At 34.7% G+C, this 72,089-nt stretch overlaps 1 protein-coding gene and 2 pseudogenes across 1 annotated transcript; all 3 read left to right on the forward strand.

Annotated features, from left to right (window-relative positions):
- Positions 1 to 4,595: 4,595 nt before the first annotated feature.
- LOC141499514 (olfactory receptor 7D4-like) lies at positions 4,596 to 5,540 on the forward strand. The gene has a single exon (XM_074202202.1). The coding sequence runs from the start codon at positions 4,596 to 4,598 to the stop codon at positions 5,538 to 5,540; it is 945 nt and encodes a 314-aa protein (XP_074058303.1).
- A 19,791-nt stretch (positions 5,541 to 25,331) lies between these two features.
- Positions 25,332 to 36,398, forward strand: LOC141499515 (olfactory receptor 7D4-like; annotated as a pseudogene).
- A 16,252-nt stretch (positions 36,399 to 52,650) lies between these two features.
- Positions 52,651 to 53,653, forward strand: LOC141497433 (olfactory receptor 7D4-like; annotated as a pseudogene).
- Positions 53,654 to 72,089: the final 18,436 nt, after the last annotated feature.

Below are 72,089 nucleotides of genomic sequence, written 5' to 3' on the forward strand. Positions count from 1 at the left end.
AATGAGGCATCACTGTGTTTTAAAAAATACCCTAGTAAAGAAATCCATTTACAAAATCAAGAAGAGAAGTAAAATATATTGGAAGAAAACAATTGGATGCAGAAGTAGAAGTAGTTTTGTCATTACATGCACTAAAGACTAAATAGAAAAAAAGAATCAGTTGAGTTGCTGAAATATATAATAGTAAATAAATATGATATAATGAATATAACATACTTCCACTCACTAGATTTCTGAATGGTTTTTATTTTCCAATTTCTTTTTCAATCCCATCTACCATTCTTTTGCATCTTTAGTCTTTCCTTCTCTAGCGATAAACTTGACGTCTGTCTACAAATGTGCAATCCTCCACTATTCATTGGAAACCTCCTCTGGTGGCGCAGTGGATAAAGCAGTGGCCCTGGAATAAGGAATATCTTGGGTCAAATCCAGTCTCAGACACTTGAGAATTACCTAGCTGTGTGGCCTTGGGCAAGCCACTTAACTCCATTTGCCTTGCAAAACAAAGAGAAACCTCTTCTTGATCTATTACACTAAGTGCTACCAGTTTTCTTTAAAATGCAGTATCAACTGAATTACCTCCCATTTCTCATGCAAGATGTCCATATAATACATTTTTTGTGTTCACAATTCTACTCCAATTCTTTTCAAATACACCAAATTTTAGCTTGTGTCTCACTTAATAAGTTCACATTTTTGACCATGCATCTGCTCCTTGGCACAGCTTTATCAGTGTCCTGACATCTCTGACTGATCCTTTTATTTTTTTCTTCCATGGTGGTTGCTTCTCTCCTTGGCCATTTTGGTTATTTTGTCCAAGTTTCTGTTCTTAGAATCATCACTTTTCTTTCTATAATAGCAAAGACCTGAAAAGGACAGTTTAAAAAAAGATCTATTGTACACACTAATAAAGTTATCTTGATCTGTCTTTTCACTGGACTCTGATTTCTCTGGTAGAGAGTATGGATGGTGACAATGCATAGCTATGCTTACTTAAAACCAATTATTTTCAAGTCAAGGCATCACCCTCTTCATGTTATTGGTCCTCTTAGAGAAGGAAGAATTAACAACAATAGTTGTTTTCTCATTCCTCTGTGCTCTCTCTCTTGGTGATCTCATCCACACAAAATCAGAGTCACAGATTTCTGGAGTTGGAAAGAACTTCAAAGAATATCTCACACTCAATCATCAAAGAACATCCCACCCTTGAATAGAGTAATCCTTTCTATTAACACGTTCTTTCCTTCTATTCCTGAAATTTTCAAATGAATAGTCTACTTAGGGATTACTACCCATTCCACTATGGAACAGTTTTAATTTTATGAAAATTATTCCTAAAATCAAACTAACTTTTTCTCTTAACAATTACCACTCTTTGCCTGTGGTAGACCCTGATCCTTCTCTCTGGATTCAAAGAGAGGAAATCAAAGCCCCCCCTACCCATGCTTAAATACTTTAAAATGGTCATTACTGGCCAATTCAGTCTTCCCTTCAAAAGCCAAAATATTGTCAATTCCATCCATTAGTTTCCAAATGGCATGGATTCAAGACCTTTCACCATAACTCTTATTCTCCTCTTCCTGCTTTCCAATTTATCAAAATCCTTTGGGAACCATAGTGTCCAGAATGAAATATAATATTTGTGGTGAAGTTAGATGAGGGCAGAGTACAAAGATAGCCATATCTTTACTCTAGAAATTTACAATTCTCTTAATGCAATCCAATATTGAGTTATTCTTTACTGTTGTCACATCATATTGCTACATTCAAACTGAATTTTAGTCCACTGAGACTCTTTTTTTATAATAGTCTGAACTGTTCAAATCTTTTTGGATTTATCTGTTTTAATCCAGTGATTAAGTTATTCTTGGCAGCTTTGAGTGTAACTTCAAGATTTGATGACTTTTTCCAAATTATTGATAAAAAAGTTAAATGGCATGATGCCAGCACAGTTTACCTGAGCAATCTATTAAAGATGTTCTGCCATCTCCAGAACATTAATTGAAAGAAGCCGCAATGAATAAGGCATGGGACTTTGAGTCAAGAGGTGCTATGTACATTCTTGCAGAAGATGCTTGCTAAATTAATGTATCTTTACTCAAGCAATTTAACATCTTGTTCTTCAGTTTCTTCAATTCTGAAATGAGGATCAAAAGTAGCAGATATGTTTTCCCTACCTCCTACCTCACAGAAATATTTTTGTTTTTTTACAATTAGAACTTTACAAAAGGAGAATGACCTAGATCTTGATGTGGTAGATTCCTGTTCATGGGAAGTCTTCAAACAAGAACTGGATAATGACATCATCTGAAAAAATATGGCCCTATTATCACCCTCCCTGATTATTATTGATTTGTTGGATTTCAAAGTATGACTCAATGCCCAGAATCTTCTGACCCTCAAGGATCAATTCCCTATAGCCCCTTTCTTTTGCACTAGGTGAGTTCCTTTGCAAATTCCCCATGTGGGGTATGATAGTAAGTGAATCAGTCTTCCTTTTCCTCCTATCTGAGCCAGCTAGTTTCTAGGCTGTCACCATTCCTTTTTGCTGGTACCATCCATCTTCCAGGTTAACCCTCTTATTTCTTGAATTTATATCCTTAGTTCTTAGCAAAGTGTCTAGCACATAATAAATATTTAACAAGGGCATATTGCCTGCCAAATTTTATTGAAAGAACTCAGTATGTGCTTTTAATTCTGAGATTCAGTGCTTCTCGAATTTTTAAAGAAATTAGTCTTTCAGAACTTCTCTCTTTTACTCAGACTGTTCCTGATTATTCTTGCTAATATAGAAACCACACCAAATAGTCTTGAAACTCATTGAACATATTAACTTTACCTTAAAGTCTTTGACTTGACTTCATTCTCTTTAGAAACAACTTCCTATACTGCATAGTTCCATTTAAATGGGGAATCATCTTGCATTCATAATATTGTTGGTGTGGGCCATGTTTTTCATTGGTTGCTTTGATTTTCTCTTCTAAACCATAAGCATCATATGAAAGAAAGTAAAAATTTGGCTTTAGAAAATAAATATTTCTTTTTGAGGGACTAGGATTCAGAATTGGAAAGTGTTATTGCTTGGAACTCTTAAACCTTTTCTAGGCTGATGAAGTATCACAGAAACTTGCCTTTTCATATATATTATATTATATATATTATATATGTATGTAAGTATATAGTCTTCTGTTATTTCAAGGGAAACTTAGAAACACAAGTTCACTAAATATTCTAAGGTTGATCCCATCCACTACAAGATTTGTGTAGATATAGCATACAAAAAGGTAAAAGCACACAAAACCCATAAAACAACTTATCCTAACACAGAGACAATTATTCATTTGAAAGAGATCTGCAGGTTTCCAGTGGATTGTAAACTCATTTGAGTCGATTGGGATATAGCAGACAAAATAACATAACATAAAGAAAAGTTAATCAAATTAAGGGAGAAATAGTTTCCTAAAAAAAGGAGGAGATCATGTCCTTGCTATTGATCAAAGCCAGACCTCATCTGAAATTTTCTGTTTATTTCTGGATTCCACAACTTGTAAAGGACATTGATAATCTGAAGAGGATGCGACGGATAGTAACCAGGGTGGTGAGGTTCCTATGTAGGTGAACTGAAGGAACTAGCATTACTTAGCCTAAAGGAAAAATATGGATTGTCATCACATAGTTATTTTGTTCTTGTTTTTGCAAGGCAATGAAGTTAAATGGCTTGCCCAAGGTCATACAGTTAGGTAATTATTAAGTGTCTGAGGATGGATTTGAACTCAGGGCCTTCTGACTCCAGGGCCAGTCTCTATCCACTGCACCACCTAACTGTCCCTGTCTTCACATATTTAAAGGAATGTTATATGCAAAAGAAAAGAGATTTATTCTGCCAAGAATCAGAGGGTAAAAATGAGAGCACTGGATATAAGTTAAAAAGTCATATTCTGACTCAATAGCAAGAAAGTGAAAGCAAACCCAGAGTGGAATTGGCACTCTCAGATAACTAAAAGCTTTTCTTTACATTGAGGTCCCCAAGGAAAGGCAAAATGCCCAATTGTCATATGTGTTTTTGTGCCAGGATTATTTTTTTTGTGGGATATACTTTAGTATGACATCCCTTCAATTTCTAAGTGATTTTATGAATTTGGTTGAAGAATGGACTGATAAAAGTTTCATTCATGCCAGATCACTGTCTTGTCTCTCTGCTGTTATCTGCAAGAATGGTAATATTTGGTGCATAAGAATTCGTTCTTTATTCCAGGTTTTAAGGATCATTGATGCTTGAAGAATATTTGAGATGGTATTCATCAGATGTTCATTTTTAAAAGTGGTTATTCATGTTTCATGGATTATCTGAATTAGAAGGTAACTTTAAAATCATTAGGTCCAAGTCCTTAATCTTGAACTGAACTGAACTTGAATGTGGAAATATTAACTTGTTCAAGATCAAAAAGGTAATTGTGGCAGAGGCAGGGACAAAACCATGAAATTGTAAGTTAGAACCTGGACAGTTATAATTCTTTCCATTTTATAAACAAGGGTAACCTTGTATTTTGATGTCATGTCTTTTCATTTCTCATTTCCAGCAGAAAATTCAGCTCATGCTAGCAGGAAATCAAACACAATTCAATGAATTCATCCTCCTGAGATTTTCTGAGAAACCAGATCAGCAGGGGTTACTATTTGGGTTATTTTTAGCCATGTATTTGGTCACTGTTGTGGGAAATCTACTTATAATGTTGGCCATTGCCTCTGACTCTCACCTCCACACACCCATGTACTTCTTTCTTTTCAACTTGTCCCTTTCTGATTTCTGTGTTGTGTCCACCACAGTCCCCAAGATGTTGGTGAGCATCTTGACAGGAAACAAGGCAATATCCTATCCTGAATGTCTTTCCCAGATGTATTTCTTTATGACTTTTGTTGATTTAGATAATTTTCTCCTCACTGCAATGGCTTATGACCGTTTTGTAGCTATCTGTTACCCTCTACGCTATACAACCATCATGAACCCTCAACTCTGTGGTCTGATGGTGCTGCTCTCCTGGATAATAAGCTTTCTAGACTCCCTTCTTCACTGTCTGATGGTAACATGTCTCACCCTCTGTAAAGACCATAACATTCAGCATTTTTTTTGTGATCTTGCTGAAATTCTGAAACTCTCTTGCTCTGACACACTCATCAATTATGCTTTGATGTATATCTTATTTGTACTGCTATGTATTGTCCCCCTCATGGGGATCCTTTTCTCCTATCGTCAGATCTGTTCTTCAATTTTGAAAATTCCATCCACTCAGGGTAAGTATAAAGCCTTTTCTACCTGTGGATCTCATCTCTGTGTAGTTTCCTTATTCTATGGCACAGGACTTGGAGTATATTTTAGCTCATCAGCTACCCAGTCTTCTTGGAGGAGCACAGTTGCCTCAGCAATGTATACTGTGGTCACCCCCATGTTGAACCCCTTCATCTATACACTAAGGAATAAGGACATAAATACTGCCCTTAGGAAACTCATTTGCAGAGCTATAGCTTGGTTATGGGGCTGAGTAATTATAAGATGCAGGTATTTTTCAAGGAAATGTTGGAAGGCCGAAATGTTGAATCTTTCTATTCTCTCCTCACTCAAATCCATCCTCCATTTAATCATTAAAGTGATTTTTCTGAGGGATTGATTCTGTCATTCTCCGTAAGCAATACAATAACATCTACCTTTCCAGAGTTCTAAAAACTTACTCCAGACCATATGCTCTTAGCTCCAGGGACACTGTTTCTTTCCTATTTTATGAATGACACTCCATTTCTTAGTGTTAGTTACAGATAATTACTTACACATTATTTGTCTTTTCATCTTATTTGTCTGACTGCTTAAATTGTGAGAAAATTCTTAATTAGACTGTGTAAAATTCTACCTCTTGGTAAGTTATTTATTTTTACTAATATTATGCACAGAGACTATATTAGAAAATCAAAAAAGAAAGGAGGATGATGCGTATTCTAACTACAAAGATAAATATGAAAGAAAATGCATACAAAATAGGAATAATAGCAACTAAAACACAGAGAATTTTGTTACATTACTCAGAAAAGAAAAAGACTCTTTTCCTCAGATACCATTTCAGAAATGGAAAAGTATGACTGAAATATATGACAATTGTCAGATAGCAATGCAAAAATACAGATTTGACCTCAAAGTTTCCTTGAGCCTTGGTAGGGTGAAATCCATGACTAAAATTAAAGCTCTGGCTCATCTTCCTTTGTGAAACTAGGCAATATGATCCTGCAAATAAACTCTCATACTTTTTACACCATTCCCTATTGGTTATTCCCTCACAGCAGGTGATGTGACTGCTGTTGCTGTTGCTGTTGCTAATTTTTCTTCATCTTTGCTTCTGATGCAGTACTTAATCTTTTTTGTACCTAAAAACAATAATAGAAAACACTGAAAATGGTTGTCTATTTAAAAGAAGCAACATGTAAAAAGTGAGGAATCACTTGTGTATTAAGAAATACCTTAGTAAAGATATCAACATGAAAACCAAGAAGAAAAGCAGAAAAAATTGGAAGAAAAATAATTGGAAGCAGAAATAGAAACTGTTTTGTTATTACATACACTAAGGGCTGATTGGATAGAAAAAATATTAGATGAGTTGCTAAAATACATAATAGTAAATAAATATGGTATACTAGGAAAAAATACTTTCATTCCCTAGACTTCTGAAGGAGATTTTTATTTCCCAATTTTTCAATCCCACCTACTCTTCTTTTGCTTCTTTAGTATTTTCTTTTCTACTGGCAACTTGACTTCTGCCTACAAATGTGCAATGCTACATTATTCAATAGATACATTCTCAAGGCCTAAAATGCTAAGTACTGCCCATTTTCTTTAAAATGCAGCATCCACGGCCTTACCTCCCATTCACTCACTCACCATGCTAATATAATCCATATTTTGTGTTCACAGTTCTACTCAAATTACTGTCTCATGTACATCAAATCTAAACTTGTTCCTCACTTATCAGTTCTTATTTTTGACACACCTCTTCATTTTGGCACAGCTTTACTGGTGTTCTTATAACTCTGACTGATCATTTTATGTTTCCTTCCATGGCCCCTGTTTCTTCCCCTGATCCTTTGTCTCATTGTGGTCATTTTGCCTAGGTTTCTGTGCTTAGATTCATCACTTTTCTTTCTGTAACAACTGAAAAAGACTTTAGCTTAAAAAGACCAACGTGCCCACTAATCAAGTTTTGTTGATCTGTCTAGCCACTGAACCCTGATGACTCTGGTGGGGAAAGTGATATTAGTGGCAATGCATAGTTTTTCCTTACTTAAATCCAATTTATTTTCAAGTCAAGACATCACACTGATCATATCCTTGGACCTTTTAAAGAATGAAGGATGAATAACAAAAACAACAAACTCCCATTATGTTCTCTCTGTCTCTTGGAGATCTTGCCCACTCAGTATCACAGTCACAGACTTCTGAAATTGGAAGGGACCACAAAAAACATCCCAAACCTTAAAGGAGTAATCCATTCTATAACATAACAGCAAAATGTTCTTTCCATCTATGCTTGAAGCTTCTATTGAATATTCTACTTAGGGATTACTAAGCATTCCACTTAGAGACAGTTTTAATTGTATGAAAATTATTCCTAACCTTAAGCCTAACTTTGTCATTTAGCCACTTCCACCCTTTGCTTCCTGTGGATCCTAATCCTTCTCTTTGGTTTAAAACAAAGGAAATAATAATACTCTTGTTTAAATACTTTAAAATGATCATTATTGTCCAATCTAGTCTTCCCTTCAAGAGTCAAAATATTCCTACTTCCATGCATCAGTTTCCAAACGATATGGATTCAAAGTCACCATATTGCTTGCTCTTCCCTGCAACCCCTTCAACTTATCAAAGTAATTTTGGAACCATAATGTTCAAAATGAAACATAATTATTTGTGATGAAATTTGATGAGGGCAGAGGGCAGAGAAATGGCTATATCTTTAATCTATCAATTTATATTTCTCTTCACCGTCGTCCCATCATATTGCTCCATTCATATTGTTTTAGTCCACTAAGACCCTATGGGGTTTTTTGTAAGGGTATAAACTGTCCAAATCGTTTTAGGTTTATCTGTTTCCGTGCAGTGAAGTAGTTATTCTCAGCAACTGTGGGTGAAACTTGCAGATTTGATAACTTTTATCCACACAGTAGATTAAAAAATTTAAAAGACACAATGCCAACAGAGTTGTGAGGACAATATATTGGAGATGTTCTGCCATCCCCAGACCATTAACGAGAAGTTGCAATGAATAGGGCAAGGAACTTTGAGTCAAGAAGTCCTAAGTTCATTCATGCATCAGACCTTTGCTAACTTAGCATATTCTTGGTCAAGTAATCTAAATTCTTGTTCTTCAGTTTCTTAAACTCTGAAATGAGGAGTAAAAATAACACCAACCTCACAGAATTATTTGGAGAATTAAATGAATTAATATATTAATATAATATTTTATTAATATGAATTAATAACATATGTAACCTTTTATGCAAAATAAAAAATAATATGTTCATGCTATTTGTTGTAGTAAACACTCATGTCATATGAGCATCATGCAGTTCCTAATCTATGCATATACAAATGAATCTATATTCCACCCTCATCTCTACAAACATAGTATTAAACATTCTAGCAAATGAGTTTTTCTAAAACCTACAAAAACTGTATTTCTTATCCAGCTTTTAAAAATTGTTACTGTGTATTAATATAACTTCCCTATATGTCTGGTCTATGTTTTTTTTTAAATATAAGACTTCTTTATTTCCTTAGTATCAAATACAGGACTCTCCTAAAATAGTCATACATTAAAAGTTTTGTTGAAATACATTGATCCAACCAGTTTCTAAAGGAGAATTTGGGTTCAGTGGATAATATACAGAACAGAGAGTCAGAAAGTCCTGAGTTTAAATGTAATCTAATAATTATGGGAAAATGGAAATGATGAATACCAAATACCAAAACCATTAGGATTCTATTAAAGGAGTTCTTAAAGAAAAATCATCTTCCAGGGCAGTTGGTGACACAGTGGACCAGCCCTGGAGTCAGGAGGACCTGAATTCAAATCTGACCTCAGACAATTAATAATTGCCTAGTCCTGTGACTCAGGGAAAGTCACTTAATCCCATTGACTTAAATAAATAAAGAAAAAATTTAAAAAAAGAAAATACACCAGATAAAATTTTAAAAAATCATCTTCCCACAAATGTTTGTTATCAACATAGAAAAATAAAGGGCTAATATACTGAGTTGCACCTTTCAAAACTATAAATCCAAAAAAAATTAAAATAAGCAAAAAGTAGGGCATATTAAAAAGTTAAAAAAAGAAATTGAAAAATCAAAATACATAAATATAACAAATGAAACAAAAATCCATGTTCTTTAAAATGCTAATAAAGCTAATAAACTTTTACCTAAACTCTTTTTTTGAAAAAGAAGGCAGAGAACAATTCAGTAGAACAGTAGATCTGCAAGGTGAAATCAGAACAAAATCAAAAGAAATAAAGATAATAATTAGAACATATTATGCTCACTTATATATTTAACAAATTTAAGAACATAAAAGAAATGGAGGATTATCTTTATGAATTTAAAATATCGGGGGCGCCTAGGTGGAGCAGTGGATAGAGCAATAGCCCAAGAGGCAGGAGTATCTGAGTTCAAATCCAGCCTCAGACATTTAATAATTACCTAACTGTGTAGCCTTGGGCAAGCCACTTAACCCCATTGCCTTGCAAAAACCTGAAAAAAAAGAATTTAAAATATCTAAACTAAAAACCTCAATCCCAGAAATGAAAATTAAATTACCTGTAAAGGACATCCAGAGGAGAATTCTATCAAAAAATTAAATAATAATTAGTATACATCCACAAATTTTTCTCAAAAATAAAGATAAAAACACCCTACCTGAATTCTTTTATGAGATAAATATAGTCCTTTTACTTAAACTGTGGAAAGATAAAACAATCACACGCACCTAAATTGTAGGCCAATATAATTAATTAATATTTTTTCAAACCTTTAAAAGAAAAATACTATCAAAAAGAGTACAGCAACTTATCCAAGAAATCATTTACCATGGTTAAATTGAATTTATGTCAGGAATGAAAAGATACAACATTTACAAAAATATAAATGAGCATATTAAAAATTCAAATACCCCAAACAACATGATCATCAGTAGATTCAGAAAAAAAAGTCTTTGACAAATCGTAATGCTCATATATGCCCAAACAAACTACAAAGCAGAATGATTACAGGGAACTTTTCTTAATATCAATAAAAGCATGTATCTAAAACAAAAGCAAGACTAATATGCAATGGGTGTGCTGTAGAAACACTTCTAATACATAAAAGAGTAAAGCGAGACCAATGATATGGATGTTGAAATAATAGCAACTTTAAAGCAAGAGAGAGATATTAAAGAAATAAACATAGATAAAGAGGAGATAAAGCTGTCCTTATATGTAAAGTACACAATGATTTGGGTCAGTTAGGTATAATACATACAGTGCTGGGTCTGAATTTAGAAAGATTCATCTTCTTGAGTTCAAATCTAGACTCAGACACTTATTAACTCTTTGACCTTGGAAGGTTTCTAAGCCCTATTTGCTTCAGTTTCCTCATCTGTAAAATAAGCAGAAGAAGGATAGGCAAACAACTACAGTATTTTCATAAAGAAAACTTCAAATGGGTCAGGAAGATTTGGAAATGACAAATTAACATCAGAGAAACATGATAGTATAATTGCAAAATACTAAGAATCAAAATAAATAATAACACCCAAGAAAATAGCTTCAGCAAAGTCGTGGAGCACAAAATAAACCCTTGAAAAATAAATGCATTTCTATACAACAATAAAAAATGAAAGAAGAAAATATAGAAAGGAAAATCCCCTGCAAATAAATACAGAATGTATAAAACATTTGGAGATCTAGCTGTTAAAGGGGACAAGTGACTTTTATAGAGTCAATTAAAACATACTCCTTAAAGTTAAAAAGAATAATGTAATCATCAAATATAGTTTCAATGGTTGGGAAATACCAATATAATAAAGGTATCAATACAATCAAAGTTAATTTCTATTTTTATAATCAAGTTACCAAGGAAAAGAATTAGAGAAATGGAAAGAATTGAATTATTTTGAAAGATAAAAACCCTAATCAAGGGAAATGATATAAAGAGATAGCGATGAAGAAGTGATAACAACATTTATCAAAATCATCTAATATTGCTTAAAATATAAAAAAATTAATGAAACATTAAAGGAAAAATTAGTAACTATGAAAAGCAATAAAAAGGTGATTAATAAATTGGTAAGCAAATTCCCTAGGAAAAGAATTCCTTATTTGATCCAGCCTCCAGGGAACTACCATCAAAGTGAGGAAATGTGAATTGTGATTAAAAAACAGAATTAAGACAAAAGGCTAAAAATTATGCTAGATCTCAGAAGAACAAAAAAACGAAGTCCTTTAACAGGAATAGATAAGCCAACAAGGCAAAAATATTAATATATATATTGGAAAACCCCCAAATCAGGGGAAAGACATCTATAAATGGGGTATTACTAAGAAAAATAAATCCACAACTGATAGGACAAAAACTTATGTGAATTGTGAATGCCACAATAGGATGTTCCTAAATAGTGAAAATAAAAAAAATAATTTAAAAAGCAAAAGTTATAGATTATACAGTCATAAATTTTTGAAGGATTGAAAAACTAGATCCACAGGGCAAGAATAATTGAATGAGAATACAAATACACAGAAGTGAAAGTCAATTTGAAAGAAGAGAAACAAAAAGTTATAACCTTAATAGAAAAGATGATATCTATATGAGCAAAACATCTTTCTATTGAAGACAGGATACACAGCCATGAAAGATACAGGGTTCACAGAAACACATCAAGACAAAAACATATGTGCAATAAGTAAAGAAATAACAAAAGAAATATGCCCAAACTAAATAAAGAAACTAAGTACCTATCAAAAAATGGATTATCACCTCTAGGGGAAAAATAATTATGCTGAAAACTTCATATTGATTAAATGTAACAAACCTCTGGAAAAAAATGCATCCCAGAGAAGTAACTTCAAATATAAAAGAAAAGATATTTGAATAAATAGAAGACAATTCTGCACCCATCACCACCACTATTCCAAGCTAGAAGGGAAATAAAAATGAGCTCTGAGTAAAAGCAATCATTTACCTACAATTCTGAGTCTAATCATTAATAAAAAGAATGAACATCCAATACAGAGTTGTCTACAAAATATTTCTAGTTTGTAAAGTAGACCTGATCAATTATTTGCTTCCTCAATACTCCAAACAACAGAAATACAAGAAAGAACAAAAGATACAACAACCAAGTACAGCAACAAAAAAAAAGAAAGCTTAAAAGATTGGTTCCCTAAACACATACAAAGTGGCAAAGATAAAAGCAGAAATCAAATAGAAGGGATGGTGAACAAAATGACCTCATTAAAAACAAATCTCATGATAGATCAATACTTGTGCTTTCTTCTCCTCCTCCTTCCTATTGTTCCTCCTCCTTTTCCTCTTCCTTTTCCTGTTTTTCTTGTTCTTCCTCCTCCTCCTCATTCTTTGGCCTTGCACCATTTGATTTGTTTTGTCAGTGATTTGGCTACAGATCATCTAATCTACAGTTGAGATGCAAGTTTGCCAAGGATAAACAACACATTAGTTTTTTTAAAAAAGGCAAATCCAAAAATGGTCATTGAATTTGATATTCTAAGATAAAATTCAGCATATGTAAAATCTTATATCTAGATACAAAATTTCAATTTAGCATATATAAAATTGTCAAATCATTCTAAATTCACAGATGGCCTTTGAAAAAGACTGTGGAGTTCTAGTGGAATACAAATGCAATATGAACTGAGCAATATGTTGTAAAAAATGCTAAGGCTAATGCAATCTTGGACTGCATGAAGAAAGGCATAATTTGCAAGATAAGAGATTGGGCCAACTCTCTATGCTGTACCCTCATCTGATCTCATATGGAATATTGTTTCACTTTCAACAATGTTACACCATGGTTTCAGAAGGACATTGACAACTGGGAGAGTATGAAGGAAAATGAGAGTAAAATGGGGAATGACCTTGAATGAAGTTTATATGGAAATTGATAGCATTCTTTTTTGTAGGCCTAAGACTAAGGAAAGGTCAAAGTTCAATAATAAATTGCCTGTAAAGAATCATAGGAAAATTCCTACCCTATGACAATATCATCTATCTTTCGCTTAAAGGTAGTTATATTTTTAAGGAAAATGGGAGTCAGGGTACAATATATTCAAGACAATAGTTAGAAGTTATTTAGAAGAAACAACCACAAATATATTCCTTTGAAGTTTTAATTCTATGAGGAATACAGAAACTAAAGAAGGAATAAATAAGTGTAAGAGTAATGAATCAAAGAACAAAATTTCATACATATTCAAAAGGGAAGAAAATAAAGAATAATAGCCTTCAAATATGTCCTTCAAAAACAACAACTTAATAATAAGAAAAATAACAATAAAATATGTGTATAAATTTGTTCGTTCCCCAAACCACACATTTCAATCAATTCTCACAAAAATCATTATGAATATTTTATAGATTCCGAAATTGAGAATCTGATAGTTTGACTTGCCCAGAGTTACAAAGCTAGCATTTATTAAGGCAATAAACCCACAAATATCCTAATAAAAACTAAGCACTCTATGTACAAGATGCTACTCCAATAACAATTTAGAATAACTAAAAGACTATAGATTCTTTATGTATTAAAATGATTTGACTTGAATACAATTGCCAATGACACATCAGCATTCTGTTTCTCAAGAATAATATACTAGGGGCAGCTAGGTGGCACAGTGGATAGAGTACTGGCCCTGAAGTCAGGAGTACCTGAGTTCAAATCCAGCCTCAGACACTTAATAATTAACTAGCTGGGTGGCCTTGGGCAAGCCACTTAACCCCATTTGCGTTGCAAAAAAAATTCTAAAAAAAAAAAGAATAATATACTACCATATTTTGTTAATCAATTCTATTGACTCTTCAGATTTTTATTTCTTGCAGAATAAATAAGCAGAATAAAACTTTTCAAAATAATTATTAAAATGAATGAATTACCAAGCAAGTTTGATTAGTTGAAATGAAGTACAATATTGACCTTTTAATAAAATATTTATATATGATGTGTGCTTTTTAAAAGAACTTGACAAATGCTAATATTGAGCCAAATCTAATTAGATGAAATTTAATAGGAATAAATGTCTGGTTTTAGACTGTGGTTCCAAACAAATGAGTTTTATATGTATAATGTGGGAAAGTCAATGAAACTAATTTAAAAATGTGGAGATGTTGGTCCTGAAGAAGAGAATTCTTCGGTTGGACATGGCATCTGTCTTCATTAGTTTGAAATTATCTCATGTAGAAGAGTAAATAACTTTTCTAACTGGCCCCCAAAATATATTGAGGACAAAATGCAGCAAATGTTCAAGAAAGATGACTCTGGTTGAACAGAAGCAAAAATTTCCTTGCAAGTAAAGCAAGGATTTTTTTCAGTAGATTAATTAGATTCTGTAGTTTTATTTTTCAGTGAGAAGCAGATGTTTCAGATTTGACATTAAAAATCTCTGAGGTAGGGTGTCTAAGTTTCTCAGTGGATAGAGCCCTTGCCCTGGAGTCAGGAGGACCTGAGTTCAAATCCAGCCTCAGACACTTAATAATTACCTAGCTGTGTGGCCTTGGGCAAGGCACTTAACCACTTTTCCTTGCCAAAAAAAAAGAAAAAGAAAAAAAGAATCTCTGAGGTCCCTTCTTGCTCAAGATCTACAGAGTTTAGTAACTTCCCAGCTCTAGTTGTTATGATATGTTCTACCATAATTTCCTGCCTCAATGAAAGTAGGAATCAGAAATATAATTATATTATATTTTAATAAAATGTTAGTGAGATAGGCTCTTAGGCACTAGAAATTTCAAATATTCTTTCTGATCCTCCACAAGATCAAAGATCAACTATCTCAGACCAGGAAGGAGTCTGCTTCTACCTCCAAGAAATATCAGCCTAACTGCCTGAAATTCTCTACTTTTTTCTTCTTTATCCTTCTTTCCAAAAGATGCAGTCAAACTTGTTTCCCTGAAGAGGATGCATAAGTGATAGGAGATGTGTTGGGAAGGGAAAGGGAAAAAGAGGAAGTGGGAAGTACAGGAAAAGACAAACAGCTTGATATTGCTCAGAACCTCAAGAAGAGTCACCTTAAAGTCAGCTTAGCTCAAATCATAGCTGCATCCAGTGTGTAGAACAAGAAAACTCAGAGTTTATCCTAGCAACAAATTTGGAGGATAAACAAAGGAGAGTAAATAACCCTTATATTCTGAGTTAGGTTCAATTTCCACTTTTCCAACAATTAGAAAAAGGAATTTAGTTAAATTATATATATATATATATATATATATATATATATATATATATATATATATATATATATATATGTATGTATATGGGCCATGAACCACAAAAAGAAGTGATTTAAAAAATTACTATTGATTTTATGATGGTTTTTAATGAAAACCCTTCAGCTTTATTCTAGAACTGAGTAAAAACTCATGTGCTCACATTGCCAATACATTTTTTAAAAAGGCTAAAATTTTAAACAAGTGTGATAAACAACTTCACAGACAAGAGATCATAAATTATTTTGACCAACATAAAAATAGTTTTAAAAATCTGACTCAATGTTGTGCTCATATATTTCTATGCATATCATATACATAAGCATCTATGCATCAATATTTATTTTTCAAAGGAATGGAGACTAGTCAAGTCCACCTTTTCCAAGGTTATTTAGGACCAATGATCTTCTTTGTCATCAAAATGAGAAAAGAGAAGTCCAGATTTCCACCAACATATCAGAAAGCCCTGAGAGCTTCTCACAGAGTAAAATCGGCACACACGAAAAAAATCTGGTCCACATCTGCAGAAGCAAAAAGTGGCTTGGGTGAAATAAGGAGTTTGATGTTGGGGGATTGATTAGCTGCTCAAGACTGTCAAGGGGCCTTCAGCACTGATAATACTTTCCTTGATTTCAGGTTTACCTATCAATGGGTTCTGAGCATTCTGAGAAAGGACAGGTATGGAATCATATTGAAGACTTGAGTTTATCTGCCCCTACAAGGTTTGACTGACCTAATGTTTCACAAATGTATTCATGAAAGATCTGTCTTCTCTCCTTGGTTCTCTCCTTGATTCTTGTGACTTTTGGACATTCTCTAGGCCAGCTACTAGATTTTCACCCAAATTTACTCTGATCCCCTTCTTCCTTCCAGCAACTGGGGACACCCGAGTAACTCTCTCAGAATTCACTGGTACAGACTTCAACAGATAGAAAACCTCAAGGGTACTGCTCCTCCAGCACTGCTGGAGGATGTTGACTCTGAGGCAACTACTCAGATTTCATCCTTACTATCATTTTGGCCTTTAGCTGTTGTTTCCTTATGATGGATTATTTCTTCAAATACAAGATTTCCTAGTGATTTTTGACAATTTATGAAAAGCTAGTGTAGTTCTTTCAAAGCATCTATTACAGATAAATCAGATTCCTCTGTAGGTACTGAAGGATCCATGCAGACATGTCCTTCAACAGACAGACAATAAAGAGTAATTCATTATCCTTTTTATGCCACTTCAACATTACTTGTTGAGAGCTATAAATCACTAATTGACATGGGATCATTCATAGTTAAAGAAGAATCATGCCTTGAGGCCTAAGTTTCCACCCAAGGATTATTTAGAGAGATTGGAAGCACCAGCATTCTCAATGATGACAGTTTGATCACTTGTCAAGCTATGGACAGAAATCATGGTTTGCTTAACCACATTTGTTTCCATGATTGCTTCGTATGAGGTGTCAAATGATATTGACGATGGACTAGCATTTTGGGGATCTGGATTATTGCTCAGGTCCATAACTCTCAGTTTGTAAATCAGCAGCTCTTTGCTGGGTGAGAGGAAGAATAGGATGAAATTCAATGCCATTCCCAGTCTTCCAGGACAGTTGGAGGCCATCCGTCTCACTCTGAGTTTGAACTTTAGGGCATTCACTTTCTGGTTGTGGAGACTTCAGTGGTCAGTTCCTTGACCTGTTTCTTGGTAAAGTGAATAAGAATCATTTTCACCTAGAAATATTTGTGATTTGGGCTCCTAGATGAACTAAAACATCTTCTTGTCCCATTTCAAGAGGCACATTGATGATAGGTGTTTTCCTTTAAAGGAGATTTCTTCAGATTATCTGCCATTATCATTTCTTTTATTGAAGTCCAGAGAGCAAAAGCTGACCTTAGACAGCCTGATAACTGTTCTTCCATAGTATGTCTGATGAAGCATAGGGTACAAGGCCCACAAAAGGAGGAGCACATACTTTCTTGTTCAATGTGACCTGGGATTCAAGGATTAGGATACACTGTCTCTCATGAACTGAGCTTGTGCGAACAGATGAAAGCAGGAGCAGAGAGAACAATCAAGACTTATAGAGTGACTGAATCATAAAGAATAGACTACTCTGTCACCTGCACCATTGGGTGGTAATGATGACATTCCCAGTGAACTAGCTTCTTTAGTGTGAGGCCTGTTCCAGCTCCAGTACATTACAAACCTCTAGGTTTTCTGCTTTGCATCCTCCACAGACTTCTCTGCAATCTCCTCAGATAAAATGTCATCTCTCCCTGACCCATAGACTTAACTTTCATATCTGGTCAGAAGGTAGTTTACATGCTTGTGGTATCAATTACTAAGAAGTTTTTCTTGAGGTCCATGGAAAACTGGTTTTGGATGAATATGCCCAGTTCCAGACATGTGTCCATGGGCTGTTCCTCAAGTATAGCAAAAGGAACGTGGCAGAAATCCCTTACAATCTGAATTTGAGTGAAGTGTATTCTGCCAATTATCTTCTGTGTGCCAGCACTATTGGCAATTCCATCTCTAAGCTATCCACAAGATTCATTATATTACACATTCCTGTATGAGCTTGACTCATAATAGGCATCTGAATTTCCAAGGTCTTTACTGAGTAACATGACTCAGAGTAATGTTAGATTGTCCAAGCCTTGGGAGGATGAAGATGTGTCTTCTGGGGAAACCGAGGCTACCTGTTCTGGCTGCTGGTATAGGAGGGACCTGGCAGAGCTATGTTGCTGAAGTCTATTGGGGCAGCCTTGAGAATTGAAGGGGATTGTGGTTCTGAATTCTCCTTCTGTCTGAAAACTACAAAAGCCGCATGAAGCCAGAAATCTGTGGTTGTCAATGACAGGACTCTTGGCATAATTCAGTTTATTTTTAAATTTATTTTTATTAAAGATATTACTTGAGTTTTACAATTTTCCCTCAAATCTTCCTTCCCTCGCCCCCCCCACAGAAAGCACTCTGTCAGTCTTTACTTTGTTCCCATGTTGTACCTTGATCCAAATTCGGTGTGATGAGAGAGAAATCATATCCTTAAAGAAGAGAAGAAAAGTCTAAGAAGTAACAAGATCTGACAATAAGATATCTGTTTTTTCTAAATTAAAGGGAATAGTCCTTGAACTTTATTCAAACTCCACAGCTCCTTATCTGGATACAGATGGCACTCTCCTTTGCAGACAGCCCAATATTGTTCCTGATTGCTGCACTGATGGAATAAGCAAGTCCTTCAAGGCTCAACCTCACTCCCATGTTGCTGTTAGGGTGTACAGTGTTTTTTTGGTTCTGCTCGTCTCACACAGTATCAGTTCATGCAAATGTCTCCAGGCTTCCCTGAAATCCCGTCCCTCCTAGTTTCTAATAGAACAAGTGTTCCATGACATACATATACCACAGTTTGCTAAGCCATTCCCCAATTGAAGGACATTTACTTGATTTCCAATTCTTTGCCACCACAAACAGGGCTGCTATAAATATTTTTGTACAAGTAATGTTTTTACCCTTTTTCATCATCTCTTCAGGGCATAGACCCAGTAGTGGGATCAAAGTATGCTGGATGAAAGGGTATGCACATTTTTCTTGCCCTTTGGGCATAGTTCCAAGTAGCTCTCTGGAAGGGTTGGATGAGTTCACAGCTCCACCAACAGTGTAGTAGTGTCAGATTTCCCACAACCCTTCCAACAATGATCATTATCCTTCCTGGTCATATTGGCCAATCTGAGAGGTGTGAGGTGGTACCTCAGAGAAGCTTTAATTTGCATTTCTCTAATAATTAATGATTTAGAGCATTTTTTTCATATGGCTATGGATAGCTTTGATCTCCTCATCTGTAAATTCCCTTTGCATATCCTTTGAACGATTGTCAATTGGGGAAAGGCTATTTGTTTTAAAAATATGACTCAAATCTCTGTAGAGTTTAGAAATAAGTCCTTTGTCAGAATCATTAGTTCTAAAGATTGTTTCCAATTTACGACATTTCTTTTGATCTTGGTTACATTGGTTTTATCTGTGCAAAAGCATTTTAATTTAATGTAATCGAAATAATCTAATTGGTTTTTGATGATGTTCTCCAACTCTTTCTTAGTCATAAACTGCTCCCCTTTCCATAGATCTGACAGGGAGACTAGTCCTTGATCTTCTAATTTGCTTATAGTATTGTTTTTTATGTCTACGTCCGGTAACCATTTGGATCTTATCTTGCAAAAGGGTATGAGGTGTTGGTCTAATCTAAGTTTCTTCCATAATAACTTAGAATTATCCCAGTAATTTTTAACGAAGAGGGAGTTTTTATTCCAATGACTGGTCTCTTTGGGTTTATCAAACAACAGATTACTATAATCATCTCCTGCTTTTACACCTAGTCTATTCCGCTGTTCCACCACTCTATTTCTTAGCCGATACAAAACAGTTTTGATGACTGATGCTTTATAATATAATTTTAGATCAGGTAGGGTTAAGCCACCTTCTTTTGCACTTTTTTTCATTGAGCTCCTGGCAATTCTTGACTTTTTATTTCTCCATATGAATTTACTTACAATTTTTTCTAACTGGTTAAAGTAATTTTTTGGAATTTTAATTGGTAGGACACTAAACAAATAGTTTAATTTTGGTAGAATTGTCATTTTTATTATATTAGCTCTACCTATCCATGAGCAGTTAATATTTGCCCAGTTATTTAAATTTGATTTAATTTGTGTGAGAAGTGTTTTATAATTGTTTTCAAAAATATTCTGAGTCTGTCTTGGCAAATAGACTCCCAAATATTTTATATTGTCTGTGGTTACTTTGAATGGGATTTCTCTTTCTAGCTCTTCTTGCTGTTTCTTGCTAGACATACATAGAAAAGTTCAGGATTTATGAGGGTTTATTTTATAACCTCCAACTTTCCTAAAATTGCTAATTGTTTCCAGTAGTTTTTTGGATGATTTCTTGGGATTCTTTAGGTAGACCATCATGTCATCTGCAAAGAGTGAGAATTTTGTCTCTTCCTTCCCAATTCTAATTCCTTCAATTTCTTTTTCTTCTCTAATTGCTGATTCTAACATTTCTAATAAAATATTGAATAGTAGTGGTGATAATGGGCACCCTTGTTTAACCCCTGATCTTATTGGGAATGCCTCTAGCCTCTCCCCATTGAGTATACTGCTTGTTGATGGTTTCAGATAGATACTGCTAATTATTTTAAGGAAAAGTCCATTTATTCCTACACTCTCTAGTGTTTTAAATAGGAATGGATCCTGCATTGTGTCAAAAGATTTTTCAGAATCTATTGATATGATCATATGATTTCTGATAGGTTTGCTGTAGATATAATTGAGTATACTAACAGTTTTCCTAATATAGAACCAACCCTGCATTCCTGGAATAAATCCTACTTGATAATAATGTATTATCCTAGTGATGACTTGTAATCATTTTGCTAAGATTTTATTTAGCATTTTGCATCTATATTCATCAGGGAAATAGGTCTATAATTTTCTTTCTCTGTTTTAACTCTTCCTGGTTTAGGTAACAGTACCATATTGGTTTCATAGAAAGAGTTAGGCAGAGTTCCATCTTTCCCTATCTTTCCCAAGAGTTTATATAGGTTTGGAACCAATTGTTCCTTAAATGTTTGGTAGAATTCACTTGTGAATCCATCAGGCCCTGGAGATTTTTTTTAGGGAGTTCAATGATGTCTTGTTGAATTTCTTTTTCTGAGATAGTGTTGTTTAGGTAATTAATCTCTTCTCCATTTAACCTGGGCAACTTATATTTTTTTAAATATTCATCCATTTCACTTAGATTATCAAATTTATTGGCATAGAGTTGGGCAAAATAATTTTGAATTATTACTTTAATTTCCCCCTCATTGGTGGTGAGTTCAACTTTTTCATTTATGATACTAGCAATTTGGTTTTCTTCTTTCTGTTTTTTAATCAAATTCACCAGAGGTTTATCAATTTTATTGGTTTTTTCATAATACCAACTTTTGGTTTTGTTTATTAATTCAATAGTTTTTTTGCTTTCAATTATATAAAATTCTCCTTTAATTTTTAGAATTTCTAATTTGATATTTAATTGGGGATTTCTGATTTGCTCTTTCTCTAATTTTTTTAGTTGCATGTTTATTTCATTGATTTCCTCTTTCTCCAATTTATTCATGTGAGCATTTAGAGCGATAATATATCCCCTGAGAGTTGCTTTGAATGAATCCCGTAGGTTTTGGTATGTTTTTTCATTATTATCATCATCTAGAATGAAATGGTTAATTCTTTCTATAATTTGTTTTTTGGTCCACTGGTTTTTTAAAATGAGGTTATTCAGTTTCCAATTTTTTCTGTGTATATATCTCCTTGGCCCAGTATTGCATATGACTTTTATTGCATTGTGATCTGAGAAAGATATATTCACTGTTTCTGCCTTTCTGCAGTCGATCATTAGGTTTTTATGTCCTAGTACAGGGTCAATTTTTGTATGAGATCCATGTAATGCAGAGAAAAAGGTATATTCCTTTCTATCCCCATTCAGTTTCCTTCCTAAGTCTATAATATCTAATTTTTATAACAATCTATTTACCTCCTGAACTTCTTTCTTGTTTATTTTATGATTCGATTTATCTAGATCTGATAGAGGGAGGTTGAGCTCTCCCACTAGTAGAGTTTTGCTGTCTATGTCTTCCTGTAGTTCTTTCAGCTTCTCCTCTAATAATCTGAGTGCTGCCCCACTAGGTGTATATATATGCAATATTGAAATGACTTTATTCCCTATGGTGCCTTTTAGCAGGAAAAAGTTTCCTTCCTTATCTCTTTTAATGTTATCTATTTTTGCTGCTGCTTTGTGTGAGATAAGGATTGCTATCCCTGCTTTTTTTTTACATCAGCTGAAGCAAAATATATTTTGCTCCAACTTTTTACCTTTATATGTATCTCTCTGCTTCAAATGAGTTTCTTGTAAGCAGCATATTGTAGGATTCTGGTTTTTAATCCACTCTGCTATTTGCTTATGCTTTAAGGGAGAGTTCATCTCATTCACATTCAAGGTTATGATTACTAATTCTTTATTGCCCTCCATGCTATCTTCCCTCCGTTTGTATTTTTCCCCCTTTCTCCCCACTTTATCCATATTCCCCAGTATTTTGTTTCTGAATACCACCCCCTTCAGTGTGTTTGCCCTCCTATATCACACCCTCCCCTTTCTTTTCCCTTTCCCTTTTTCCCTTCCCTTCCTTTTGTTATTTCCCCTTTTCCCCCCCCCACTCCCTTTCCCTTTCTCCAACCCCCCCCTCCCCTCTTCCCCTTTTAATACTTGAAAGTCTAGATGTTTTATAAGTTAACTGAGTATATTTAGGTTGACTTTAAGCCAAGTCTGATGAGAAGATTAGGGTGTTTCTCCTCTGCTCCCTTCTTGCCCTCTATTACCATAGGTGTTTTGTATCTCTTAGTGTAATGAGATTTACCCCATTCAATCCCCTCCCTCCTCCAGTCTCTTTCCTCTCCCCCTGTGTAAGAAGGTAGTGATTTGTTAGATCATTCTAAGTCATAGAAAATTCTGAGTTTCTGTCCCTTCTAGTTAAGTATATTCTATCGAATAGAGTCAAAGTTCCTGAGAGTTATTAGAGTCTTTCTGCCAAGTGGGGTTAAAGGCAGTTACATCCCATTAGATAGCAGTCTCATGGATAGGTCATGAATGTCCATAAATTCTGGCTAGGTGTATTCTCTCTGTTAGAGTTATAATTCTCAAGATTTATGAGAATCTTCCCCACCCCCATGCTGGGATATAGCCAGTTTTTAACTTGCTGGATTGCATTTTTTTCCGTTTACTGCCCCCCCCCCATTTTTTTTACCTTTTCTTGTGTCTCTTGAACCTCCTGTTTGATGTCCAAATTTTTTTTCAATATAAATTTTTGTAATTCTTCCAGTTCTTTAAATGTCCATCTTTTTCCCTGGAAGAGAAGGCTCAACTTTGCAGGAAAGTAGATTCGTGGCTGCATTACAAGCACCCTTGCACTTCAAAATATCTCGTTCCAGGCCCTTTGATCCCTTAATGTTGATGCAGCCAGGTCTTGAGTGATCCTTACTGTGTCTCCTTGATATTAAAATCGTTTCTTTCTGGCTGGTTGCAGGATTTTCTCTTTTATCTGATAGTTCTGGAGTTTGGCCACAACATTCCTTGGTGTTTTCATTTTAGGATCATTTTCTGGTTGGGATTGATGTACTCTTTCAATAACTACTTTGCCCTCTGATTCCATGATATCAGGGCAGTTTCCCATCACTAGATTCTGTAATATTAAGTCCAGGCTTTTTTACCTCTTCAGTGTTTTCAGGAAGTCCTATAATTTTCATGTTGGTTCTCCTCGATCTATTCACAAGGTCAGTGGTTTTGTTGATGAGGTATTTTACATTTGCTTCTAATTTTTCTATTTTTTTGATTTTAACTGACACTTGCTGTCTCATGGAATCATTAGTTTCTGTAGTCTCCATTCTTTTATTGGGGGGAGGAGTTTTCTTCATTAACCTTTTGTAACTCCATTTCCAATTGGTCACTTCTACTTTTGAAAGAACTTTCCATTTGACCAATTGATGTTTTGAGAGAATTAATTTCTTTTTTCATTTGCCCATTTGAGGATCTAAGAGAGTTATTCTCATTTTGTAATTGTCCAATTGATGATCTGAAAGATTTATTCTCCTTTTGTATTTTTCCAATTGTACTTTCTAAGGTTTTGTTTTCTTGTTGCAAGGTTTTAATTGTCTCTCCCAAATTTTTAAGCTCCTTCCTTATTTCTTCAAGGAATTCTTTCTGTGCTGGAGACCAGATTGTATTCTCCTCAGAGGTTCCAGGTCTCTCCGATTTAGGGTCTTTCCCTTCCAGGAATTTTTCTATAGATCCACCTTTCTGCTGACCCTTTTTCATTTTGCTAAGACCTTCAGTTGTGGGGGGGTGGCTGGTTCACTGGGGCTTGAGATTGCTAAAGGCTTTACGCCCTGATTAAAGTTCCTCTGGCTGGCCAGTAGGAGGTGTTGGTTGCTTTCTCTGGAGTGTCTGTGACCTTGGCCAAGGTCTTCAACTTTGCTTGAAGGGAGGAGTTGGAGCTCTTGAATTCTTTTGCCTTCAATCAATGATGGGCTTTACCCTGGCCTGAGGACTTTCCTCAGCTGGGCTCCTTCTTCTGCTCATAAACATGGGCCTGAGGCAGAAGTAGTTTGCATTTGTTTGCTCTGGGAGGAAGTCTGAGCTGCAATGGGACTCCAGTTCCTCAGCCCAGAGGAGCCCAGGGATTGTGTCCACAGCTCTCCTGCTCCTGAACTCTCCCCCCAGCCCCAGCCCCAAGCTCCAAGGGGGACAGCACCAACACCAGTGCTTCTGCTACCCTGCCGACCCAAGGCCCTGTTGTGCAGCCCCACCTTTGATCCAGCAGGTGGGCTCTTGGGTCCTCTGACTCCTGGTTTCAATTCAGCTGTTAATCTGGATGATTGGGGCTGATCCTCCCTCTGAGCCCAGCCTCACCCAACGGAATTTGGCCAAAGCTGCTGCTGGAGACAAATCCAGAGATAGATGTTCTTTCTCCCGGCTTTTCTTTCTGGGTTTTGTGGGTCGGATTTCTTTTAAGAGGTTTGTTTCATGTGATATATGGGGAAGAGATCAGGAGACTTTAGAACTGTGCCTGTCTTCTCTTCTCCATCTTGGCCGGAAGTCCCATAATTCAGTTTTCAACCAACCTCTGGTATGCCCAAATTCAGCTCACAGAGCAGGCAGAAATTGTGCAACTCGAAGATGGTGTTGACCTGAAGGGAGAAGGTGATCTCAGAGAGCTCTCTCCCTTCACAGTACATAGTCAGCAATATGGCCCTCGGGGCATCACTTGCAGATGGCCAGCTCCTCACCCAGGGCACCTCAAGACAAGCTGAGCCCAGCCAAGCCCTGGCAGCACCACATTCTCACGTCCTCATGTTCGGTTTCCAGACACAACTGCCATGCTCGCAAACCACAATGCACTGCTACATGTCCTAGAGCACTGCACCAATCTGCACCCACAAATCTTGCTGCTTTCAGCTAAGCAGAAGTCCAATGATGTTTTTTGAAAATTGAATGAGATCATCTTTGTAGGACTTTGGAGTTGCCAATTAAATCATTTCAAAAAGATACATTTTTTATTTTTCTCATAATTGAAAAACTCTAAATCCTACGTGTAATAATCCAACTCAGCCAAGTATAATCCAAACACCAGTGACAATCTTTAGCTAGAAATCTGATGCACCAATAAAAAACTTAGTAAAAACAGAGGGATCATGATCCTACTTCCAGAAATAAGCTATTACCCTATATAGTAAGAACATTTTAATATAAAATGTAGATGATTTTTATGGTCCCTGTTTCTACACATCTCAGAATACTATTATATTGTAATAATAGTATAGTATAGTATTGTAATCACTCAGGGGAGAAAATCAGTGAGAATGAGTGAAGTTAGGTGAGGAGATGGAAAGATTCTGTTCACAGAAAGCAGCTGATGGATAGGCTGAAACGATTTCCCATGATCTAGAGTTATTTAAGAACATAGGGAGTTTTCATGGGAGAGGCTGGACTGCCTAGGGAGATTTCCAGAGAAATATATGATAAAGACATAGGTATCGATTCTATACTATGTGGAGTATAGTAGATCATTGTACCCAGATAGTTGGTTCTCCCATTAGAGATATTATTATATGAAGTATGTGTCATCCCTGAAGTGTCTTTGCATAATTCTCAGATTTTCTTAAATTAGTCAAAATCAATTTTCTTTTAGACAGTAACTGTTTCCTGCTGTCCTCTACCTACTATCCCAATGCAATTTCTATTATTTTTTTCATCTCTTATCACCCCAGTCAACTTAATGCTTTTATTTTTCATATTCTCTTTCTGCTTCTGATAAAGAGTAGATAAAATGAAATATTATCTAGATAATATGAATACTAGGTAATACTAGATAAATACTAGATAATATGAAAATCTAATTCTGGGAAATTCCATTCAAGATGGAGAAAAGCCAGGCAGTATTTTAAGCTCTCCTACCTTTCCCTCAGAACTGACATGAATCAAGTCATTTAACAGATTTTTGGATCCACAGAACCCACAGATGAACAGAGGGTATGATCTCTCAGCAAGATCTTTCACTGGGGAGCATGGCATGCTCAGAGCAAAGAGTAGAGACCTAGTGTAGGAGTGGTGGGTTGAGGCTGACTGGGGGTCAGGGTAGGGGAATGACTTGATAATTGTGGGGAAGTATTTGGTGTATGCAAAGTCAGAGGAAGGGCAGAGCTCCAGCAGAGCTTCCCATATATCTATCCAGTAAGCTGTGCTGATCTGGAAGAACTGGGTTAGGTGTTTATGGCAGAGAAACCTACATGTTTACAATTGAGTCATTCTCCAGGACAAACATAGAAACAACCTCAGGTGTTCATACCTTTTCCAAGGACCAGGTTTGGGCTGTAGACCTTCCCAAGTGCTGATTACCCAAAGAGAACCATTGGCTTTTCTAGCCTGAGGGCCCAGCTCAGATTGTGTGATCAAGCCCCTGGTCTAGGGAATGGGCCACTGAAACAGCTAACATAGACAATCAAGAGAAAACTTCAGGCATTCCTTACTGATAGACCTACTGAGCAACTCTCTGGAGTTCCTAGCCCCAGTGATAAAGACTTCTAAGGAACTCAACACTAAAGATCTGAACTCCCCCAAAACAAAAGTTCTTAGAGAAAAGTCCCCAAATGAAGAAAGGCCAGCTCAAATGGGGTTCATTTAATGATACCTAGGAGGTAAGGATACTATTTCAGAAAAGGGGGTCAGAAGGAATGGAGATTCAGAGAATAGTAATTGGTCTCCAGGCCAAAAATACTTCTTAGAAGAAATCAGAAAGGAATTTAAAAATCAAGTGGAAAAATTGGGAAAAGAAACACAAGAGAAAATTAACACTATGCAAGAGAGAATTCACATCTTACAACAAGAAAACAAAACCTTTGAAGATTCAATTGGACAAGTAGAAAAAATAAATAATTCTCTCAAAAAACATAACAACTCTTTCAAAAACAGAACTAACCAAATGGAAAAGAAGATGCAAAAGGTAAATGAAGAAAACTCTTCTCTAAAAAAGACTAAAATTTGTGAAAACTAAGGATTTCATGACACACCAAGAATATATTAAACAAAATTTTAAAAAATGAACAAAATAGAAGGAAATGTAATACATCTCATTAGCAAAATAGTTGATTTGGAAAATGGATTCAGAAGAGACCATTTAAGAATTATAGGACTACATGAAACCTTGAAGAAAAAAAAAACTGGACTACTTACTTTAGGATATAGAGAAAGAGAACTTCTCTGATATCCTGGAACCGGAGGCCAAATTGATCTTCAAAAGAATGCTTCAATCCCCTCCTGAAAGTGATCCTAAAAGGAAAACACCAAGGAATACTGTGATCAAACTCCAGAACTATCAGATCAAGAAGAAGATCCTGCAAACAGTCAGAAAGAAACAATTCAAATACCATAGAGTCACAGTCAGGTTTACACAAGACCTGATTGCATCATTATTAAGGGATTGGAGGACCTGGAATTTGATATTCTAAAGAGCAAAGGAGCTTGGATTACAAACAGAAATTCACAATTCTGCAAAACTGTACCCTCTATTTCAGGGGAAAATATAAGTATTTAACAAAATAAGAGGCTTTCAATCTTTCCTGTTTAAAAGCCCTGTGCTAAACAGAAAATTTGTTCTTCAAACTGAAGACTCAAGGGAAAGGTAAACAGAGAAAAGATAAAACTGTATCCAATAAGATTAAACTGATGACATTCCCCTCTGGGAGAAAGATTCTCATAGATCTAGAGAATTGCTATTCTATTAGAGGGAATACACTTAGGCAGAAAGAGTAGACATTCATGATATGTCCAGGACTTTGATGGAATGATTTAAAGAAAATATCTTGGGACAGATAGGTCACACAGTGGTTAGAGCACCAGTCTTGGAGTCAGAATTACTTGAGTTCAAATCCTACCTCAGACACTTAATAATTACCTAACTTTGTGACTTTGGCAAGTCCCTTAGCCCCATTACCTAGCCAAAAAAACATATCTCATTAAAAAGGGGGCACAGTAAAGAGATGGGAGGAAGGGGAAGAGTGAATGAAATAAATTATATCACATAAAGAGGTATAAAGGGCCTTTTGCAATAGAGGGAATAAAGAAATGAGGCAAGAACTACCTGAATGTTACTCTCATCAGAATTGGCTTGAAAATGTATTAACACATATACTCAGGTAGTTTAGAAATTTATCTTACCTTTCAAGTATTAAGAGGGGAAAGGGGGGACACTGATGGAAGAGAAGGTAGAAGGGAAAAGGAAAAGGGGAAAGAAAAAGAAGGGGATTGGAAAGAAGGGGGTAAATATAGTGAAAGAGGCAGTATTCCAATGCAAAATACTGGGGAGTAGGGATAAGGTGAAAAAAGGGGAACAATACAAATGGAAGGAAATAAAAGAGTTATTATAACTTTGAATGAGAATAGGATGAACTCTCTCATAAAACAGAAGCTGATAGCAGAGTGTATTATCCCACAATATGTTGTTGACAAGAAACATATTTGAAGCAGAGAGATACATACAGAGTAAAGGTAAAAAGACTATATTATGCTTCAGCTGCATTGGAAAAAGTAGGGGTAGCAATCCTTATCTCAGACAAACCAGTTACAAAAATTGATCTCATTAAAAGAGATAAGGAGGGGAATTATATCTCTCTAAAAGGTACCATAGACAATGAAGTCATTTCAATGCTAAATATGTACACAGCAAGCAGAATAACATCCGTATTCTTAGAGGAGAAACTAAATGACTTACAGAAAGACATAGAGAGCAAAGCTCTATGGTGAGGGACTTCAGTTGCCCTCTCAGAATCTGATAAATCTGACCATAAAATAATTAAGAAGGAAATAAAAAAAGATAAATAGAATGTTAGAAAACTTAGCAATGGTAGGCCTCTAGAGGCAAGTGAATGTGAAGAGAAAGGAATATACCTTTTTTTCCAGCAGATCAGGGCATCTACATAAATTTGACCCTGTGTTAGGGCATAAAAACCTCATAATCAAATGCAAAGTAGAAACATTGAATGCACCCTTTTCAGAACATGATACAATAAAAATCACATGCAATAAAAGGCCATGGCTAGATAGACACAAAATTAATTGGAAACTTAATAATCTAATTTAATAGAATGAGTGGATCAAACAAAAAATCCTAGAAAGAATTAATGATTTCATCCAAGATGATGACAGTAACGAGACAACATACGAAAACTTATGGGATAAAACCAAAGCAGTTAGTAGGAGATATTTCTAAATGCTTATATGAATAAAATAGGAGATCAATGAACTGAGCGTGCAACTAAAAATGTTAGGAAAATAATTCCCAATTGAATATCAAATTAGAAATTCTGAAAACTAAAGGTGGACATTAATAAAATGAAAAGCAAGTAAACTATTGAACTACAAAATAAAACCAAGAGTTGGTTTTATGAAAAAAATAAACCTTTCACTGATCTGATTAAAAGAAAAAAAGAAAAAAAGAAAATCAAATTAGTAGTATCAAAAATAGAAAATGGTGAATTCACCACCACCAAGAAAGAAATTAAAGGAATAATTCAGAAAATATTTGCCTTAAATTATGCCAATAAATTTGACAATCCAAATGAAATTAATGAATATTTACAAAAATAAATTGTCCAGGTTAAAAGAAGAGGAAATTAAATTCTTAAATAAACCTAACTCAGAAAAAGAAATTGAGCAAGCCATCAGTGAACTCTCCAAGAAAAAACTCAAGATCCAGAAGGATTCATAAATGAATTCTATCAAAAATTTAAAGGAAGAACTGGTTCCAATTCTATATAAACTATTTGAAAAAATAGGGGGAAATGAAGCTCTCTGCCTAATTCCTTCAATGACACCAATGTGGGGGGAAGCTAGGTGGTGTATTGGATAAAGCACTGGCCTTGGAGTCAGGGTCAAATCCAGTCTCAGACACTTAATAATTACCTAGCTGCCTGGCCTTGGGTAAGCCTCTTAACCTCTTTTTCCTTGCAAAAAAACCCCTAAAAAATGACACCAATGTGGTGCTGATATCTAAACCAGGAAGAGTAAAAAATAATTAGAGACCAATTTTCCTAATGAAGATGGATGAAAAAATTTTAAATAAAATATTAGCAACGCAATCACAGCATAGTTAGCACTAGAAAAATATACACTATGACCAAGCAGGATTTCAGGAAAACAGGGTTGGTTCAATATTAGGAAAACTGTCAGTATAATTGATTATATCAATAGCAAACTTAACAGAAGTCATATGATGATCTCAATAGATGCAGAAAAAGGTTTTGAAAAAATATAGCACACATTTCTACTAAAACACTTTAGATCTTAGGAATAAATATACTGTTTCTTAAAATGATAAACAGTAACTATTTGAAGCATCAACAAGTGTTATATGCATGGGAATAACCTAGAAGCATTCCCAATAAGATCAGAAGTAAACAAGGATGGCCGTTATCACCACTGTTATTGAATATTGTATTAGAAATGTTAGCTTTAGCAATAAAAGAAGAAAAAGACATTCAAGGAATTAGAATCAGTAATGAAGAATCAAAACTCTCATCTTTGCAGATGATATGATGATATACCTACAGAATCCTAGAAAATTATATTAAAAACTACTCAAAACAATCAGCAACATTAGCTAAGTCACAGGATATAAAATAATCCCACCAAAAAGCCTCAGTATTCCTATATATTACTAACAAGATACAGCAGCAAGAGATGGAAAGGAAAATCTCATTTAAACTAACTTCAGACAATTTAAAATATTTGGGAGTCTATCAGCCAAAGCAGACTCAGAAACTCCAGGGAAACAATTATAAAACATTTTTAATAGAAATAAAATCAGATATAAATAACTAGGCAAATACCAATTGCTCATGGACAGGCCAAGCTAATATCGTCAAGATGATAATTATTATCTAAATTTACTTATTTTGTGCAATACCAAATTCGAAAACATTACTTTAAGGGCTAGAAAACATGGTAACTAAATCCATATGGAGGAACAAAAGGTCAAGTATATCAAGGGAATTTATGAAAAAAAGTTCAAAGCAAGGTGACCTAACCATTATAGATCTAAAATTATAATGCATCAGTCATCAAAACTATCTGGTACTGGCTAAGAAATAAAGTGGTGAATCAGTGGAATAGATTAGATGCAAAAGAGATAGCAGGAAATGATTACAATAATCTATTATTTGTTAAAAACAAAGAGTTCAGCTTCTGGGATAAAAACTCACTATTCCCTTAAAACTGCTGGGAAAATTGGAGCATAGTATGGCAAAACCTAAGAAAAAGACCAAAATCTCACATCCTACACCAAGATAATACCAAATTAAGTGCAAGATTTAGACAAATAAGATAATATTATAAGTCAATAAATAGTTTATCTGTCAGATCTATGGAAAGGGGAGCAGTTTATGATCAAAGAAAACAGAACATTAATAAAAAAAACAAACATGGTTACATTAACTTAAAAGGGTTTTGCACAAACAAACCGCTGCAATCAAGATTAAAAGGAATATAATAAATTAGGAAAAATTTTTACAACTAGTGTTTCTGACAAAGTACTCATTTCTAAAATACAATGAAAAATGAGTCAAATTTATATAAAAAAGTCATTCCTCAATTACTAAATGATTAAAGGCTGTGTAAAGGCAATTCCCAGATGAAGCAATCAAAACTATCCATAGTGATGTGAAAATTTGCTCTAAATTATTATTGGTTAGAGAAATACAAATTAAAGCATTTCTGAGATACCATTTTACACTTCTCGGATTGGCCAATATGACTGGAAAGGATAATGATCAATGTTGGAGAGGACATGGGAAAACTGAGACATTAATGCATTGTGGTAGAGTTGTAAACTGATCCAAACTTTCTGGAGAGCAATATGGAACTATGCCCAAAGGCCAATAAAAGACCATACCCTTTGAACCAGCAATACTACTACTGTATCTGTATCCTGAAAAGATCATGAAAAGGGGTAAAAGAAAACAGAGAGAATCTTCGAAGGTGATGAGTTAAATATCAATCAGTACAAAGTTCCTTTGGCCTAAATATGACAAAATTTCTGATTAATTCTTCTGCCCAGTCTTAATACTACCACCAACATTAACTCCGAAATAAGGAAGAAACTCCTTTTCTTCTTTCTAAGTACCTTCTCTTCTGGATTTCAGAGTATTTGCCTACAACAGATATGTGCTCTGTTCCTACTTCTTCTTTATTGATATCTATCTTTAACTATATGAGGTCTAGGAAGAGGAATTAAACTTGTTTTCCTTATCCCAGAGAGAACATGGGGAAAAGACAAATTTAGACTTGATCTCAGAAAGCAAACAAACCAGCAAATAAACTTATCATTAGAGTTTGCCAAATGTTAAATAAGTTCTATCATGGTTTTATGTAATTTGGAATCCGGTGGGTTCCCACTCATGGGAGGTATTTTTTTTTTTGCAAGGCAATGGGGTTAAGTGGCTTGCCCAAGGCCACACAGCCAGATGATTATTAAGTGTCTGAGGCCAGATTTGAACTCAGGTCCTCCTGACTCCAGGGCCGGTGCTTTATGCACTGCACCACCTAGCCACCCCTCATGGGAGGTCTTAAAGAAACATCAAGACATTGAATTCTCATCTCAAAACATGACCTTTCATGACCCTTATTGCTGAGTTTCTGACTCTGTGGATTACAAAGTCAAGACTCAGTGCCTAGAGCCTTCACACCCTTGAACAGAGTTCCCCAAGCCATCATCTTTTCCCCATTTTTGTGTTCCTTTAGGGTATTCCCCCTTTTGGTCAAGAACTCATACATGTCACTCTTTTTCCCTTCCTGTTTACACCTCCGAATCTACAGGGTCTTTCACCATACCCTTGTACTGGCACCATTCCTCTCCCTGTTTTATGTCTCTTATTTCTTGCTAACTCTTAGCATAGTGTTTTGCATATAGTATAAATATGTATTCATATTCATAAATGAATACTGCTTTCCTAACTAGGTAGGAAGAACTCTGTATATATATATATATATATATATATATATATATATATATATATATATATATATATATATATATATATATTTTTTTTTTTCTGATTTTTGAAAGGCAGTGGAGTTAAGTGATTTGCCCAAAGTCACACAACTAAGTATTAAGTGTCTGCAGCAGAATTTGAACTCAGGTTCTCCTGATTCTAGAGTCAGTATTATACTGCTGATTCTGAAGTTCAGTGCTTTTCCTCAGACAGGTCCTGACTTTTCTTCTTAATATGAAAAGCATATCACATACCCCTAAAATTGTTTTAAGTTGATAACTCTATCCAAAAATATTAGATCTGACTGCATTCTCTTAAGAAATATGTTTCTAGAAGGAAGAGTTCTATTTTAACCTGTATGTTATTCCATTTACAATATTGTAACCTGGGTCATGTCCTCCAGTGCGATCTTTTCCCCCTTTATAAAACATTATGTAACAATGTAAAGGAACCTAAAACATGTTGTCTTCTGAGCTGAGCGTTACAACATAAAATAGTTGAGTTTTAAGACAGTCCTTGAATTACTATTCTAGCTTGAATTACAGTTAGCAGTCGTTGAATAGGGAAGAGTACTGAGAACTGGAAGGTTATTTTGTAGAGCTTCCAAAACCCTTTCAAGATTAATGGAGCAGTTCCAGAGAGGTGTTTCTCATATATAAAGCAATAGGTTACTACAGGAGAGCCTCAGCAACCCAGGCTCATCAAGAAGTAGAAGGTTAAATCCATCGGCTAACAGCTTTGTATAGCTACAACATGTAAGAAAGACAAAAACACACAACCTTCCCTCCCAACATGCAAGACTATTATTTATTTAAAATGATCTCGAGGTTTCCAGTGAATTTTAAAGTCACTATGACTCAACAGTGATATAGCAGGCAAAATAGCCTAAAGAAAAAATTAACTTAAAGTTTCCAGTAAGTAAGAGATAATTTCATGGTCATATTTTATCTGAAATTTAGGGTTTAGTCCTGGGTACCACAATATAGAGAGGATATCCATAATCTAGAGAGGATACAAGGAGAGGAACCAGGATGCTGAAGGATCTATTTAGCTAAGCTTAATGAAATAATATAACTTGGCCTATAGGAGAGAAAACATATGCAATATGGGATAACCTGTTTTCACATATTTAAAGAAATATTATGGAAGAGAGAAAAAGAATTTTTTTTCTGCAAGGAATCAAAGAATGAACCAAAAGTATTGAAAAGAACTTGAAAACAGGCAGATTTTTGACTCAATGAAAAAGACTCTGAGAACAAAGCCAGAGGAATAGGCTCCCTCAGGGAGCTGAGGTGTTTTATTTCTATGGAGGTCTTCAATGTAAGACAAGATGCCCACCTGACAGTTATATTTTTGTACATAGTACTTTTGTGGGTCAAATTTTTGCCCTCAGTGTCTTATAAGGTCCCCTCCAATCCTATGTGATTTTATGATTTCACTTGAATAATGAAGAAGTCAAAGCCTTCAGTTATATATTATCTCTGTGCCTCTCTGCTGTTTATAAAGAAAAAGTTCTTCACTGTCCATGGTTTCTCCTTTATTTCACTATCCAATGATCTTTGATGCTGAGAGAAAATTTGAAATCATAATCAAACTTTTCAGGTCAAAATTTGGTTCTTCATGTTTCAAAGACTCTTTGAATTTGAAGAAATCTTAAAGATCACTAAACTTTAATCTTGCATTTAAGTGGAATGTAGAAATAGTGACTAGTCCAAGATCACAAAGACAATAAATTAGAGAGAGAGAAATTAGAATTTCTAAGCTGACCCATATTCAGAGTTCTTTCAATTTTATATAAAAAGATAATGGAATTTTCATGTCATGGACTTTAATTTTTTTATTTATTATTAGGAAAGTCAGACCCATAGTACCAGAAAACCAAACACAATTCACTGAATTTATCCTCCTGACATTTTCTGAGAAGGCACATCAGCAAGGACCACTCTTTGGGTTGTTCCTGGGTATGTATTTGGTCACAGTGGTTGGAAACCTACTCATAATCTTGATCATTGTTTCTGACTCTCACCTCCACACTCCCATGTATTTATTTCTTTTCAACTTGTTCTTCATGGATATCTGTGTGATATCCACCACAGTACCCAAGATGTTAGTGAGCATCATGATACAAAATAAGGCCATCCTCTATGCTGACTGTCTGGTCCAGTTGTATTTCTTCATGGTTTGATGCCTATGACTATTTTGTCGCTATCTGTTATCCTCTGCACTATGCAACCCTCATGAACCTTAGGCTTTGTTCACTCCTGTTGCTGTTCTCCTGGATAATAACCTTTTTAGATTCACTTCTTCACTGTCTAATGGTAGCACATCTCTCCTTTTGTATAGATCGTGAAATTCAACATTTCTTTTGTGATCTTGTTGAGATTCTGAAACTATCATGTTCTGATACACACATCAATTATATCTTGATATATTTAGTTTCTGGACTTTGCGTTTTTCTCCCCTCTGGGGGGTCCTTTTCTCTTACAGTCAAATCTGTTATTCCATTTTGAAAGTCCCATCTTCTCGGGGTAGGTATAAAGCCTTTTCTACCTGTGTATCTCACCTCTGTGTTGTTTCCTTATTCTATGGCACAGGAATTGGAGTATATTTGAGTTCCTCAGCTACCCACTCTTCCTGGAAAAGCACAGTTGCCTCAGCAATGTATACTGTTGTCACTCCAATGATGAACCCCTTCATCTATACTCTAAGAAATAAGGACATAAAAGATGCCCTCAGAAGGATATTTAACAAAATAGCCTCTTCTCAGTGATGGGGCTGCCTCCTGTTACTTAGAATTGGACACAGTCACTTCTGTGGGGAGGGGAGGATTGAGGAAGAGCAATGTTGGATTTCTCAATATTCTTACCATACAATTCATCCATTAATTGCCTTTTTAAGTGAATTTCTTAAAGAAGAGGTGTGACTTTGTCTCTCCTCCTAAGCAATAAATGTCAATGATTCTCTAGTGCCTCCAAAGTCAAATAGAAAATTCTCTGACATTCAAATGCTTTTATAACCTTTCCAATCTATTTAATATGTACTCTTAGCTCCAGTGACACTACAATCTTGCTTTTCCATAAACAAGGCATTCCTTCTCTTAGCTCTGGGAATTTTTCTCAGATTATACACCAAGTTTACAATGTTCTTTCTACCCAACTCACCTACCAGTTTCTTTTGATTCATTTAAATAATATTTTTAATCCCATTTTTACTGGGAGCTTTTCCCAATCCTCTTAATTCTAGTCATTTCTTTCACTTAATGATTTTCTATTAATCATGTATATATTTTGTTACTATATATTTGTTTGCACATTTCTCTATCATTAGAATATGAGATCCTTGAAGTTAGGGACTGTTTTTTGCCTCATTTTGTATCCAGCATAATAGAGTCCTTGCCACATCATAGGTGCTTAATAAATGTTAGTTTTATTATTGCAAAAGACTTCTCAATTTAATGTAATCACAATGATCCATTTTGCTTTTGATCATGTTTTCTATCTCTTCATTTGTCATAACCTGCTCCCCTTTCCATAGAGTTGACAGGCAAACTATTCCTTTTGTCCTACTTGGCTTATGATATCACTTTTTTTTGTCTAACTCCTGCAACCATGAGGTATACAGGTTGAGTTTCTGCCATATTATCTTCCACTTTTCCCAACAATTCTTAATCAAATAGTAAGTTCTTATCCCAGAAGCTGAAATCTTTGGATTTATCAAAGCACATTGTTATAGACATTTACTACAATTACTATTGTCCCTAATTTTTCAACTGACCCACCCCTCTACTTCTTATCCAATATAAGACAATATTGATAATTTATGTTTTATAATATCATTTTAGATCAGGTATTATTTTTCATTAATTTTCTTTTCTTTCTCCATATGAATTTAGTTATTATTTTTTTCCAGTTAAATAAAGTAATTGTTTGGTACTTTGATTGGTATGGCCCTGAAATTATAATTTAATTTAGGTAGAAGTGTCTTTTCATTTTCATTATTTTATTTTGGTCTATCAATATCCAATTGACATTTGCCCAAATATTTAGATCTGATTTTATCTGTGTAAAGTTTTTATAATCATTTTCACATAGTTTCTGAGTCTTCCCTGGCAAGCTGACTCCCAATGATTTCATTTTGTCTACATTTACTTTAAATGGAATTCCAGTTGTGTCTTGATAATATAAAGAAATGCTGATGATTTATGTTTATTTATTTTATATCCTGCAATTTTGCTGAAGTTGCTAATTGTTTCAAGTAGTTTATAGATTCTACATGATTCTACATGATGATACCATCATATCATCTGCAGAGTAAGAGGTTTATTTATTCATTACTTATTCTTAATTCAATAGTTTTTCTTTCAGTTTTATTCATGATTCCCCTTGATTTTCAGAATTTCTAGCTTTGTCTTTAATTGGGGAGTTTTAATTTGTTCTTTCTCTAGTTTTTGCCAAATTAATTGATTTCATTTCTCTATTTTATTCAAGTAAGCATTTAAAGATAAAAAAAAATTTCCTATTAAGTGCTTTGGTTGCATCCTACAAATTTTAGTGTGTTATCTCGTTATTGTCATTGTCTTGGATGAAATATTAATTATTTATATGATTTGTTGTTTGACACACTCATTCTTCAAAGTTAACTTATTTTGTTTCAATTAATTTAGGTCTAGTTCTTCATGCCCTTATATTGCATGTAATTATATTTATTGGATCATGATTTGAAAAGGATGTATTAAATATTTCTCTCTTTCTGCATTTGATTATGAAGTTTTTATGCCCGAATATATGGCCAATTTTTATGTAGGTGCCACATACCACAGATTAATCAGGTATATTCCTTTCTAAACCCATTCAATAGGGAGTTTTGAACACAGAATAGAAGAAAAAAATGCAATTAGACCTCAATATATCATGTATCAAATATAATTACAAACTTAATGTCAGATCATCAATGAAATTTAGGACTCGGTGTCAGATTTGAAATGTAATGTAGAATTTAAAATGTCAGATCTCAAATAGAATTTAGAATTCAGAATGTCAGATCACAAGTGAAAAAGAGAACTCAGCATTTAAGATCATCAATGATAAAATAATGTGTCACAAATAAAGCAAAGTATTCAAAATAAAATGTTTCAAATATCATTTAGAATTTTAAAATTTGAAGTATAATTGCAATTCAGAATTCAGAATGTCAGATCTCAAATGGAATTTTGGACTCAAACTGGCAAGTGGAAAAAATTTTAGAAGCAAGAATGTCAAATAAGAAATTAATTTTAAAAATAATAATATCAGATCAGAAATGAAATATTAAGAGCACAGATTTTCAGATCAAAGAACGCAGATAAAAAACAGATCCAACGTAAAATATAGGACTCAGAATGTTATATCTAAAATGAAACTTTGAACTAAGAATATCAGATCTCTAATGGAAATTTAGAACTCAAAATGTCATCCACGAATCAGAATGATATCATTGAAATAAAGATCATAAAAGTCAGATCAGAAATGAAACAAAGAATTTAGAATGTCAGATCATAAATTAAACAAAGAACTCAAAATTTCAATCAAGATCAAAACAAAGGCACTAACTAGGGAAACGATTGTACAACTAGTGCTTCTGAGAAAGGACTTGTTTCTAATTGAGTCAAATTTATAAGAATTCAAGTCATCCCCTAATTCACAAAATGATCAAAGATATGAAAAGACAATTAAAACAATTAAAACTATCTATAGTCATATAAAATGCTCTAAATCCTTATTTACTGGAGAAATGCAAGTTAAAAAACTTTGATATATACTATTTCATCCTCTCAGATTCGTCGATATGATGAGAAAAGAAAATGATCAAAATTGGAGAGGATATGGGAAAATTAGTACACTAATGAATATCTGATGGGATAATGAACTTATCCATCCTTTCTGAAGATCAATTTGTGATTATGCTCAAAGGGTAATATCACTATTAGGTCAGTATCCAAAAGAGACCACAAAAAAAAAGTTTCAAAACCCACATGTACATAAAAAAGCAATATAACCAAGATAGAAGATCAAGCGGTAGTTTACCTGTGAGATCTATGGGAAAGGAACCAGTTTATGACCAGGAAGAGATAGAGAACATCATTAAAAACAAACTAGATAATTTTGATGACATTAAATTAAAAGCTTTTGCAGACACAAAACCACTGTAACCAAGATCAAAAGGAATGTAAATTGGGAAATAATTTTTTACAGTTTGTATTTCTGACAAAGCACTCATTTGAAAAATATACAGAGAACTGAGTAAAATTTATTTTAAAAAAGTCGAGCCATTCCCAAATTAACAAATGGTCAAAGGATATGTCGAGGCAATTTATAGATGAGGAAATCAAAGCAACCCATAGTCATATGAAAAATGGCTCTAAATTATTAGTTATTAGAGAAATGTATATTAAAGCATCTCTGAAGTACCACCTCATACCTCTCAGACTTGCCAATATGACCAGAATAGACAATGATCGATGTTGGAAGGGATGTGGGAAATCTGGGGCACTAATGCATTGCTGGTGGAGTTGTGAACTTATCCAAACTTTCTGGATAGCAATTTGGAATTATACCCAAAGGGCAAAGAAAATGTACATACCCTTTGATCCAGCAATACTACTAATGGGTCTATACCCTGAAGAGATCATGAAAGAGGAAAAATTATTACTTGTACTTTTTGTAGAAATTGTGGTATATGTATGTTATAGAACACTATTGTTCTATTATAAATCAGGAGGGATGTGAATTCAGAGAAGCTTGGAAGGATTTGCATGAAATGCGGTTGAGCTAGATGAGCAGAACCAGAAGAAAATGTTACACCCTAACAGAAACATGAGCTTGATGATCAGTATTAATGCATATGCTCATTTACTCAGTGCAACAATCAGGGACAATTTTAGGGTATCTGTGATGGAGAATTACCTTCTGTACCCAAAGAAAGAATTGTGGAGTTTAAACAAACACCAAAAACTGTTACCTTTAATTTTTTTTTAAAAGGCATATTATGTAATTTTGCTATCTCTTATGTTTCATTTTTACTTAAGTGTATGATTTCTCACTCTATGAATTTAATTTTGATCAATGCATAACATAAAAAAATGCAAAGACTTCCAGACTCCCTTCTGTGGGGAGTTCAAAGACAGAAGCAAGATTGGGGGTGGGGGAATTGTAAAATTCAAAAAAAAATAAAAGAAATCCCCAATTACATATCAAATTATAAATTCTGAAAAATTAAAGACTAAATTAAAGCATCAAAAGAAAACTCTTGAAGTATTAAAACCAAGAGTTAGTTTTATGAAAAAAATTTTAATTGATAAACTTTTGGTTAATTTGATCTAAAAAAGAAAGAACAAAACCAAATTCATAATATCAAAAATGAAAAAGGTAAATTCACCACCAATGAGGAGCAAATTAAAGTAATACAAGAATATCTTCTTCAAATGTCTGCTAATAAATTTGATAATCTAAGTAAGATGGATGAATATTTACAAAAATATAAGTTGCCCATGCTAAAAGAAGAGGAAATTAAATACTGAAAGAACATTAACTCAGAAAAAGAAATTCAATAAGCCATCAATGAACAACTGCCTTCTTCATTACAGTGACCTGTTCAGATTAGGCAGGACCAATGAAAAAGCTGTTGATTAGCAACCTCAGTGTTAGAGTGTCCAAATTACAAGAAACTATCTAGAATTTCATAGGAAAGGACAAAACAGGGGAATTGCAGAGGCTTGCTCCTGAATGGTATTCCCAAGTCTAATTGCCTTGTAATCCGAGTTTGTGATTACTATAAAGGTTTTAATGTAATTCCTGCATCAGGTTATGAGCTTCAAGATTTGTTTCTTTGAATATTTTAAATGTTTTTAACTCCCACTGATAAAAGTATTTGTATGTTCTGCTTCTATAACTCATTATAATTGTTGCCTTGATGATTTGTATGAGATTTGGGACCCTACTTGGCCAATATTTCTGGAATTCCAGATATGAATTATAATGAATTTTTATATTTTAAAGGATTCTGAATTCTCCCTAAGAATAAATTCTGAGACAACAATAGAAAATAAAAGCAACAAAAGTGATATTTAGTTACTAGGTCCCCATGAGTTTGCAGACTTTGAGACTCTCTGATTACATCTTGTAATACCCAAAATAAAACAATGGAAACAATAACGATAAAATATATATACATACAGATCAGTTGATGGGCAGGATGAAATCATTTTTCATGATCTGATGGTAGTCAACTAATAAATGAATATATAAATTAGTATACACATATTAGATATAGTTTGAAGTTCCCTTTACATGCATGATCTTATTTCAGCCTACAAAAAGCACACCATTTCCTAAACCATATTCCTCTCAGTGAGTACCTGTAATAACTAAAATACTGCTGATATATTATGTTTGGAAATGAATTGATTTGAATAATTACTAAGCAAGTTTGATTAGTTGAATTGGACTTCAAAGTTGATCCTTTTAATAAATCTTTATTTATTTATCAATAGATTGTTGTCCATATAAAATAACAAGCCAAATCTAATTAGATGAAATTTAGCAGGAGGTTGGAGTCAAGACAACAGCAGGAAGGCAGGGATTCCCATAAACGTATACCCCCCAAAACTCCAAAAGTCATAAAATTATGACTCTAGCCAAAATTTAGAGGGGCATGACCCACAGAAAGACTGAGTGATATAATTTTCCAGTCCAAGAAAACTTAGAAGTTCTACTAGAAAAGTCTGTTTCATGGGGTTCAGGGGTTGGAAAAAACAACTGAGAGTGCAGCCTCAGCACAGCCAGACTAGGTGCCTAGATCCCTGAGGGCACCTGGGTCGATGGTAGAGTGGGTGGTTTCCAGACCTCCTGGCCCAGGAATCACCAGGAAAAGTCTGAAGGGATGGAGAGAGGATTCTGTCACACCAGAGTGCATGTGGAATGAGTGCCAGCCTCAGAACAGCCTTGCAGTGAGAATCTGCAGTGGAAATCAGGAAAGCCAGTCTGCACCTACAGAGTAGAAGGTAAGGGCGCTGGGAGAGACTGCAGGAGTTTCTCTGCTCTCCCTGGGGAAGGACTCAGCTGTTTTCCCACAATCAAATCCAGGTTTCAGTCTGGGCTCCCATACTATCATAGCTGAGCAGTGAATCTCCTCACAGCTCTAGGGCAGAGGGAAGTGCTTGCAATCATCCAAAGACACAGGGAGCACAGGGAGGAGAGCAGTCAGAAACTTTCATAAGACCTTGAAGGAATTAAAGTCCCTGTGGAGTGTCCCCAACCCCCCCCCTCAAAGCCTTTGAAAAGTGGTAAATCAGTCATAGGCTGAGGAAATGAGTGAACAAAAGAAAAAGAAGAATCTGACCATAGAAAGCAAACAGATTGAGAGAAATGAGAACGATGCAGATAAATCATGAAAACCAAGTCATCAGGTTGGTGAAAAAGATACTAAAGAAAATAATGTGCTAAAAACCAGTTTAGGCCTAATGGAAAACACAACACAAAAGGCAAATCAGGAGAAGAATGCCTTAAAAAGCAGAATTGGCCAGTTGGAAAAGGAGATTAAAAAACTCTCTGAAGAAAATAACTCCTTCAAATGAAGAATGAAAGTAAAGGAAGCCAATGACTTTGTGAGAAATCAGGAAGAAATAAAACTATTCAAAAAAGGAAACAAAAATTAGAAGAAAGTGTGAAATATCTCATTGGAAAAACAACCAACCTTGAAAATAGATCCAGAAGAGATAATTTAAAAATTAATGGGCTACCTGAAAGTCAAGACAAGGAAAGGAGCCTAGACTTAATTTTTCAAGAAAGAAAACAGCAAAATTGTCCTGAGATCCTAGAAACAGAATGTAAAAATAAAAATTGAGGGTATTCACTGATCACCTCCTGAAAGAGATCCCAAAAGGAAAACTGGCAGGAATATAGCCAAATCAAAAACTCCCATGTCAAAGAGAAAATGCTAAAATCTAAGAGAGACAAGCAATTCAACTACCATGGCTCTATATTCAGGATTACACAGTATCTGGCAGAATTTACATTAAAGGCTCATAGGACTTGAACTATGATATTCCAGAAGGCAACCAAGAATCAACTACCCAGCAATACTGAACATCCTCTTACAGGCGAAAAGATGAATTTTCAATGAAACATGGGATTTTCAAACTTTCCTGTTGAAACTACCAAAGTTGAACAGAAAGTTTGATCTCCAACAGGACTCAGGTGAACCATAGATAGGGTGGATGAGAAATACTAACATTGAGGAACTGTTTGTATTCCTGCCTGGGAAGAAGATACAGATAACTTATATGAAGTTTCTCATTTATAAGAGCAGTTAAAAGGAGCATATATAGACAAGACACAATAAGGAGCTGAATATAATGGTATAATATTAGTAAAAAGATGGAGTCAATAAAGGAAAGCACTGGGAGGAAGAGAAAGGAGAAGAAGTTATTTCACATAAGAGTCAAGAAAATGCTTTTGTCAATGGAATGGAATGGGGGGAAGCAAGGGGGAAAGAGTGAGCCTTCATTCTCATCAGAAATGGCTAAGAGAAGAAAGGACATACACATTTAATAGAGTATAGAAATCTATTTTACCCTAGAGAAAAATGAGAGGAAAGGGATGAGATAAGGAGGAAACAGGGAGGAGGGAATGGGGGGTATAAATGATAGAAGAGAAGGAAGATCATTGGAGAGGGTACTCAGATCCAATACATTTCCGAACAGGGACAGGATGAAAGGAGAGAGAATAGGAATAGAATAAATGAGAGTGGAGAGGAACAGAGTGGAGAGAAATAAAGCTAGCAATAACAACTGTGGGAAAAAAAATTAAAGCAACTTCTTTAGTGGACTTACAATAAAGAAGACAATTCATACCAGAGACAGAGCCATTGGAATCTCAGTACAGATTGAAATACATTTTTTTCTCTCTCACTATTCTTTAGGATACTCATCTTTTGGGGGAGAGAGAGGGTTATATTTACTCTCACAACAAGATTATTGTAATAAGGGGGGGTGGAGCCAAGATGGCAACAAAAAAGGATCTCCTCTTAGGTGTTCTCTGATAAAACTTATAAGCTAAGGACTCTAACTAAACTTTCAAGAGACAGAACCCACAGAGGGACCCAATGAGGCAGTTCTCCTACTCAAGGTAACATGGAAAAGAGCAGAAAGACTCTGCTTCCCGGGGTTGGAGGGGCGGCCCAGCAGAGGGGTGGCCAGCCAGAGCTAAAGAACTTCAGCCTCCTGGAGGCAGCCCCAGGGCACTGGGAGCTGTGGCTCACAGCAGTGGGGGGGGTGTCTCCTGAGCTACACCCCAGGGAGCACCGGGCACAAAGTGGGGGAACAGTAGGGGACCTCTGCCAGAGTGAGCACGTGGAGCCCAACCCTCAGGGCACACAGCAAGAGTGGTCTTTCTGCAGCCCAGATCCGTAAACAGAAGCAGGCAGAGCCAGTACGTAGGAGGCCCCAGAGCATGAGCCCATTGAACTTAGGGAGGGGAGTGAAGAGAGAGAGAGAGAGAGACTGCAGAGTTCTGTCCTCTGTCCCTGGAAAAGGATGCTGCATTTCTGACCACATTCAACACCTGATCGCAGTCTAGGCCCCCTCATAGAACAGCAGGGCCTCCCCCACTTCAACCCAGTGGCAAAGGGGGGCACATATAGTCATTCACAGACCAGGAGGGAGGACAGAGCTTGACACACTGAGACCCTTGTGGGAGTGTCATAAAAGCTCAGGAAGCACCCCAAAACCAGGCCCAGGCTGGGAAAATGAGCAAGCAGAGAAATAAGAGGAACACCATTGAGAAATATTTTGCAAATGAGCCCAAGAAGGATCAAAATACACAGTCTGACGATGAGGAAGCACAAGCTCCTGCATCTAAAGACTCCAAGAAAAAAACAGAAATTGGGCTCAGGCTATGACAGCTCAAAAAAGACTTTGAAAATCAAATGAGGGAGTTAGAAGAAACACTGGGAAAAGAAAGGAGAGAGATGCAGGAAAAACATGAAAATGAAGTCAGCAGCTTAGTCAAGGAAATCCAAAAAAAATGCTGAAGAAAATAGCATGCTAAAAACCATCTTAGGTCAAATGGATAAAACAGTTCAAAAAGTTATTGAGGAGAAGAATGCTTTAAAAAGAAAAATTGGCCAGATGGAAAAAGAGATAAGAAAACTCTCTGAGGAGAACAAATCCTTCAGACAAAGAATAGAATTCAGGGAGATTGATGAATTTACCAGAAAGCAGGCATCAATACTTCAAAACAAAAAAAAATGAAAAATTAGGTGAAAATGTAAAATATCTCATTAAAAAAAACTGATATGGAAAACAGGCTTAGGGAAGATAATTTAATAATTATTGGAATACCTGAAAGTCATGATCAGGAAAAGAGCCTTGACATCATTTTAAAGGAATTGCTACAGGAAAATCGCCATGATATTCTAGAAGCAGAGGACAAAATAGAAATGGAGAGAATCAACCAATCCCCCGAGAAAGAGATCCCAAAAAACCAACCCATCGCAATATTATAGCCAAGTTCCAGAACTTCCAAGTCAAACAAAAAATATTACAAGCAGCCAGATGGACACAGTACAAATATTGTGGAGCTGCCGTAAGGATCACACAGGACTTAGCAGCAACTATGTTGGAAGCTTCTAGGGCTTGGAATATAATATACTGAAAGGCAAAAGAGCTTTGAATGCAGCCAAGAATGAACTACCCAGCAAGGCTGTATATCCTCTTACAGGGAAAAAGATGGAATTTCAATGAACCAGGGGAATTTCAAATGTTCCTGTTGGAATGGCCAGAGCTGAACAGAAGGTTTGATCTTCAGATACAGGACTCAGATGAAGCATAGAAGTGGAGAAGGGGAAAATATGAGGAACTTTATTATGATGAACTGCATGTATTCCTGCATAGAAAAATGACACTTATAATCCTCATATGAACCTTCTCAGTTAATAGAGCAGGTAGAGTGAGCTTTTATAGTTGAAGCACAGGAGAATGCTGAATTTGAAGATAAAATATGGTGTAAAATGGAGTCAATAGAAAAAAGGGAAATGTAATGGGAGAAAGAAAATGGAGAGGTGGAATAGGCCAAGATATTTCATATAATAAGATTTTTCTTTATTACAATGAGCTATTGCAATGATATAGAAGGGGGAGGCAAGGGGGAATGAAGGAACCTTTGCTATCATCAGAGGTGACTAGGAGAGGAAACAGCATATAGACTCAATGGGGTATAGATATCTGTAGTAAGAAGGTGGGGGGACAGGTGGAAGGGGTGGGGATGTGAATAAAGGAGGAGAGCATGGACCATGGGGGGAGAGTAGTCAGATATAACACATTTTCTTTTTTACTTCTTGCAAGGGGCTAGGATTGTATGGCCTGTCCAGGACATATGGCCAGGTGGATGCCGGGCCTAAAGGGTGGTAGTGGGGTTCAGGGCCTCTTGGCCCCAGGACTAGGGATCTGTCTGCTGTGGCACTCAGATACCCTACAGCAGAGTTAGAGTGAAAGGAGAGAGAAAATATAGTACATGCTAGTGGAGAAATAAGAAAGGAGGGAGTTGCGATCAGCAATGGCAACATTGGAAAAACATGGAAGTAACTTTTGCGATGGACTTACCATAAGGAATGTGATCCACCCGTGACAGAGTTGTTGGTGTTGGAACAAAGAATAAAGCACATTTATTATTATTTTTATTTGGGGGAGGGTGCATGGCAAATGGGGCTGGGTGGCCTGCCTAGAGAAGCATAGCAGGGTGATCGTTGCGTGTCTGAGGCCAGATTTGGACCCAGGTGCTCCTGGCTCAAGGGCCAATGCTCTGTCTGCCACCCAGCCACCCCTACTATTATTACTATTTTATTTTATTTTGGGTCATTTTTTTCTCTTCTTTTTGGTTTTTGCAGGGCAGTGGGGATCGGGTGGCTTGCATGTCACAGGGCTGGGTGATTGTTGGGTCTACGGGGCTGGATGTGGGCTTGGGTGCTCGGGGCTCCAGGGCTGGTGCTTCATCCATTGCGCCACCTCGCCATACCTACAATTATTACTATAATTTTTTTAATTTTAATTTTTTTCTCTCCCCTTTACTTGATCTCTCAAAAGAGTTTATATTTATGGGGGGAGGGGGTATTTCATTTACCCTTAAACAAGAATATTTTATTAATGTAAAAAAACATTTGTGCAAAATGTGACTAAAAAAATAATTAAAAGAAAGCACAAAAAAGAAAAAAAGATTATTGTAATAATATAAAATAAATAAACCCAAAAAAGTTTATGCAACAAAAAGAAATTCAATATGAATAAATGCCTGGTCTTAGACTGCAGTTCCTAACAAACTAATTCTATGAGTACTATGTGAAAAGTTAAAGTAATAAGACAATAGGCATGAGGGCAAATTAAAGGATGTGGAAATGTTGACCCAGGAGAAGACAAGATTTTAGTTGGATATGACATTTGGACTTTTGTTTTGAAATTATCTCATGTAGAAGAGTAATTAGACTTTTCTACTTGGCCCCAAAAGACAGAATAAAAACAAAATGGAATCAATCCTCAAGGAGGTTGATTTCGGCTCAACAGAAGCAAACATTTTCTTGCAATTAAAACACTCTAACTGTAAAATATGAAGCCCTTAAGCAGCAGAGGATTCCTTCTTGGGAATATGGCAGATAATTCAGATTGGCCAAAAGAATTTCATAGGGACCCTTCTTTCTCAAAATCTGCAGTTTAGTAACTTCTGGATAACTCTCAATGTTAGGAAGCTTTCTGCATTTCCAAAGGGAGTAGTAATTGGAAATACAATTATATTGTTTTTTTCTAATGAAGTGCTAGGAGGATTGAGCCTATCAGACACTAGAATCTTCAAATATTCTTCCTGATCCTGGTCAAAATAGAAGATACAAGCTGTCTTGGGTCTGGAAAGGGTCTGCTTGTGCTTTTCTAAACTATCAGTACCTGTGCTTGAAACCACATTTTCTGGGATCCAGTTTCTTCCTTCTTTGTCTGCCTTTCCAACAGGCACTATCAACCAAACCTATTCTCTTGGTGATGTTCAGTAAGTGAGTAGAGATGGGAAATGTCAGGAAGGGAGAGGGGGGGGGGGGAAGAGATGGAAAGTAAGGGAAAAGAGAAGCAGTACGTTGTTACTCAGAAACTCAAGAATAGTCTCCCAAAGTCAGTACTGTTCAAATCAGAGTATTATTCAAAAGTTAACCCAGAGTTGACCCTAAAACTAAGTTTGAAGGAATAACAAAGCATAACACTTTGAGTCAAGTTTTATTTTTGTCATTAATTGGGAATAGGACTCTGATCTAATCATTTTTGTCAGGTTGTTTTGGTGATCTCAAATCATTTCAGAAATATAAATTCTTGTTTTCCATATTAGAAGCGTTATGAATATATTGTGCCCTAATTTACCTCAACTAAATAGAATCAAACATGAAAGACAATCTTTAGTGAGAAATAACTTTCAGATACACTAATGGGAAGCCTAGTAAAGACAGAAAGGTTATGTCCCTGCTCTCAGACACAGGGAACTGGGCTACAGAGATACTTTTGTCTTTAAAATTCCTATATTTCCTGTTTCTACAGCCCTCTAAATATAATTGTAGGATGAGTCTATCACTCAGTGAAGAGGTCAGGGGTTCAGGGAGAGTGGGCAAATATAAGGGAGCTGATGAAAACACTCTTAACCCTAATATCAGTTGATGGGCAGATGAAACCATTTTTCATGATCTGAAGGTAATCAACTAATAGGGAGCTTTCAGAGAAGGATCAGGAATGTCAGGAAGAAAGATAGAATAAGGAAACAGCTACAGACTCTCTACTATATGGTGTTTAGCCCATCCATGTACTAAGATAGTGGGAAGTCCTTTTATAGACATTATTATCATAGTATTATGAGAATTCAGTACAATGTCTATGCACATTCCTCAGATTTTCTTAAATTCCTCAGAAGCAGTTGTCTCTTTGACAGAAATAACTACCTACTGTTTCTACCAACTATCCTAATTTAGTTTCAATACATATTTCATATTTAATTTACCTTGTTCACTTGTACAAATTTCTGTTAACTATTACACTTATCTGTCTCCAAAAATGTGGAGAAAATGGGTATAAACAGGGTGACAGAGAGAGAGAGAGTGGAGCACAAATTAATGCTAGAAGGGTTTTAAGGATCAAGTAAACTCAATATAATATATATGATGGGGGCGTAAGGGAAACAAATGATTTCAAGTAATTGAAGGGCTATCATGCAGAAGATTAGATGTGTTTTGCTTTACCTAAAAAAGTAAGACTACAGACAATGAACTAATTGCAAAATATAATAATAATATTTAGGCTGGCTGATTTGATCCCTCTTTTCCCTGGAATATCTGGGTACTTTGAAGAAAGTATAATAGTACCTGTATTTTATTAGGAGGAACAAACTGTTCATTTTATATAACTCTAGTAAACAACACTTTCTAGAAGACAGTTCAGGCTGTCTCTTTTGGGGAGGAGTTTAATTTGATTTACATTCATTTAAAAGAAGTTACAAAAAAAGTCAAAACTTAACTTTATTGAAAACCTTTCAAAGTAAAATTTATAAACACAAATAATGCAACTGTAATGATTAACCTCACTTAAGCAAAATAACTTTTTATAAGTCAAAAGTAACACATTTCTCCATTCTATTTATAGGGTTGGGAATTAGCTGTTGGAAAGTCAAAGAATGAATTCCCTCAGCAGTTCCTTTGACAGAGGAAAAGATGAGGGTAGAAAAGAATGAGGAACATTTTCCCCACTGCTTCCAGTTGGAGAAGTCCTGTTTAGGCTTTAGATGTAACAAAAGTTTGGGCTTCATAGAAAAGTTGGGGATAATTACCCAGGGTACACAAATAGGGTATGTCAGGGTAAACTAAGGAACAGAGATTAACACAAAATCAATAGAAAAATCACATTGGTGGAAGGTTATAAATTTATAATTATTAGACAAAACAGTTGTGTCCATTTTTTGGGTTTGACTGTGGGTTAGGAAAAATACCTCAGAGTATATCCTATCTTTTTGAAAATACTTGAAGATTTTAGTGGGGAATTAGTTATAAATCAATCAGCACAGACCTCCTTTATCTTGGAAATGACAACCTTTCTCAGGGATTTTTCTATCTAACATGATCTAGTCTTGCTACTATACCAACATCATCCAAAATAAGAAACTCATTCTTCCTCTTTCCAAGGTTCCTCCCTTTTTGGTTTCAATAGTTCTGCCTATAATAGATGTATGCTCTACTCTTACTTTTTCTAGAGTGGTAGCTATCTTTAAATATTGGAAGACTAGTAAGAGGCATTAGACATGCTGTCCTTATCCTAAAGAAGACATGGCAAAAAAGACAAATTTAGATAGCTTCAGAAAGCAAATATAACAGAAAACAATGTTATTATAAATAGAGTTTCCTAAAAGTGGAATGGATTCCATCCAAGAGTTGTGAGTTCCTCCTCATGGAAGGCCTTCAAGCATTACCAGGATAACTGGAGTATCTCAGCTGGAAAGTGACCTTTCATCCCTCTTCCCTGCAGTGTTTGATTTCAAAGTAATGACTCAGTGTCCATTGTATTCTCACTCTTGAACAGTATTCCACTTTGCCATCTTTCTATTCCCATTGTTGTGTTCCTTCAAGGACCCCCGCCTTTCGGGGGGTCAAGAAATAAGGAATCACTTTTTCCTCTCCTCCTGTCTGTGCCTCTGAATTTCCAGTCTTTATTATCCTGCCCTTCTTTTGGTATTTTACACCTCCCTGCCTCACAATTCTTATTATTGTCTAGAGCTCCCAAAACTCTTTCAAGGCTGATGGAGCAGTTTATATATTCAGTCCTACAGAGTAGACTTAACACATGCTTACCAAATACTAGACAGTTGGTTGCATTCACTATCGACTTTGTGTAGATAGAGCTTATAAAAAGGGAAAAAACATCAAAGTCACCCAGAACTCTTTGCCCCAAAACGGAAGACCATTATCCATTTGAAAATGATGAAGGTTTTCAGTGGACTATAGATTCAATTTGAATCAACAAAGATATGGCAGACAAAATACCCTTAAAAAACCTTAATCTACAATAAATAATACAAAGATCCCCACTAAAAGATGTTCATCACAAAATCTCTAATCATAAACATTGCATCTGAAAATTTTGGTTTAGTTCTGGATATCATAATGCAGAGAGGATGTTGATAATTGGGAGATGATGCATGGAAAAGTAACTAGGATGGTGAAGGAACTAATTAGTTCAAATGAAGAACTAGTGCTACAAGGCCCATAGGGGAGAAAATATATCCAATATGGCAAACTGTCTCAAATATTTATATAAATGTTATGTGAGAGAGAAAAAGGATTTATTCAGCAAGGAATCAAAGAGAAGAACAAGAACTCAGGATAGAACTTGAAAACTTGCAGATTTTCACTCCAAAGAAAAGAAAGTGAGAGCAAACTCAAAGTGAAATAGGCTCCCTTAGGAAGCTAAGAGCTTTCCTTTCCAAGGAGGTTTTCAATGAAAGTCAAGATGAGCAATTGACAGATTTATTATTTTTCCATTATTTTTTCTGTAGTAATATTTTATCCTATGTGTTCTGTAAGGTTGCATCCATTACTATGTGATTTTACAGTTTCAGTTCAAGAATGGACAACCTAAACGCTTCAGACATACCAGATCTGTCCTCCCTCTCTGCTGTTCTCTGCAGAACCTGTTCTCCCCTGCCCATGGTGTCTCCTTCTTTATCGAATTATTCAATAGTGATTTATGCTTAACGAAAATTTGGGATGCATTTATAAAATTTTCTATTCTGTATGTGTCTGAACTGGAAAGACTTTTAGAGGTCATTAAGTTAAAATCTTGCATTAAGGTGGAATATGGAAATACTGACTAATGCAAAACAAAAAAAAAAGATGCTAAATGGAAGAGACAGGGGACAGAAAGAAATACTAAGTCAGAATCCGGTCAGGTAGAATCAGAGTTCTTTCCATTTACTATAAAATGATACATGAATTTTCATGTCATAGTCTTCATATTTTTCTTTCCCAGCAGGAAAGTCAGCCTCATGTTACCAGAAAACCAAACGAAAGTCATTGAATTTATCCTCCTTGGATTTTCTGAGACACCAAATGAACAAGGACCCCTCGTTGGACTATTCCTGGGCATGTATTTGGTCACAGTGGTTGGAAACCTGCTCATAAATGTTGACCATTGGTTCTGACTATCGCCTCCACACGCCCATGTATTACTTTCTTTTCAACTTGTCCTTTGTCGATATCTGTACAGTATCCACCACAGTACCCAAGATGTTGGTGAGCATCGTGACACAAAATAAAGCCATTCCCTATGCTGACTGCCTCGTCCAAATGTACTTCTTTATAGTTTTTGCTGGTTTGGATAATTTCCTCCTCACTTCAATGGCTTATGACCGATTTGTGGCTATCTGTCATCCTCTACACTATGCAACCATCATGAATCCTCGACTCTGTACATTGTTGGTACTGCTCTCCTGGATAATAATCTTTCTAGACTCCCTTCTTCACTGTTTGATGGTAACACGTCTCTCCTTCTGTACATACCATGAAATTCAACACTTCTTCTGTGATATTGCTGAGGTTCTAAAACTCTCTTGTTCTGATACTCTCGTCAATTATGTCTTGATATATTTAGTTACTGTGCTGCTGGGTTTTCTCCCCCTCACAGGGATCCTTTTCTCTTACAGTCAGATCTGTTCTTCCATTTTGAAAGTCCCATCAGCTCATGGTAAGTATAAAGCCTTTTCTACTTGTGGATCTCACCTCTGTGTTGTTTCCTTATTCTATGGTACAGGATTTGGAGTTTATATGAGTTCCTCAACTACCCAGTCTTCCTGGAAGAGCACAGTTGCCTCAGCAATGTATGCTGTGGTCACCCCCATGTTGAACCCATTCATCTATACATTAAGGAATAAAGACATAAAAGATGGCCTTAGGAAACTCATTAGCAGAATATCCTCTTCTCAGTAATGGGGTTGGCTCCTGGTCCTTAGAATTAGACAAAGGCATTTCTGGGGGAAAACAAGAAAAAATGAATGTTGGATTCCTCAATTCTATTACTACGCAAATTCATCCTTTATTTAAATTTGTAAGTGGATTTCTTAAAGTACAAGTCTAACACTGTCACTCCTAAGTAATAAATGCCAATGATTCCTATGCCCACAGGATGAAATACAAAATCCTCTTTTTGACATTCAAAACCCTTCATAACCTTGTCCCTTCTAATGTTTCTAGTCTTCTAATATTTTACTCTATTACATACTCTTTCCCCCAGTTGAATGCTTTTCCATGAACAAGAAACTCCATTTCTTGAAACTGAGAGTATTCTCAGGTTGTCCCCTATCTCTGGAATGCTCTCTCCAGTCAACATCAACTACTGGTTTATTGTGTTTTATTGAAGTCACATTTTTAAATTACTTTTTATTGGAATCTTTCCCAAATCTTCTTAATTCTGGTCCCTTTTACTTAATTATTTCCTTTTAGTCTTGTATATAACTTTATTGTATGTATTTATTTGCATGTTGTATCTCCTATTAGATTGTGAGATTCTTGAGGTCAGGAAAGGTATTTTGCCTCATTTTGTATCTCCCATAACTTAGCAGAGTCCCTGACACATTGTAGGTACTCAATAAAAGTTATTTTAATGAATCTTGTTTTACCTACCTTCATGACTTACTCTATTTTTGTTGACTATAAATTGCATGATCTTCTTCTTCATGTCTGCTATTCCTTTATTTTCAACACGTTGTCATCGAATTGAAAACCACCTGCATTCTCATGATATTTTCCTGCTCTATAAAAACTGGAAATCTCGTGGAAAAGATAGAATTCATTTTTCTACTTTGCACAAATAAATTTTGTGCCTTTGGTCAAGTCATTTGCTGTCTTTAATCCTCAATTTCATCATATCTTAAATGGAAATTGGAAGACCTGCCTCACTGTTGCACTGATGGAGTTAATAATTCCCTTAACGTTGATCATCACCTCCATGTTGCTATTAAGGTGTACAATGTTCTTCTGGTTCTGCTCATCTTGCTCAGCATCACTTCAGGCAAATCCTTTCAGGCTTCCCTGAATTCCCATCCCTCCTGGTTTCTAATACAACAATAGTGTTCCATGACATATATATATGTATATACCACAGTTTGTTAAGCCATTCCCCAATTGCAGGACATTCACTTAATTTCCGATTTTTTGCCACTACAAATAGGGCTGCAAAAAATATTTTTGTACAAGTGATGTTTTTACCCTTTTTCATAATCTCTTCAGGTTATAAACCCAGTAGCACTATTGCTGGATCAAATGGTATGGGCATTTTTGTTGCAAGAATGTATTAGTGTCGCAGATTTCCCTCATCCCTTCCAACATTCATCATTGTCCTTTCTGGTCATATTGCCCAGCCTGAGAAGTGTGAGGTGGTATTTCAGAGATGCTTTAATTTGCATTTCTCTAATAAACAATGTTTCAGAGGAATTTTTCATATGACTATGTATTATTTTGCTGTCCTCAGCTGAAAATTGCCTTTGCATATCCTTTGAACATTTGTCAATTGGAGAATGGCTTGCTCTTTTGAAAATTTGACTCAGTTCTCTGTATATTTTAGAAATGGGTCCATTGTCAGAAATACTAGTTGTAAAAATTGTTTCCCAATTTACTACATTTTTTTGATCTTGGTTGCTTTGGTTTTGTCTGTGCAAAAGCTTTTTAATTCATTGTAATCAAAATTGTCTAGTTTGTTTTTAATGATGTTCTCCATCTCTTCCTTGGTCATAAACTGCTTCCTTTTCCATAGATATGACAGTTAAGCTATTGGTTGTTCTCTTAGTTTGTGTATTATATTGTCTTTTATGTTTAAATCCTATACCCATTTTGATCTTATCTTGCTATAGGGTATGAGGTGTTGATCTAATCCAAGTTTGTACCATACTAACTTCCAATATTCCCAACAGTTTTTTATCAGAGTTTTTAATCCCAAAAGTTGGACTCTGGGCTTATCAAACAGCAGTTACTATAATCATTTCCTGCTATCTCTTTTCCACCTAGTCTATTCCACTGATTGACCACTCTTTTCCTTAGCCAATACCAGACAGTTTTATGACTGATGCTTTACAATATAACTTTAGGTCTGGTAAAGCTAAGCCACCTCATTTGACACTTTTTTTTTTCATTGAATCCCTGGAAATTCTTGACTTTTTATTTCTCTATATAAATTTAGTTACAACTTTTTCAAACTCATTAAAGAAATTTTTTGGGATTTTGATTGGTAGGGCGCTAAACAAGTAGTTAAGTTTTGGCAGAATTGTCATTTTTACTTTAGTTCAACGTATCCATGAACACTTGATGTTTGCCCAGGTATTTAAATCATATTTCATTTATGTGAGAAGTGTTTTGTAATTGTTTTCAAAAAAATTTTGAGTCTGCCTTGGCAGACTTTATTTCCAGGTACTTGATCATAATGTATTATTCTAGTTAGTGATAACTTGCTGTAATTATTTTGCTAAGATTTTTGCATCTATATTCAATAGGGAGACAGGTCTATAATTTACTTTCTGTTTTAACTCTTCCTGGTTTAGGTATCAGTACCATATTGGTGTCATAGAAAGAGTTAGGCAAAATAGGTTCTGTCTTCACCTATTTTTCCAAAGAGTTTATAAAGAATTGAAACCAATGGTTCCTTAAATGTTTGATTGAATTTACTTGTGAATCGTTCTGGCCCTGGAGATTTTTCTTAGGCAGTTCAATAATGACTTGTTGAATTTCCTTTTCTGAGATTGGGTTATTTAGGTTTTTAATGTCCTCTTCATTTAATCTGGGCAATGTATATTTTTTAAAATATCCATATATTACATTTGGATTATCAAAATTATTGGCATAGAGTTGAGCAAAATAATTCCAATTATTACTTTTAATTTCCTCCTAATTGGTGGTGAGTTCACCTTTTTCATTTATGATACTCGCAAGTTAGTTTTCTTCTTTCCATTTTTTTAATCAAATTGACCAGAAATTTATCAATTTTATTGTTTTTTATTTTTTCACAAAACCAGCTTTTGGCTTTATTTATTAGTTCAATAGTTTTTTTTTGCTTTTGCTTTCATTAATTTCTGCTTTAATTTTTAGAATTTCTAATTTAGTATTTAATTGGAGTATTTAATTTGTTCTTCCTCTAACTTTTAGATGAATATCTAGTTCATTGATTTCTTCTTTCTCTAATTTAATCATGTAAGCATTTAAATATATTATATATCCCCTGACAGCCACCCTTGAGTGTATGCCATAGGATTTGGTATGTTGTTTCATTATTGTCATTATCTAGGATGAAATAATTAATTCTTTCTATAATTTGTTGCTTGATCCATTCATTCTGTAAAATGAGATTATTTAGTTTATAATTAGTTCTGGGTCTCTCTCACCCTGGACCAAAATTGCATATAATTTTTATTGCATTGTGATCTGAGAAAGATATATTCTCTATTCCTGCCTTTCTGCAATTGATCATTAGATTTTTATGCCCTAGTACAATGGTGAATTTTTGTTTAAGTGTCATGTGCTGAGGAAAAAAGTATATTCCTTTCTATCCCCATTCAAATTCTTCCATAGGTCTATCATATCTAGGTTTTCTAACAATCTATTTACTTCCTTAGCTTCCTTCTTGTTTATTTTATGATTCAATTTATCTAAATCTGAGAGTAGGAGGCTGAGATCTCCCACTAGTGGAGTTTTGCTGTCTGTCTCCCTGTAGGTCTTTCAAATTCTCCTCTAAGAATTTGAATACTATACCATTGGGTGCACACATATTTAGAATTGCAATTATTTTATTGTCTATTGTATCTTTTAGGAGGATATAGTTTCCTTCCTTATATCTTTTAATGCTATCTATTTTTGCAGTTACTTTGTCTGAGATAAGGATTGGTACCCCTGTTTTTTTTCACTTTAGCTGAAGCAAAACATATTTTGCTCCAACCTTTTACCTTTACTCTATATATATTTCTCTGCTCCAAATAAGTTTCTTGTAAGCAGCATATTATAGGATTCTGTTTTTTAATCCACTCTGCTATTTGCTTACATTTTAAAGGAGAGTTCATCCATTCACATTCAAAGTTATAATTACTAGCTAATTTATTGCCCTCTGTGCTATCTTCCTCCTGTTTGTATTTTCCCCTTTCCCCACTCTATCCATATTCCCCAGTGTTTTATTTTTGAATAACACCACTTTCAGTTTGTTTTCCATCTTATATCAACCCCCTCCTCTTTCTTTCCCCTTTCCCTTTTCCCCTTCTTCCCTTCTCTTAGTTAACATTTTTCTCCCACTCCCCAAGGCCCCCTCTCCTTTTTCCCTTTTAATGCTTGAAAGGTAAGATAAGTTTCTTAACTGAGTGTTAACTTAAGTTAACTTTCAGCCAAATCTGATGAGACAAAGATTGAGGTAGTTCTCGCCTCCTCCCTTCTTCCCCTCTATTACAATAGATCTTTTGTACCTCTTGATGTAATGAGATTTACCTCATTCAGTCTTCTTCTCTGAGTCACAGAAAAGTTATGAGTGTCCATCACTTCTGGCTAAGTATATTCACCCTAATAGAGTTACAGTTCTTGGTAGTTATGATACTCTTTCTCCCAAGTGTGTATATAGCCAGTTTCATCTTATTGGATAGCAGTTTTGTTCTTTTCCTTTTTTTTTTTACCTTTTCATGTGTCTCTTGAGCCTCCTCTTTGATATCCAAATTTTCTATTTAGCTCCCACAGGGGTAGTCTAAAAAGAGTCTATGAGTTGAACTCAAATCAAAAAATTTATAGAGGAGCTTTAAAAGAATTTCAAAACCAGCGATGAGAGGAAGAAAGCAATGGGGAAGAAGAAATGAGAATCATTCAAGAAAGTCATAAAAAAATTGACCAAAGAAATCAACTCCTTTAAAAGTAAAAATAATGAACAGGAAAAAAGTAAGTTTTGAAAAAATGTAATTGATCCATTGGAAAATTTAACACAAAACTTAATTGAAGAAAATAAAACCCTAAAAATTAGATTTGAACAAATAGAAACCAATTAATCTATGAGGCTACAAGATTCCATCAACAAAATAAAATGGCTTAAAACATTGAAGAAAATATAAAGTACCTTTTAGGAAAAGCAAATGACCTGGAAAATAAATACAGGTAAGATAATTTATGAACCATTGGATTACAAGAATACCTTGATCAAAAAAAGTACCTGGAAAACATCTTGCAGAAAATCACCAGGGAAAACTGTCTAAATCTTCTAGAACAAGAAGATAATATAGCCATTGAAAGAAGACACAGAACTCCTCCAGAAAGAGACTCTAAGAATCAAAACTCCAACAGTTATTGTAGCCAAATTCCAGAAATCTCGAATAAAAGAGAAAATACTGCAAGCAGAAAAAAGGAAAAAAATTTAAGTACAAAGGAAACACATTCAGACTTATACAGGACTTATCAGTCTCAACATTGAAGGGCCAACAAGCATGGAAAACTAGTGATGGGAGGGGAGGGGTCAAAGAACATGGGATTACAACCAAGAATTTATTGAGCTGCAGAACTCAGTATATAATGTCAAGGGAAAAAATGGGTGGTCAGTGGAGTAGAGGACTTTCAACATTTCCTGATAAAATGACCAGAATTGACCAGAAAATTAATTTTAGAGGGACAGAAGGTAGGATGAGTAGAGGGACAGAAGGTAGCATTGAGTAAACTTTTTTCAATAGATTTGGCCCAGAGAGGGAATAAAATATATTCCTACATGTGTTTAAAAAACTATCCTTTTCTACAGGGAAAGCAGGGGAAGGGAAATAAGTGGAAAGTAGGGACCAATAAAAGGGAAGGTAAAGGAATAAATAAACATACACTTAAAGTTAAGTTTTGAAAGAAAAGCTGGAGGGGAAAGGGAGTAAAATTTAGGTGAGGATGAATAAGAGGAAAGAAAAGAAAAAATTTGCATAGGGAAAGATAGCATGGAGGGAAATGCAAAAGTATTTATCTTAACTGGAAATGTATTAGTATGAACAGTCCTATAAAACAGAAATGGATCAAAAACTGGAATCTACAATATATTGTTTACAAGAAAAACATTTGTTACAGAAAGATATACACAGTGTAGAGGTAAAAGGATATTGCAAAATATATTATACTTAAGCTGAAATAAAAAAGTCAGAGGTAGCAATCCTGATATCAAATAATATAAGAGCAAAAATCAATCTCATTAGAAAAGATAAGAAAGAAAACAACTTCTTTGTGAAAGGTACCATAGATATTGAAGTTATATCATTATTTGTATACCTAGTGGTAAATCATCCAAATTCCTGGAGCAAAAGCTGAGAGGAGACCTCAACCTCCTTCTCTCAGAGCTAGATAAATCTTTTTTTAATTTATTTTTTATTTTCATCCATATGTACATGCATATTTCCAAGTTACAAAATTTCCCTCCACCCTTCCTTCCCACCCCCCTCCCCTCAGTAGGGAACAGTGACGTTAGCATTTTATATACACATTTTGTTAAATATATTTACAAATTAGTAATTTTTGTCACGAGGAATTAGGGGTAAGGGAAATCGATACTTAAGAGATAATTTTCATAAAATATACACTTTAGAACTAGATAAATTGAACCACAAAATAAACAGGAAGTAAGTTAGGAAAGTGAATAAAATCTTAGAAAACTTAGATATGGTATACCTCTGGAGAAAATTTAATGGGGATAGGAAAAAAATATACCCTTTTCTACTCAATGCATGGCATCCTTACCAAAATTGACCATGTCCTAGGACATTAAAACCTCAAAAAGCAGAAGCAAAACTAATAAATACATTCTCCTCAGTCTGTGAGGTAATAAAAAATGCATGAAATTAAGGGTCACAGAAAGAAAAACTAAAAATTGATTGGAAACTAAAAAATAATTTTAAATAATGTGTGCATCAAACAAAATCATAGAACTAATCAGTAATTATATCCAAGAAAATGATAACAATGAGGCATCATAAGAAAATTTATGTGATGCAACCAAGGCAGGTTTGAGGGGGAATTTTATATCTCTAAATGCCTATATTAATAAAATACAGAAGGAGGAGATCAATGAATTGAGTTTGTGATTTAGAAAAGCTTGAAAAACAACAAATTAAAAATATCCAATTAAATACCAAATTATAAATTCTATAAAACAAGGGAGGAAATAATAAAATTGAAAGAAAGAAAACCATTGCATTGATCTTATAAATAAAACTAAGAGTTGGCTTATGAAAATAATAATGAAATAAATAAACTTTTGGTTGAACTGATTGAAAAAAGAAAGGAAATAATCAAATTACCAATGTAAAAATGAAAAGGGTAAACTAACCACCAAAGAGATCATTCAGAGCTACTTTCTTGAATTGCATGCCAAATGTGTGAAAATACAAACTACCCAGATTAACAGAAGAGGAAATAAAATCCTTAAATAACCCCATTCCATAAAAAGAAATTGAAGAAAGCAACAATAAACTTCCTAAGAAAAAGTCTCCCAGTCTAGATAGATTTACAATTGAATTCTACCAAATATTTAAGGAACAATTCATTCTTATTCCTTGTAAACTATTTTTATGACAAAAATATGTTGCTGATATCTAAACCAGGAAGAATGGAATCAAAATTATATACCAATCTTCCGACTGAACTCTGATGCAAAAATCTAAGCGCTATTCCCACAAGAATTCCTAATTTCCTCCAATTGTTATTTTTATCCCACTTTGGTATAATATTTGCTTATCTCTGTCCACATAGAATTTTGACTGGACCCATCAAATATGAGCTACAAGAAGGTAGAGACAATCTCATTTATTTTTATATCTGAAGCAATATTGATAACAATGAAGGAATTTAATGAATATTTGACATTAATTGACACATCTTTGGCTCTTCCTCTTTCATTTATGAATTAAAGCTATATGTAATCATATGAAAAAATGCTCTAAATCATTACTGATTAGAGAAATGTAAATTAAAATAACTATAAGGTTCCACCTCACACCTATCAGATTGGCTAAGATGACAAAAAAGGGTAAATGATCAATGTTGGAGAGGCTGTAGGAGGATTGGTGGAGTTGTGAACTAATCCAACCATGATGGAGAGCAATCTAGAACTATGTCCAAAGAGCAATATAACTGATCATCTATTTTGATACAGCAATATCAATACTAGGCCTTTATCCAAAAGCAATCATAAAAATAGGAAAAGTCCCACATCTTCAAAAATATTTAAGACAATTATTTTTTGTAGTGGCAAAGAATTTGAAATTGAGGGGATGCCTATCAATTGGGAAATGGCTGAATAAGTTTTGCCATATGAATGTCACTAGGAACTATAGTTCTCTAAGAAACATGGAATAGATAGGCTTTAGAAAACAAAGGAAAGGATTCCTAGAACTGATATTGAGAGAAGGGAGCATAACCAAGAGACCATTGTACACAAAAGCAACAACATTGTGAATTAACAAACTATGATGGATGCAGATCCTCTTGGCAGTCCAGGGATCTAGATCAAACTTGGGAGATCTGTTTTGGACAACACCATCCATATCCAGAGGAGGAAATATCAGCACCCAAAAATCCACAAAATCTGAGTGGCATCAATATTCATTTTTTAACAAACTTCTCATGATTTTCCTTCTAGTTTCATTCTATGTGTCCTCTAACATGCCTTCTATTTTTGTAATATTATATGAGTTAAGTTGAAAGATAAAGACCCAAATCCTTCCATCATACCAGACAATTGTCTTCCCTGCCAGTATATGCAGGAATGGTTCTAGTATGCTCATAGTATCTCCTTTGTTATCCCATTGGTCAATAGTGTTTGACATTTTTAGAACATATTTGAGGTGGTGTCTTACAAACTTGCAGAAGAAACAAATTTGGGGACATTAGGATCAAATTCTTTATTTTCCATTGAGTAGGAAGATGGAAATAGTGACTTTTCTGACATCAAAAGGTAATATGTGGCAGAGACTGAGATAGAACCTAGAAGTGCTTTATGACTCTAATCAGAGTCACATTCATATGAAAGAGAAAAATCCATTTCAGATCATGTTCTTCTCCTTTCTCCATTCCAGCAGAAGAGTCAGCCTCATATATGAGGAAATCAAATACAATTCACTGATTTTTATATTCTGATTTTCTGACAAATCAGATCAGCAAGACCCTCCCTCTTTGAGCTGTGTTTAGACATGTATTTGGTCACACTCTGGAAACCTCATAATTTTGGCTATTGCTTCTGACTCTAATCTCCACACGCCTATATATTTCTTCTTTTCCAACTTGTCCTTTGTAAAAAGTTATTTGGTTTCCACTACAATTCCCAAGACATTGGTTAGCATCTAGACACAAAACAAGACTATATTTAAGTGCCTTTCTCAGATGCACTATTTATGTTTTTATTAATTTACATATTTAGTTAATTGACAATTCAATGTTAAGAAAAATTTTCAACATTCCTACACTTGCATATTTATGTTACATATTTTTCTACCACACTCCCTTCCCACCACTCTCCACTCAGCAGCAGTCTATTAAAGTTTTGCACTTAATTTTGTATATAACATATTTAAATATTAGTCATTCTATGTATTAGGAATCAGGACTAAGGGAAAAGAAAAAAAATTAAGGGTTGGGAAGGAAAAACATAAGAGAACCTTTTAAAAACTGAACATAGTAACCATTCAGATTTTATTGAGTTTTTCAGTTATTCTCCTCCTCTGGATGTGGATGGCATTGTCCATAACAGGTCGCTGAGAGCTGCCTTAGATCTCTGAACTGCAAAGAGAAGTTGTATTCATCATAGTTGATCAACTCACAATGCTTCTATTAAAGTGTACAATATTCTCTTGGTTTTGTTCTCTTCTCTCAGAATCAATTTATATAATTCTTTCCGTGCTTCCCTAAAGTCTAAGGACTCAAGGTTTCTTACAAAACAATAGTATTCTGTAATATTTAAATACAATGACTTGTTCATCTATTCCATAATTGATGGGCATTCCATCAATTTCCAATTCTTTGCAACTAAAAAAAGAGCTACTATGAATATTTTGGAGCATATAGGACTTTTCCCAATTTTTATTATTTGTTTTGGATATAGGCCTAGTTTTGCTAGGTCAAAGGGTATGATCAGTTTTATTGCTCTTTGGGCAAAGTTACAGATTGCTCTCTGGAATGGCTGGATTAGTTCACAACTCCTGAACAGTGCATTACTGCCCCAATCTTTTCGCACTCCTCCAATGTTATTCATTTTTGCTTTTGCAGCTCTGAGATCCAGTCTCCAGTGAACTGCCCCTAAATTGGGGAAATTCAGAAAGTGAGGAGGGAGAAATAAAGGGAAAAAATACTAAAATTATGACAAATCTCAAGGGGAAAAGCAATCAATTAAAGACATTTTTCATGAATACATAACCGGAAAATAAAAATTGTAGATGAAAAATATACTGAAAATAATAAGAAAGTATTTAGAAATCTCAGAATAAATAAAATAACACCAAGGAAAAGCCTCCCACCCCTTTTGAGGTAGAGGAGCATGGGGATTATGAACAGAATGCCACATAAGATTTGTTGCAAATAGTGTAATTGAGAAGGAAGAATTTAAAAAGCAAAATTTCAAATTGCATACACACACACACACACACACACACACACACATATATATATATATAATTTGTTGAGTAGAAAAACTAGACTGACAGTACAAAAATAACTGAATGGAAATATAATTTGCTTAACTGAAGGAAAATGCAGAAGAGAAATAAAAAAAATTTTAACAAGGAAGCATGATCTCCAGAGGAACAAAACATTTTTTTCTTGAAGACAGAGATAACTAAAAGATTATGATGCCAATAGAACAAATCAAGAACAAAAATCTATGTGCAATTAAAAATAATTTTAAAAAATCCAGAACTTCTGAATACAGAAAATAAAGTACCAGTCAAATGACTCCACAGATCATCCTTTGAGGGAAAAAATGTGAAAAATCCAGTAAATTTAACAATTCCTCTGACAGACAAAAATTCTCCAAAAGAAATACCTTCAAATGCAAAAGAAAGGGTATTTGAATAACATCAGACTACTCTGCACCATCACCACTACTACCATAAACAACAAGAGGAAATTGAAAATGTGTTCTGAGGAGCAATGAAATTCCAGGTGATCTACTTCCATCTGAACCTAATCATTAATGTAAAAGATGAACATGTAATAAAAGGACGTCTTCAAAACATTTCAAGATCAAAAAGGAGACTTGGCCAATTATTTCCTTCCCCAATACCCTGAAAACAAAAACTTAAGGATGAGAAATATAAGAAATACAAGAAAGAAAGGAATATAACCAAGGACAACAACAACAAAAGAGAGATCATTAAGATACATGTTCCTAAATGCATACAAGGTGCCAAAGGGAAAAGCAAAAGTCAGATACAAATGCTGATGAAGAAATAAGTCTAACAAAAAAGATATGAACTAAACTAAACCACACAATGCTCTTCCTTCAAGAGAATCAATATTTGTTTCTTCTCCTCCTCCTCCCTTTTCACTTCTTACTCTTTCTCCTCCTTGTTTACTTTTTCCTCTTCTTCTTCATCTTCTTGTTCTTATTTTTATTGTTCTTCTTGCTCGTCTTGTTTTTGTTCTTGTTCTTTCTTCTTTTCCTCTTCATCCTTCTCCTCCTCCTACTTATCTTTCTCCTCCTACCTCATGCCATCTTCTCATTTTTTTTATTTTCCTCTTCTCTTCTTCCTCCTTCCCCTTCTTTTCCTTCTCCTTCTCAATTTCATTCATTTTCATCCATTTTATCCTCTTCATCCTCCTTCTCCTCCCTCTCCTCTTCCTCCATCTTCATTTTTTTTTTTCCTCCTCCTCCTCCTCCTGCTGCTGCTGCTGCTGCTGCTGCTGCTGCTGCTGCTGCTGCTGCTGCTTTTTTAAAACTAAATTCAGAAGAGTGGTGATAAAGAAGATAAAAAAATATAATAACCTAAGCATATCAATTGCTACAAATGAAAAGTACCTATAATCCTAGGAAGAAATATGCCAATAACAGAATGGGCAAGGAGAAACACAAGGAATGAAAGATTGAAAAGGAAGTGGAGGAGCAGAGAAACTTTTCTTCTCCTGATGGGGGATAATAATAATAATGTCAGGCACTGTGATAAATGCTCTGCAATTATCTTTTCATTTAATCATTCTATAATCCTGCAAGATGTGGTGTATTATTATGCTATAGATGAGGAAACAGAGAAGACAAACACAATTTAAGTAGCTTTCCTAGGTTTAACAACCAAGTGAGTGTTTTATACCAGATTTGAATTTAGATTTTTTAACTCCAGATTTTGTCCTCTATCTGCTGTATCTCAAAGTACCACTTATGAATGTTCACATGTTGGAAGAGTTATTCTGTAAAGGAAGATCCAAATTTTAAAATGGGTAACACATATATTTGGTACTAAAACCAACACCCCCTGCCTCTGAAGAGGGGGAATTAGAACACCTGGGAATGTAAGAGCACGGTGGTACAGAGAGGGCCTGACAGAAAGAAAATTATGTATCCAATGAAATGATTTTGAGGCATATGGAGAAATATGGCCAAGGCAAAAGTAAAGATTTGATCATAAAGTAAAAATAATGAAAAAGAGGAAAATTCCTAGCAAATGGCAATACCTCTTTTCAACCAAAGATAGGGATATTTTTAGAAGTAAGGCACTAGAGGAAAAAAAAAGGGAATTCCTTGTAGACCTTGTACCTGTGTATAAGAGCTACAAGTCAATGCCATAGAAGCTTTTAAAGGGAAACCAAAAAATTTCCGAGAAATTTTAAATCTACCATTTAAATCTACCATTTCTGAGAATAAGGAAGGAATAAATAAGTGTAAATGATATGATTCAAAATAAAAGATAACTTCAAGAACAGTCAGAAAGGGAAGAAAATAATGAAAATAATAAGAAATGACTTTGTATAAAGTGTGAGAAACAAAAATTTTAAAACAATAAAAGTGTAGGGAAGGAAGGGGATTTTATTTATCTACTTAACCAAGAGAACAAAAAAAGAGAAAAATAATTTAGCAACTAGATTAAAAACAATAAATAAAAAGAACTAGGAAACCAAACTGCACCTGTAGAGACAGGGTAACAAATAAGAGAAAGAGATGCTTGAGGCTGCAGGGAAAACAGACAGCCAAAGTAGACTAGAGAAAATGATAAAATTAAAAGGTAAGTCTTTTAAAAGATAGATAGATAGATAGATAGATAGATATAAAATAAAAATAGAACTAATGGTTTACAAGTTTAAGCTAGCAAGCTGAGAATGTGACAATAAGTGGAGCAATGACTATAGAAGTGCTAATAATTGATAATATTTACATAATACTCTAATGTTTACAAAATACTTTTCAAGCATTATCCCATTTTAAAGATGAGAACATTAAAGTCAAAGACTTTAAGTGGTTTGTACAAAATCACACAACCAGTGTGACTTATCCAAATTAACAGAACCTTCAAGATAAAAAGAATCTTTCCTAAAATGTAATTGAACAATGATGAAAGGAATCATTTTTTATAAAAGTCTGTACTAGTCAGACTTAAAAGAATAAGCAGTAAAATATTAAAAGAAGAATGAATAATTATACTACATGAATAATCCTCAAAAAATGAAAAAAGAAAGCTATCCATTTTTTCTAAGCCGAAAACTCAATAGAAGACCATAAATGTTTCTAACTAGCAATCCAGTGGTCTTATTCCTATGACTCCCTGGGCAGCTTCTGGGAAATTGCATTTGAGTTCCTGAGGGAGTATGGTATATACTGAATTCAATTGCCTGAAGGAATGGGCATTTGTACATGACTATGAGAATAAGAAAATAGAATTGTCTATATCTCTGTAAAAGACAGACTATGTTTTAAGTAATATAATAAAGTTAATCTTTAGTATACAAAATTAATGGCTGTATTTCTGGATAGAAGGAGCATTTAAAATGTGATTTTAAAATATATATATATATATATGTCTAAAATTGTAGCATGGTTTAAATGGGGAAACTTTACAGGTTTTCCAAATACTTTTCATTACTATCTGACATCATTCAGGAAATAATTATGACAGCTATTAAATAAGAAAAAAAATGAAAGATAGAAATACTGACTGGAAGAACATAAAATTACCACAGTGTAAAAATGATAGTTTCCTTAGAAAATTCCAGATAATTAGCCAAAACAAATATCTAATAATTTCAACATATCAAGATATAGAGTAAATTAATAAAAATTGTTAGCATTTATTTTAATACTAAAAATTTGAGGGAAAAAATGAAAAGGAAAATCCTATTAAAAATTATTCCAAATAGAAGTAAATATATCTTGTTAATCTTATGACAATACAAAATTGTCTTTATACGTAAGCAATAACTCTCTTCTTTCTTATGTAGCTTCAATTATTGAATGGACATTGCCTCAGTCAAACTGAGAGCTCTAAAAGACCATCCCTTAAAAAACGCAAAGTATCCCACTGTAAAAATGGTCATCTCCAGGCCTCTTGATCCATATTGGGCCTCTGGATTCAGATGATTCTAGACAAGAAAATAAAACTTCACACTTGGCACAGCCCTTCCTCACTTAATTGCAGTTGACTTACATGTCATGGTATACATTCCGGATTTCATGGTCCCCTTTGAGAACAAATGTCAGACAAGTGACTCTTATTAAATATCAGTTAGTTTATGAATTTATCTGTCTCTAAGCCTGTGGGGAAGACTGAGCTGGGGAAAGAGACAGAGAGACAGGAACCCAAATAAAAGCTAAATGGATTTTAAAGAACAGGTGAGATTGGATTTGTGATATTATGATGTGGGAGAGGGGAGACAAGTACCTTAAGATATTTTTAGGACAACCATGAGAAAGATCAGATGTGTTTTGCTTGACCTTGCAGAGCAAGACTGGGGATAATACATCGAAATTGCAAAAAAGAAAAAAATGTTTATAATTGTTGGAAGGAAAAACTCCCTATCAGTTACAGCACTGGAACTCTACAAGAATTACAGGCAGAAAATACAGCATGACTAGGAAGAATTTCATTAAGGGTCCACGAATGGGAGAAAAGAAAATCTAGGAAAAGAATTTCCACAAGCTGTGCTCATGTGTTGTAACAAGTATTCTCTATATTTCATCATACCTTTCCCTGGATGATCTCTGTACTTGTGGGAGGGTATAAACATTCCCCCTTTTTCCATTGAAGGGAGACAATACAATGCCAACTATACAGGACTTAGACATAAAGGACAATACCACAGTCCCATTAACAGATAAAAAATACTCTGCCTTTTGAATCTATAGAAAGGGGAGAATTATATGACTAAAAAAGAAAGAGAACACATTATAAAGTACAAAATGGATGATTTTTCCATATTAAACTAAAATATGTACTAATAAAATATGCACTAATAAAAAATTAAAATATGCACTAATAAAAACCAAAGCAACCAAATTTTAAGGAAAAAAGAAAGCTTTGAAATTTTTCACAGCTATGGTTCTGATAAAGGTCTCAGTTCTAAAATATCTAAAGAAAGGAATAAAATTCATAAGGTTACAATCATTTCCAAATTGATAAATGATCAAAGGATATGAACAGGCAGTTTTAAAATGAAGAAATTAAAGCTATATACAGTCATAAGAAAAGATGCTCCAAATCATTGATTAGAGAAATGCAAATTAAAAGAACCATGAAATACCACCTGACACCTATAAATTGGTTAAGTTGACAAAAAAGATAAATGATCAAGATTGAAGAGAGTAGGAAGACTAGGACATTAATGCCCTGTTGGAGTTGTGAACTAATATACTCAATATGAAGAGCAATCTGTAACTATGTCAAAAGAGCAATAAAACTGATCATACTCTTTGATCCACCAATAACAATACTAGGCCTATATCCAAAAGAAATCATTAAAAATAGGAAAAGTCCCACATCTTCAAAAATCTCTGTTTGTAGTAGCAAATAATTAGAAATTAAGGGGATACCAATCAATTGTGGAATGACTAAAGAAGTCATTGTATATGAAAATTATGGAGAACTATTATTATATAAGAAGCCATGAATGGTCAGACTCTAGAGAAGCATGGAAAGAATTATAGGAACTGATGTTGAGAGAAGGTAGCAGAAATAAAAGAACACTGTACAAATTAACAATAATATTGTAAGTTCCTCGCAGCAGTTCAGAGAACTAAGACAACCCTGGAAAACCTGGTACAGTACCACATATATCCAGAAAAAAAACAGAACAACATAATAAAAAATTACAAAATCTGAATGAACACTATGTTCCCTTTTTTAAAAATTCTCTTATGATTTCCTTCCTATATCATGATTTTATTTCTTTCTCTTAGTCCTAAACAAGCTAAACACAAATTTACACATAGTACATTCATTAGACTGTTCATTACTGAGGACAGGGCAGAAGGGAGGAGGAAGAAATCTGTGTAGCATAAATGTGCAAGTGGCTGAATGAAAAAAATTGAATTGAAAAACTTTCATAACCTGAAATTAGAAAAATAAAATGAAATATCAATAAAAATAGTTACAATCAATTTTGGTTCACTGAGATGAACCTTGAATAAACCTTTAATAAAGCTATATGTATTTTGTTAAAGAAAAAAAATTGACCAACTATAATAACAAAGGAAATCTAATTAGATTAAATTTAATAGGAATAAATGTCTGGTCTTAGATTGTGATTCCAAATTAATTTTAAAAGAAAAATGTGGGAAGGCAAAGCAACAAAGACAATATGCATGAGGACTATGAAGGGTTTGGAAAACTTTTTCTTCTGACAAGGGATATTTGGATATTTAAAACATCATTCTTGGGCTAGATTTGCTAGAACTTTTAATTAATTGATGCCTACAAAGTTATTATACTTATTAAATATTGAGTAGCACCTGAGGTTGCCTTGGCAAGAGCCAATTAATTCAGCCTGTGCGCAAGAGGTTCCCATCCCCTGAAAGAGATGAAGGTGCTTGCTCTAGAGAAAAGAAGACTTCATTTGACATGACATCTATCTTTATTGATTTGAAAGGGCACTTAGACTAATTCTACATACCCCTAAAAAGATAGAAGGTGGGGAAAATGAGATAATGCACAAGGAGGTAGATTTTGGCTCAGCACAAGCAAAAAAAATTGCAATTAAACAACTGCAATAGGATGTGATGCCCCTCCTTCTTGGTAATATAGTTTATGATTCAGATTGGTCCAAAGAGCATCATGGGAACTCTTCTTTCTCAAAATCTGCAGTTTGGTAACTTCCTGGACAATGCTGGCCAACTCTCATTGTTAGGAAACTTTCTGCCTTAATTTCCTGCCCCTAAGGGGAAAGGAATCAGAAGTATGATTACATTATTTCTCTAATGAAGTATTAAGGGGATTGAGGTTTTTAGGCCCTAGAAATTTTAAATATTCTTCCTGTTCCTCCATAAAACACATACCAGGAGGGCATTTGCTTGTGCCTCTTTGAGATATCAGTCAAACTACCTGAAACTTCACTTTTCTGAGACCTAGAGTTTCTGCCTTCCTGTTCATTCCAACAGATATACTCAGACAAACCTGTTGCCTTTGTGATGTTCAGTAAGTTATTGGAGGGGGTATTTGTTGGGAACAAAGAGAGGAAAAGAGTATGTGGGAAGACAGGGAAAAGAGTAGTTGAATGTTGTTGCTCAGAACCTCCCAAAGTCAACAGAGTCTCAACCCCAGTAAAGGGTTGACTTGAAATCCCAGAAGTTTGAAAAAAGAAAGAAGAGTAGAAAAATACTTACATCTGAGTCAGGTTGAAGTTTCACTTTTGCCATTTATTCAAAATAGAACTTTGACCTAATATGTTTTTGGTGGACCATGAAGCACAAAAAAACAGATAAAATTTCCCTATTGACATGATGGCCCTTTTAAGAAATTCAAATGATATCATTTTGTGGAATTTTTTAGTACTCTTAAATCATTTCAGAAAGATAAGTTCTTATTTCATCACAATAGAAATGCATTGAATGCTTTGTGATCTAATTTATCTCAGTCAAGTAGAGTCCAATCACCAGGGAGAATCTTTAATAAGAAGTAAATGATAGATAAAATAATGGGAAGCCTAGTAAAGACAGGCTTTATGTCCTTACTCTCAGAACAGGGTACTGGGTTATGGAAAGGTCCTTTTCTTACAAATTGTAAATGACTCCATATTTCCAAATTCTTTACTCTCTGAATGGCACTGTAGACTGAACACATCACACAGCAGATCAGGAAGAGTGGATAAATATAGGGGAGATGATAGAAAGAATCTTTACCCTAATACTAGTTCCTGGGTAGGCTGAAACCACTTTCCATAATGTTAAGGTAGTCAAGATCATAAGAAATTTTCAGATTATAGAGCA

This window comes from Macrotis lagotis, chromosome X (assembly GCF_037893015.1).
Source record: "Macrotis lagotis isolate mMagLag1 chromosome X, bilby.v1.9.chrom.fasta, whole genome shotgun sequence".
Taxonomy (NCBI): Eukaryota; Metazoa; Chordata; class Mammalia; order Peramelemorphia; family Peramelidae; genus Macrotis; species Macrotis lagotis.

Bases quoted from the DNA above. Each gene is read 5' to 3' on its own strand.
- LOC141499514 (XM_074202202.1), top strand. From the start codon at position 4,596: ATGCTAGCAGGAAATCAAACACAATTCAATGAATTCATCCTCCTGAGA.